The sequence below is a fragment of the Castanea sativa genome, chromosome 1 (genome assembly GCF_040712315.1).
Source record: "Castanea sativa cultivar Marrone di Chiusa Pesio chromosome 1, ASM4071231v1".
In the NCBI taxonomy this organism is placed as follows: Eukaryota; Viridiplantae; Streptophyta; class Magnoliopsida; order Fagales; family Fagaceae; genus Castanea; species Castanea sativa.
In genome coordinates, this window is record NC_134013.1 from 39,014,284 (window position 1) to 39,086,372 (window position 72,089).

Below are 72,089 nucleotides of genomic sequence, written 5' to 3' on the forward strand. Positions count from 1 at the left end.
AAAGTTGTACTGTTGTATATTACTTCACTGACTTGATTGTTTGAAAAAATTATGTAGAATTTTAAAAAAATTGAAAACTGTTAAAAAATTATATAAAATATTGAAGAGAAAGAGATTTAAGAGATTAGTGGAGGGATTGAGGGCGTTAGGAATTTAATGCTGTGAGAAAATAAGACATAAGTAAATATTTTCTAAAAATTATTTTAAGTTTAACCGGCTAGTTTGATTTTTTTTTTTTTTTTTTTTTGAGGGAAAAACCGGCTAGTTTGTTAAATCGAAAATTTTGTATTGGTATATCTGAACAAATAGTTTGGTCTTTGGTGTGCTCTTCATTAGCTTGGTGTTGCCTCAAATCTCAGATAAACTGCCCTCCCAATGCGAGGGTTTCACTTTTTCTCTCATAGATAATTCATAATTAGAAATGGTGATTCCATGAGAATACAGCCAACAGCACTTTGCGCTTAGCAGCAGCTCAACAGATCACACGTAGGAGTCATATATGTATTTGAAAATTTGTGGTCTATTATTATAATTTAAAGTATATTATATATTTGGTCCTTAATTTTTATATTATATTTCAATTTAATTTATGAACTTTTAAATGTGTCAATTTTGTCTATAAACTTTTGATATTGTATCAAAATGATCTCTGAAGCATTGCTACATCAGCATAAACATAAATTATACAGCCGTGGCTCTAGGAATTTTACAAGGCTTGCAATCAAACATGGAAAACTTGTAAAGAAGATCAAGTGTATACATTTTCTAATGAACAAATAACCTAGCAGGAGTATAATCAATCTGAAGCCCTAAGAAGTAATTCAATCTGCCCAAGTCTTTAAGATCAAATTGTTGACCCAAAGTAGCAATAAGAGAGGTAACAAAGCTGGGATGATTACCAGTAACAATAATATCATCCACATAGAGGAATAAGAAGACAATATGAGAATCATGATTATAGACATACAAGTTCCCATTTGCACCAGAAGTAAGAAAGTCAACATGAAGCAGTTGAGTACTAAACCTCTCAAACCAGGCTCAAAGGGCCTGTTTCAAACCATACAAGGCCTTATGTAGCAGACAAACATGATCAGGACAGGATTGATTCACATAGCCTTGAGGTTGAGCCATATACACCACTTCCTTGAGAATGCCAAGTAAAAAGGCATTTCCTACATCCAACTGCTTTAAAACCCAACCATTGTTCACAACAAAAGCAAGAAGCAATCTGACAGTAGTAGGCTTAACTACAGGACTAAAAGTTTTTTCATAGTCCAAGTCATATTGTTGAAGGTAACCTCTAGCAACCAACCTGGCCTTATATCTGGCTATTGTCCCATCACCATTTCTTTTTAGCTTAAACACCCACTTACACGTGACAATGTTCTTATCAGGAGGAAGGGGAACAAGGGATCATGTCTGCTGCTATAGAAGAGAATAAAACTCTAAATCCATGGTAGCCACCCACTGAGGATGTCAAGAAACCACAACAAAGGAGGAAGGTTCTTGATAAGTGTAATCAGCAACAGCCTTAAGAACCTTAGGCTTATGGATACCAAATTTTGATCTTGTAATCATAGGATGAGTATTGACAAGAATAATAGAATCAGTTGGATCAGATATAGTAGTAGAAGAAACAGGAATTATAGAACGAGAAGGAGCTGAGGAAGAACTAGGAAGAGAAGTGGCAGCAGATATAGAACTAGGAATGGATGAGGAAGCAGAAAGAGAAGCCAAAGGAGGACTAGGCACATAGGAAATGGGAAATGAGGGTTGAGAAAGGTCAAAAGGAAAGGAATCAATAGAAATGGAACCTGAAGAAGGACAAGAAGAAGTAGAATGTGAATCAAGTGAAGTAGTGTTGACAGAAAACTATTGAGCATCAGAAACATCAGAAGAGAAAGAGATATGAGCATGTGTAAGGTTAGGGTTAACAGCAAAGGGAAATACATTTTCATTAAACAAAGCATAACAAGTAGTATAGACCTTATTGGTAGTGGGATCCAAACATATGTACCATTTGGATAAAGGAGGATAACCTAGGAACACACACTCCACAGACCTAGGTTGAAGTTTGTGCCTATTATAGGGTATGAGAAATGGGTAGCAGGCACAACCAAAAGTCTTAAGAGCTGAAAGAGGAGGTGAAATAAAATTGATCTTTTCCCAAAGAGAAATAAAGTTTATGACAAAAGTGGGAAGCCTATTAATAAGAAAAGAGGTTGTTGAAAAGGCATAAGACCAGAATTTCAATGGCAAGTGAGACTAATATAGTAAAGCTTGACCAATTTCCACAATGTGTTTTTGTTTCTTTCTAATATGTCATTTTGTTGGGGAGTGTGTGGGCAAAAGGTTTGATGAAGGATTCCATGATCATAACAGAAGGTTTGGAATTGGGAATTGACATACTCTCTACCATTGTCAGACCTAAGCACTTTGATTTTTGAGGAATATTGAATTTCCACTAGGTTCTTAAAATGTTTAAACACAACAAATCACTCACTCTTTTGTTAAGAAGAAAGAACCAAGTAAACCTGGTGAAATCATCAATGAACAAAGCATGGTAATTATAACCAAGCAAATTGTGGAATCCAGACATCAGAATGCACAATTTGAAGCATAGAAGTAGACTGAATTTCATGTTTGCTCAAAGAAAGATTGTGCATCTTTGCACTTATACAAGATTTACAAGAACAACATTCATCAATTATATTGAATGTAAAAGCATGATCAACAAATTGAATAGTAGAATGAAGTAGTTTGGCACTTGGATGCCTAAGTCTGTTATGCCAAAGGGAAATGTGAGCAGAATTAACAGAAGCTTGTGGAGATTGATGAACTTGGGAGGTAGAATAAGCGGTGGAATTGGATGAGTGCAAAGAAGATGGTGCAAGAATGGGATATACACCATCTTTACTCGATCCTTCATAAAGGACCTTCCCCTTAGGTAAATCCTAGATAGAGAATCTATAAGCATCAAAATAGAAAAAGTATTGTTTTGCAAACAAAGTTTATGGATTGATAACAAATTGGAATCAAGATCAGGAACTCGAAGTATACCATCAAACTTAAAGTTATGAGAGGAAGTGCATAACTCACCATTACCAATATGAGTGACAAGGAGTTTTTGACCATTTCCAACAATCATAGTCTCAGAACCTAGTGTAGGTTGTTGTTGCAATGAAAGATTGGCTAGATTAGGTGTCACATGATCTGAATACCCTGTATCTATGAGCCAACCATTAGCCATATGAACTTGAGAGGGATTAGCCACCATATCAGCAAGTTTTGATGGAGCATGCTTGCCTTGAAAAGTAAAGTCCATCATGTGATAACAATTAAGAGCCACATGTCCATTCTTCCCACATATTTGACACTGTGGCCTTTGAGTTTGACCTTGAAACCTTGGAGATCTCAATGGATTAGACTGAGATTTATTGTATGAAGAAGAGAAATTATTGTTATTGATGTTACCATTGGACTTGGTATTATAGCCACCATTAGCACCAAAATTGTTGTCTCTTCCTCAATTACCATGACCTCTCTGATTGTTATTTTTGCCTCTACCTCGACCAAACCCTTTTGGTAATTAGCAACCATAGACATAGAGGCTGCATCAAACATACTAGATCTCTTCTTAATAGCTCTCTCCTCAGCATTGAGAAGAGTATTAAGCTCTTCAACTATAATAATATCATTGCAAGTCCTTATGGCAAAACTGAATAGTCATATTCTGATGGCAGACCATTAAGTGCAACATGAAGCAGATCTTCATCATCAAGAATGACTGACATTGCAGTCAATTTATCTCAGATTTGCTTGCTTCTCTAAAGGTACACATCAATTTAATCTATGCCTATCTTCACAGCATTCAATTAATTTCTAAGGCTCATTGCACAAGACCTAAAAATTGAGGTAAATGGTTTCTCCAAAACCTTCCAAACACCTCTACTAGATTTTTGTCTCATAGTAAGAGCAAGAATAGAAGGAGAGAGTGTACAATTGAGAAATGTAAGTAATGTTTGTTCGCAATTTCTCCAAGTAAGAAAAGTTGGATTGACTTTTGCGGTGAAATTACTAGAAGAATCCTTCAAGAACTAATCTAGGGCCATAGCAATATCATCTATAGCATCAATCATAGAGCAAGTCTCCAAAATTACTTCAATCTGATGTGAGTGATAAAGTTAGCCATTGTAGGTGGAGTGGTTGAGGTAGACGGTGAGGTTGAAGATGGATTTGTATTTGCAAATGCCATGGAAGCAAAACTCAAATACCATGAAGAAAACTAAATAGAAAGGTTTTTGTATTGCATAAAATGGCTAGCTAATTACATCATTGAGTCCAGCTCTATTTATATAGTCACAGAGGAGAGAGAAAGCATAACTAAAATGGTGGGATTTTATAATAATAGAATTAACAAATTAACCACCTATTACACATGTGAGAAAGTAAGGATTAAAAGCTAATAACTGAACATGAATGAAACGATGCGTTTAGCGCTTAACTACAAAACTCAGGAATTTAAAGTGACACGGTGCGTTTGATTATTAGTATTCAAGACTGCACTGTTTCCATTATCTTCATCAAAATCATCTTTGGTCTTCTATTCTTCAGTCTGTACCCAGTTGTAGGGCTGGTACACAGCTGAGCAAGGTAATTTAAGTTGATGGTTTGCCTTTTATTGAAAAAGTTGTTGATGAACATGGAAATCTCCGTCAGCACCTCGCATTGAGTGAGGAGGTTGTTTCCGTTGTCTTTCTCTTATCAGTTGCCTGTGAACCATTACTAGATCAATGCATATGGCTTTTGCAAGCCACTTGTTGACTCATTCGAATGTTCATGGCAACCTATTAGGGACCCATTAGTTTACACTTAGCAAATGAATGACTTAGGTTGCGTTTGACATTGGCTTAAAAAGCCTGCTTTTTTTACTATTTAGTTTATTTTTGCTATTATTCAACTTATTTTTGCTATTATTTATGGGTCCTATTGTACTATTTCAGCTACCTTTTAGCTTTATCTACAGTACTTTTAGGAAAAAAAAATTCAATTTCAGCTAAATAAGCTGTTCCTAAACGAACTCTTAGATTAGATGATATTTGTAAGGGATTTTGGTTGCACTATACAAAATAACCATTGACATTTCTAGTTCTTTGTAATCTATTGCCACTTTTCAAATCGAACCTTGTGTTGAGTGACTGCTGGGTGTATGATTAGGATGCAGTGCAATACCAAGTACAATTCACCTAATCATCTCTCACTAAAATATTTTACTTTTTACTTTTTAAACTTTTACTTTTTACTTCTCTTCACTTTTTTTCTTAACTTCTTTAATCAATGGTTGAGATTGAAATCTACTTTTTGCAACTATCAATCTCAACTATAGGTGCAATACCCGGGTATTGCACCTGATCTCAATCCATTGGGTGTATACCAGCCCTACAACTAGGTGCAAACACAAGGATGCCAAATGAGGAAGAAAAGGAAAGGAAAGAGAGATTTTTTTTTTTTTTTTAGTTCTAACGTGGCAATACATTTGGCATGAAAATAATTTTTTTTTTTTTTTTTTATTTTGGCTGTTAGCCACATCAACATTTTCCATTCCTTACTTAATGAGAAGGACAATTTTCACACAATATCAAAATGTTAGGGATCAATTGATATATTGAAAGGTCAGTAACTAAATTAATTGAAATTCAATATAAAGGTTTGATACCAAATACATAATTTACCCTATAATTTATCATTGAGAGCCGAAACAAATAATAGGTGCCACTATCTTATTATTTGGTTAAGCATTCAATAATAAATTATTAAGTTATAATTTAAGCAATACAAAGGAGTTTTGGAGAGGTTAGGGGGTTTGTCTATATCCATTGCTTACATTAACACTGAAACAAATAATAGGTGCCACTTTCCTATTATTTGGTTAATCATTCAATGATAAACTATTAAGTTATTATTTGAGCAATACAGAGGAGTTGTAGAGAGGTCAAGGGGCATGTCAATGTCCATCCCTAACATTACTTTGTCAATTACCATCAATAATTTGTCACCTCAACCACAGTAAACTATATGTGAAAATTATTAGAATTCTAACTTATATTAAGAGAAAGTATATGGACATGACTTTTGTACCATAACTTTAATGTGCTCAACTGTGAGTGATGGAGAAAAACTAGTGGTGTGGACCCCCTTCTAGAGGAGGGAGCATAAACGAAAAGTGTGTTTTCCCCCAAGTTTTTCCACGTTGAGTGCTTGGCGACATGTTTATGTGTGTATATATTTCTCAAGTGAGGTGAGGTGTGTGTGTGTGTGTGTGTGTGTGTGTTTTCTTTGTTCATTTTAAGGAGTTGTCACCAACCATTGGTTTTATTCTAGGTGTGATTGGTCACCTATTTGTCGAATTCATTTTATCTAATTAACTGAAAACTAATTCAAGGATCTTCAAATTAATTAAAGTAAATTAAAGTTTCGAATCACAGATAAACTTAGAAGTTCGGTTATAGGTGGGGAAGGTGTTACGCACCCTACACCGCCTATCCAAAGGATAGTACTTTATTTTAATTTAATCACAATGTTTATATTTTAGACATGTAAATTAAATACTTGGCATTTTGGTTTTGAAAGAGTTTTGTGTGTGTGTGTGTATATACTTATCATGTGAATATCTATTTACATATTAAATAACATGTGAATATTATTCCAAAGAATATGTATGAGTAAATATGGAAGTGTATAAATAGCATGTGAAGGTTCTTATTTACTAGATTGCAAGAATTATATATATATATATAACATGTGAATAATATTTATTATGTATTTATCATGTGAATACACTCTACAACGTAAAATAAAAAAAATAAAAAAAGAAAAAGAAAAAGGAAGAGACTAGGGGGGGATTGGTTAATATGTATTTAGGCCAATTTTATTCTCCAAGTTTCATTCTCATGCACAAACACAACAACCCAGAAGGGGGGGGGGGGATGTGTTAGCTTTGATTGTAATCAATTGATTCAATGGAAGTGAATCATAGACACGTAAAACCACATTAAAATCAGGCTATATAGAGGAAAGAAATATAAAAGAAAAAAAAATTTTACATTTGAAAAGATGAGTTTTTTTCTTTTAGAAAAACACATGACTTTTTGGGGAAAAGGCTTATTTAGAAACAAAGGCTAAAGTTTTTTAGAAAAGGGATTTTTTAAAAGAAGGCTTCTCTTGATTTTTATTAATGGAAAAAAGGGTTTTATTTTTTATTTTTTATGAGAAAACATAAATAGAGAACAATTTTTAAGAAAGAAGTACTTTGATAAAGTAACAAAAAAGAGGGATCTTTATGCATTTTATGGAAAAAAGTTTAAGATTAAAATCATTTGAAAATATGATTTTAAATTAAGGAAAGGGAAAACTTATTTTAAGTAAAACTCATTTTTAGAAAACCATATTTGAGATTAAAACAAAATTTATTTAAGAAAAAGGTTTTATATTAAAAAAAAATGGTTCGCACGGTTTTTTTTTTTTTTTTTTTTTTTTTTGTGAGAAAGGTTTTGAAAGTGAAAATCCATGTTTTTTTTTTTTTTTTGGTTGAGTTTTAAGAGAACTATTCTAGGGAGGGACGGAGAGAAAATGAGTTCAGAGAGAAACCTAGAGAAAATGGGAGAGGTAGGGAATTTTTGGGATTTTTCTTCACAAATTTTCAAGAGGAGAGATGAGGTGGGGGGGGGGGTATTTATACAAAACATTGGGGAGGAAAGAGAATCCCAGGGGCTTGCTGCCTAGTTTGATCCTTAACCACTCCTTTTCCTATTTTCTAATTTTTCAAACTGCTATTTGGAGGTATTCAAAACCTTGGATTTCTTCAAACCTAGTGTTTCTACAAAGGTATGGATGTCTAGTTTTCATAGTTTCTAACTTCATTCAATTTGGAGCTACAATTATCGAGATATTGCACTCTGAAGGTAGGTGATGCGGTGTAGAAAATTTTGTAGCACTTTTCTTAGAAAATTAATTCCTCCTAATCCCCAAGATGTCATCGACCCTTTTTATATAGGGTAGCTAACTCATCATAATTCAATATGGCCTAGTCATTTTGCACCCTTTGTGACTGGATTAGTATAGTTTATTGTGCAGAAATGCTCCAAAACAATCCTTTAACCTGAAAAACAATACCTTTAATTAGGGTTTTGACGTTTTCTTGATATTTCAGCTGAGTTTGGATTCAGCTTATTGTGGCCACGTTTTGAGATTATGCTTTTTTTTTTTTTTTTTTTCAACGCGCATGAACAGTAACCGGTACTGTTCATGCACGTTATTTCACTGTGCGGGAGACCAATTTCACTGTTCACGCACTGTAGCTGCACTGTTCATGGGACCCACAAGTACTTTATTCACAAAAAAATATTAAAAATGGGTCCCACAGCACTATTCACACATTTAAAAATTATTTTGCTACAGTATTTAGTTTTCAGTTTTCAGCAATAAGCTCTATCCAAACGGACCCTTCATCTATTTTAATTTCAATTTTGGCTCATGAACTATCATTTTGAAGGGAATTTCATGCTCTTTAAGACTGATAAAAATAAATCTCGATTAAGCAGTCGAGTCAAAAAGTCAACTTTTTGACTAATTCCAATTAGAGTTTAGTCAATGTTGTCCAAACTTAGCCAAAAATGATATGTTTGGGATTTTGAACTCTTTGATCATTAAAATGGTTTATCCCAATGGCTTTTCCATGCAATTCCTTATTTCTTACATTTAAAAGCACAATTTATGCTTTTTAGAGCTTAAACTAGCATTTTGACATGCTAATCGGGTCCAAATAAAGTTTAGTATCAACAGTTATCACTTCTTTGTCTAATATTTATTGGAAAAATGAATGTTGGATAAAGAATTTGATATTGTACTTTTTCTGTCTCAACTTTTACGTTTTTTTTTTGTTTTTTTTAAATTTATTTTTTTATATATATAGAAAATGTGTTTTACACTCAAACCAAAATGAGGTTGCTCTAGATAAGTATCAAATTGACAAAAGGTTGGAAGAATTTGCACAAAAAGTTGAAAAGAGATCTTGGAGAGCTTTCTCATTATTGGCTTTTCTTTACTTCTTGGCTCTCTTTTGGTAAGCGCTCCAGCTTCCTTTCTCTACAGAATGTTAATGACAAGAACAAGACATGGTAGAGATGCAGAAACTTAGAGTGCTCCTTTTTCTTTTTCTTTTTGAAAGGGTGTTCTTTATTGATTTTAATTATTCAAAAAAATAAAGAAAATGTTTGTAACAAGTGAAATTGTTTTTTTGGATTTGGAAGTGAAAAAAAGATTTTGTGAGTTTTTGAAAAACAAAACCCTAAAACCTAAACTGTGTGTGATGTTTTTGAGAAAAAAAAAAAAAAAACCCTAAAACTACACTGTGTGTGGCGTTTTTGAGAAAACCCCTTGTGGGCACAAGCGCCCCACCCCCACACAAATAATGCACGATCGCTGTGCTCTAAGGAATAATCCTTAGTTGAGTGGACTAGAGGCAAAAGGTTTTGTAAGTTCTGTGACCTATATCTCCTTTTATGACACATCAACATGTCGGTTCCTTTTCGAGAATGCGGGATATGTGTGGTACTTAACCTCCCTGAAAGTGATTATAGACTCAAACCTAGCATGAGTCGAGGAGTACGCAGCGCTCCTTAAGAAGAGAAGAAGAAGTTGCCACCTAGTTATAGGTCTAGGAACCAAAACATGAATCCATGACAGTCTTTCTACCAAATTAGGTTCAAAGTTAGGGTACAAGATGGGAAGAGTTTAGGCACCCTAAGCCTGCTTAACTGTAACTGGCCTTCATATATTGTTGCCTAACTAGATGGAATGTAAGCTATCCTAGAGGCTTAAACAGATGTGTATTTTTATCTAAAGCCTAGAGAGATGTCTGTGACATGTGAGACAAACAAGGAAAAGTTGATAAAACATGTGATCATATAAGCATGTGAAGAGATGGGCATGTAAAGAGGCAAACAACTCATGACATCATACTCAAATCAACAACATAAAAACATGAAGAAAATCATCAATAACCTAAATGCGTGCAATTATATACCTAAATGTGTGCATTTGTATACCTAATCGTGCATGTGTACAAGACACATGCTTGTAGGTACCAACCAAGTTAAGAGCTTTGTTTGAAGATGGGTGACTAAGTCTTATGAGAGAGGAACTTTAATTAAAGTGAAATCTTCATTAAAGTTTGAGTATCTTCCCTTATTTAGACTTAGATGATTTATTAAAACTATGTCATTTTGTGATAAGTTGGCATTTAACGAACAACTCACCAGCAAATACAGACAAAAATGCATCTTCTTTTTTCACCCTAAACGCTTCGTAACATTACAGGTAGGGACTACAATGATGAAACTCAAGGGGGGTGAAATCAAAACTACCCCAAGGTGTGAAATGCAATTTAGGCAATAATTAAATTAAATGCAACTATGTACTTAAAATTAATTTGAGAACTTAGGGTTACGTTTGCTTGCATGGAAGGGGAGGGCAGGAAAGGGAGATGATATCTATCTGTCCTTTCACTTCTCCTTTACATTAAAACACACATATGGGGAAGTATTTTTTTTTTTCCTCTTCCCTCCACTTTCATGCAACCAACATATTGTAAATTACAACACTTTATAAGTTATAAATTGTACTCGTGTTTAGCTTTATTCTAAAAGGTTAAAAAAGACTTTTGTTTTTTTTTTTTGAAGATTTACTAATTTGGAAGGCCCATGTTTAGGTCAATGGTCTCCTGAAGGTTGATAAAGCGTGGCACGGGCTTCAGTAAAACCATTCATGTTTTATTCGAGCTCGGGCTACGACGACGAGTCCTAGTCCCGTGAGGGCTTTGATTAGTCATACAAATACAATAAGTATCCGCTGAGTTCTTGAATTTGGTCCACTATGAACTATGATGCCCACTTCAAATTATGACGCCCACTTTGTAGGCCCAAGTAATAATTGAAAATTTGTGACCAAATTTTTTTTGAATTGCACATGTACAAAAAATTGTTTGGCCAAAATCTTCATGTCACATGCATGCGTCATGGTATATATCATCATCAATATATGCTATAGCTTAGCGTGCAGTGCTTGTGAACTGTACGATTTGATTTGGGGTAAAGCCAGACCAACATTCACAGGACCATTATTAAGGCTGTCAGCCTAGGCTGTTATGTATTAGTCTGGTCCAAACCCTAGACATCTCCGAATGGTTGGTGACATCAATGAAAGTTAGAAAATTATCGTGTACTCCTTTACTTCTGGATTGCAACGTTCATTGATGGTTTATTTTTCATTAAATAATTGTTGTGTGAAAGTACTTTGAAGTTTGAATACATTTGAGCATATGGATTTCACCAAGTAATGATGATCAGGCTGTTTTTGACACATGGGCTATGGACTTGAATTTCAGTTTACAAGCGGGGTTTCTTATTATTATAATATGGTGAAAAAGAAAATTGTGATCTTTGATGATTTTTTTTTTCGGATGGGTTTCCCTTAATTTTCTTTTTTCCCAATCAAAAGTAGATCTTAATATTGATATAGTCAGTGGTTTGTGCGCTAAAACGGTTTTGGAGATGAATATATATAATATTTATTTTTATTTTGAATACTTTGGTAATAACAACTAAATAATTGATTATTATTTAATTTCAAAAATCTCATACAATGGACCAATGATCTAATTGCAATGTTATTTGGTGATAAAATTTTAGAGTGACAAAATTTTATTTTTCTTTTCTCTAACCTATTCTTTTTTCTTTTATTATTATGATCATCAGAATTTCCAATACTTTATTTTTCAACTTAGAGATCTTGTTCATTTTCTTTTATTGAGATCTTATTCTTTCTCTTTCATTGTAATAATGAAAATTTCTAATATCATCATTTTCAATTTTAAACATCTTATGAGGTCGAGCATTATCTTTGATTAATTGTTCCTTTTTTTTAGAAGATTATCTTTGATAGTTCTAATAACTCAATCTTATTTTATTTTTTCTAAGATATATAGTTCTTTTCATTCATTAAGGTTGTATTGAAATTCAAAATAATAATAAGTGAACATTTTTTTTGTTCACAAAATACTAATTTAGGAAAAGATTGAATTTAACTATCATAGTAACCTGTAAAACTAGTTTTTCTAACTCTTTTTTCAAATAAATGAAAGCTTTTCAAATTATTGCATGAATAAGGTTATCCTATAAAAAATTATTAAATATTTTCTTTTTACTATGGAACGTGTGAGAACTGAGAACTGTTAGTTGGAATAAAAGAAATAATAAAAATCTCTAATAAAATGTGTAGACACTTGATGCGAGGGGGTGGTAACGACTAGCGAGTCATTTAAAAATTTTTTTAAAAAAATTGACGCAATAAACTTAAAATTTTATTATATAATAAGATATAATTTCAATAATTTACCAATTTATGCTATAACTCTCACAAAAGATATTATCGCAACTACATATTTTGAAAATCTAATGGTTAAATTGCATGTTCTTTATATTCTTAATACATTTGTCAAATTTGATGCCAATAGAATGTTATTTACTATTTAATCTATAAATTTATTTTTTATGCATAATTTTAGACAAAAAAATTTAAAAATTAAATATTTGATTAATGACATAATTATTGATCTTTAATATTTTAAAATTTTTGCAAGCATGAAAGTTATAAGGAAAAAATGTAATTCAATAATAAATTTGTCAAAATTCACATCAAAATTTTAAAAAGATACCAAATTTGAGTGAAGTTATAATTTTAGACAAATACCAAATTTGTAGCCAAAATTTTCTAGTTAACAATCATAACAGTGATTTCCTCATAATTATTATATTTAAATAATGAAAAGTATAAACTTTAATAGTTGTTAGGAAAAGTGTAATTTCACTATTTATTTATGTTTTCAAATAAAAGCTGATTGAGGAATACATTGGCCTTCGCCTCGTGTATGAATAGTAAAAGTGTAAAAACCATGAATAACGCACGTTAAGCCTATAATGGCATGTCCCTCCCTAACTCATTTGTACTTGGATAAATTTCATAATGGGATTGGCTTTCAATACAATGGATTCAATATCTCTTTCAGGGCCCTTCAAAACCTACTTGCCTCATTTGTCGGACCCCACTAAAGTGTCATCCAACAATAAGATCGAGGTATAGTCTATAGTATCAAGATATATGCTCACATCCACAGACATAATTGCAAAGCAAATTAAGTTCGATTATTATTAACACAGAACACAAGGCATGTATGAATGTTGTTGGTTTTTGCACGTACTCTTTTGTATGTACTAATCACACACATCTAGAATGGACCAAGGTGTCGGCCTCGTAAAGGGTAGGAAATGATGGGTAAGCAAGTGAGACCTAACATGCTATATATGTAGATGATGCCACACAAAATTAAGCCATGTGTGGATGGGATCAACAATTCCTGACGGAGGCCATGTCATGCCAAATTGCGGAGATAAAAAGTATCAATGAGTTGAGCAAATCATGGAACTAACCCTACTCATGCAGAGCTCCAAGGAGGAATATTGTAAGGGTGTGAAATGTGCCACTTGTTTCTTACAAGGTGGACAAGGCCACTCCTGTGCCCAAACTTAGCCTACAGTTGTGTATGTTTTCATGACAGAGGCAATAGGGTTTCTTTCATACAAACAGACAGGCATGATGGAGTGGTTTTGGGTGATGATGGTGTTGTTGGGGGTTATGAAAGAATGGCAACAATTCTTAGAAAGTAAAAAAGAAGGATTTAGATAAGGGGACAAAGAAAGAAAGTCATAGATGGAAGGAATGAGTGGTTGCTGGAAAGGGTTGCCATGTGAGAAGCATGATGGTTTAAATGATGTTGTCTAACTCTCTTTCTATGTGATTCCTGCTCTTCAATTTTAGTACCAATGAAATGGCTCTTCAGCTCTTTAGAGAGTCACCCGCTCCCGCTCCACCTCACTAGGGACGTGATTAAAATTTTATTTTCTAAATCTATCAGCGGACAAAATAACGTATCTAATAGACAGACGTTCCTTTTATAATATATAATAATAATTTGTTGAGTCTTCAGTTCTTTAGAGTTTAGAGAGACACCTACTATCTAGATTCTAGAGACGAGAATAATATCCTCTTCATTTCACGTATGATCACAATTTATATTCAAAATCTATCAGCGTAAATAAAAAGTATCACATCAAATAGACAAAAGATCTTTCTATAGCAACTTGCATGGTGACTAAACTCAATCACTCGATTGAATTGCTTGGGCTTGATCACTGTTTGTATGAAAGCACTTGGTTAGGCCTAAGGGGTCAGTCTAGAATGATATTGATATGAAAGCAGGAGACTTTCTATGAAAAATTATAGTTCTCCTAAGAGGACCACGGTTGCTCATTATGTTGCATCTTGCCGAAAATTTTGACGTTACTTTAATTTGTACATTATATTGATTCCGACAGAAGGACAATGGCACTTTAGGAATTAGGATCACAACTTTCCTATTAAGGTGGCAATTTAACATGCCAGGTTGGGCCACTTTTCTTTTTGATTTCAGGGGCCCAACTCTTAGCTTGGACTACGACAAGACCCTCAAACCCATTTCTCCTTGTACTTTTCTCGATAAGCTTCATACCCCTGTTTTATTTACACTGGATAAAGTCCCTACCCTTTGCTTAATTCCAAAGGCCAATAAAAATCTTTATTATATCTAAATATTAATTGATTAGAGGACCATCAAGCTATGTATACATGTGAATAAAGTTAAGGGGTTGCGTACAAGACTAAAATTATACAAATCAAAATAACGTTTTTTTTGTTTTTACATATAATTTGTTAGTTAAGAGAAGACTGATTAAATCCTGAACATATTCATTAAATACACCAGGAATTAATGACAACCAATTGAATTATAAAACTATCATATTTTCACTTCAATATAATTTCTATAATTCATATATATTTTTCCAACTTTCATAAACTCAGGGACAAAAAAGAGGAACATTTATTCAATGAAAGTACTAAAAAATTGGTCTTGTGAACAAACAAATCAAACATATATTGCAATACATTTCTTACAAAGTCACTTGCATAATAATTAAATTTGGCACAAAGACTAGGGTTTGCTGAAAATATAACTACATAACATTACTCAAAATTGTAAATAGGAATTGCTCATATTTATTTCCTCTCTTTGAAATAATATGAGTTAATTCAAAATTTCAAATTCCATGGATTTTTCAAGCATATAAATCTAAAGTTACAAATTTACTAACCCTAATATTCTCTTACCACACACCACACTAACACTGTTATCGCCACAGCATCACCTGCCTCCACTGCACCACCACTATTTTCAATGTCATAGCTAGGCTCATTACCAATTAATGTGACCATTGCCAAAATGAGCGTATTCCCACCTACTTTGGCCATCAACTTTCCACCATAACCATGACCATCAACACCGTCACCAAATTATTGGCACCATCATTACTATTCTTAGTGAATTTGCATGGGTGAAATGTAAACAACACCGCTATGTTTGCATAGAAATCATAAGGGCACGATAGTCATACAAAAATTGGGCGAGAAGACAAATAAGTGAAAGTATCAAAAAATAGGAATAATAATAATGCACAATTTGTTTATACTACTTATATGAAAATACTTAAATAAAAATTAAATAAATAAGGCATGAAAAGATACAAGGGGATGAATCCAACGTGGGAAGGATGAACGATGATGGTATTGGAATTATTTCAATTTTTTTAGACCACTAATATGGGTAATATATAAGAGTATTTCATTACATTTTGCCCCAAAACTTATATTCATCTAAAAAAATTAAAAACCAAATACAAATGAGCAACAGGAAATATTCGATGAAAAAGCTATAGGTTGCACCTCCCACGTACTTTTTTTTTTTTTTGCTGAATTGATTTGTTGAACCTCCTCTTCAAGTTGACTAGACGTTGTCCTTGTCATATATAATTTAGCATGCTTGTCATCTTTTTTTCATTTGAAGCAATCATATGCTATCTGATGCCATGATTTTGAAAAGAGAATTGGCGGCTTAGGGAACGGACTGGATTCCTACAAGTTCTTATTTGTATCAAAAACGTCGCTGCCTCTTAGATGCGTTATTCCATCTTTTTTATTAAGCATGATGGATAAATTATAGGTTGACCTTAGGCATTGTAAAACAAGCTGAGTTGACATACTCAAGGTCAAAGAATAGATATAATTACATACTCTTCAACAAGATTTTTTTAATGAAAATATCTTTTTTTGAACTTTAAGTCTTTAATCCCAAAAGTCTACATCTGATCAAAAAACATTGATCTTGCCGTTGCAAGGAAAAAAAAAAAAAAAGAACAATGATAAAGTCAAACTTGTAAAGTCCCATCCACCCATGGAATTTCTAAGAAATCTCCTGGACTAGTATTATTTCATATATTTTCCATCTCAAATGTCAATGCAAATTTATAATTTCATTTCAACTCTTTTACTCTTTTTTTTTTTTGTAAGTGTTAAATATTAGTATTGATACATCATGTTGAATATGCTAGTATGGATGCGAAAGCGAAAGCATAAAATATAGAACACAATAACACATGAGAATTATGTGATTCAGTCTAACAGCCTACATCCACAGAGGAAACCCTAAATGGCTACATCAATAATATATTAGAGTGTAGTATAAATCCTATGTTACAATGAACCATAACATGTGTATATATAGTAGACTAAACCTAGACTAATAGACTTCTAGTACAAGAAGGAGACTTGGCTTGCACACAAAGTAGAATTAAGCTTGGATTTTTACTAATGGACTAATATATCTCTAACACCCCCTCTCAAACTCAAGATGGAAGCTTGATGAAACCTTGAGATTTGATAAGGTTGATGAGATCTCTTGAATGAAGTTTGGCTCTATGACGGTAGTTTGAGGAAGGCAATGGTCTTGCAGTGTTGATGCGATTTCTAATAGTGGCATAACTATATCAGAGAGTTTTGACGACAGCAGTAGGAAGTCAAAGAAGATGAACGCAGCAAAGAAACACCGAAGAAGACAAAGATTGCTCTTAATACACCGTAAGGACAGAAAACCATGGACACAGGAACCTGGCTTTGATACCATATTAAATATTAGCATTGATACACCATGTTGAATATGCTAGTATGAATGTAGAAGCGAAAGTATAAAGTATAGAACACAATAACACACGAGGATTACGTGGTTCAGCCTAACGGCCTACATCTACGAAGGAAACCCTAAAATGCTACATCAATAATATATTAAAGTGTAGTATAAATCTTGTATTATAATGAATCATAATATGTGTATATATAGTAGACTAAACCCTAAACTAATAGACTTTTAGTATAAGTAAAAGACTTGGCTTGCACACAAAATAAAATTAGACTTAAATTTTTGTTAATGGGCTAATATATCTTTATCAGTAAGTTTCAATCCACCTTGTTCTTTGGATTGGATCAGGGAAGACTAAGTCATGCTACATCACATTGAAAGTCTTCTTCTTCTTGGTTAAACACGTACGTCCGCATAATTGGAGGAATAGTTGATAATAGATTAGGTAAACATCAAGTGAGGTACGTGTACTTTTTTTTTTTGATAAACAGAGGTACGTGTGCTTTTATAATGAATCAATGGATGATAAACAAAACATTCACGCCAAATATGGTCAAAGAATGATCTTTCTATCCAAAAAGTATGTGATTATTAAATAATAACCCCCAAGGTCTACTATGGGGTCGGGTTGTGGAAGAGTTTGAAAATTTCTTTCGGGTCATATATACAAAATCGAGATGGAAAGGGCACAAATGATTTTTGGTTCAAACTTTTCAATGCATTTATTTGATGGCTTGGAGTTGGAGCCTAAAACAGAAGCAAAGGGTCCACCAAACTTTTGCTTGGCAGAGAAGCAAGCGGAGATGAACATATTAATGCTGTGATAGATGTACTTTGTAGAAAACAACGAAATCCCACTGAATGACATGAAATGGCTGATACCCCCTCGTGCGCTTTCGGCACAAAAGAACTCGTACTACTGAAGAACAGAGAAAACCCTCTTTTGTTTGCCTTTCAGAGCTGCCATGGGGTGTTCTATTCTAAGACAGCCTTTTTTCTCCATTATAACCATGCATTGATTGTTTGCCGGGGGGCTCCTTTACCCAAATCATGCATGGGGACGAAAATGAATCACATGAATTATATAATTTTTCTTTATCATCATCATCATCATTATTATTATTTTAAAAAAGCAAGTTCTAATGCCTATATAATAATTTTACACACTTCAAATTATGAAGGGATTCACGAATTCAACTTATCCAGACGAAGTCATCCAAACCAACGAAGTAGTATTGACAAACGAAGTAACCACGTGCCACTGACGATATAAGCCCCATTATTGACGAAGGAAAAAAAGTCATTCAATGCGGTCTAAATAAATACATCGGACAGTTACAGGGACAACTGTACGAACCGTTGGGAGCTCATTAAAGCTCACATCATTAATCATGAGGCATTACCAAAAGAGGCATTAAAGCCACAATAACTGTCATAACGGCTAGGGGTTGTAGAAGTATATATAAAGCCCTCACAAGCACAAGCAGAAGGTACGAAAAAGACACACACATAGAAACACTTATTATTCTTTGTTCTATCTTTCCAAAGATCTTCTTTATACTGACTTTGGCATCGGATATGTTGTGGCAGACACCACACCGGTGACCATCCTAAAGAAGCTTCCTTACCATTTCCATACCCGCAAGAAAGAATGTTCGGTTCCATCTGGACGCTTTTACTTGGACTGACGAATTTGCACATCATCAAATTATATTGCTCTATCCCATGAGATCATAGATGATTGTAGTTTATATCTTTTTTTTTTTTTTGGATAGATTGTTACAATAGGATTCTCTAAAGATTTGAATTTTAAATATATATATTAGATAGACTTAATCTAGTGCTTTTATATATATATATATATATATATATATATATATATATAGATATATATATATATAAATAAAAGTAGTGCATTATTGAATTAAAAGGTTTTTATTTATAAAACCTATATATATATATATATATATATAAAAATAAAAGTAGTGCATTATTGAATTAAAAGGTTTTTATTTATAAAACCTATAAACTTGTCCAATTTATACAATGGCTGGTGGCAGCCAACGGTGGCAATCCAACTAACGGTATTAACTGATGTCAAAGAAATGATAAACAAAAGTTTGACTTCATTTTGTTTTTATTATTATTATTAGTTTTTTTTTGTAGAAAAACAAATTATGTTGTTAAACAACTAATTGTAATATATATTTTTCTCAAGTACATAACTCTTATGTTTATAGACATATTTACAAAAAGTCAACAATAAAATAATTGAAATAAAATTAAATGATTGCAAAGTCATAGACAGTGAGGAATAGCACTTTCTGGTGACGATCATGCTTATATTATGTGGGTGCTTAACAATAATATGAAGTCGTGATTTCCTGGGATAATAGCAATAACAAATGAATTCAATTTATCAAAGAAAATTTCATAATAAATAATAATATTCTACAAGTTTTAATTGACATACCTAGGTGATGATGTCAAAAATCATCAGGAAACTACACAGTCCTTATGTGTCCAAAACAATACCTACACAACACCAAAAAAGAAGACCTCAAGAGAATACCAGTGCAGTACCGGTCAAATACCCTCTGAATGTTAAGTCAGAAAATTGTCACAACTTTAGAGTGCCAGAGCTGGGGTGAATTATGAGTACCTTGATTTCTGATGGTTTTAGGTTTTTATGGTAGTGGGGAACCGACCTTGGTTCCTTGGCAAAGAAGAATACTTCCTTATAGAGAAGATCCTCATAAATGCGCGTATTTTAAGGGACATTTTCCATATAGAGGTTCTGTTGACTAGGGTTAATCATAGAGCACAAGTTATTTCCATTTGAGGTTCCTTAAGGACCAAATAAACAATGTTGGTGCCACGTGGCTTATGCCACCATCCACACCATTATCCATCCACTGTAGTTGATCTGTTCTCCATAGGCCATCTGTCCACCCACGATACGTGTCGTCATGTCGCTTCATCTTTCCATTCGTCAACCTAGCGTAGTTGCCCATGGTAGGTCTTGTAAAATCTAACCATCCACTTTAATTTCTTCCTCTTCAGTTGCCCCCTCACTCCATAGGCCTGTCGCCTATCTCTTGCACGGATCCATGGAGTGGCAGTCTGACCTTAACCTCAAGAAGTGCATTTTGAATGACAGGCTAGCATAGGGCCATTAATGCAGTAGGGACACTTGGCAAGCTTTGAGTGGTTGATTGCTTGGATCGAAGCATCCCTTAGTCTTTTGTGTCATTTCCCCTATATATATGCTGCTTGTCCCTTTCATTTTTACATTTCGCAACCTTTTTACTAAGCAGAGCGCTACTGTCCACTCTCTAAGCCATCATTCCGTCTACCTGGTGCTACCATCGCCTTTTTTTGCACCGTCAAGCTGTAAGTATTCTTCCTTTTATGCCAAGTTTTTTTCTTTTTGCCTTTCTATTCGCCTGTCTGTCATCTGTGTAGACCTATAGAGTATTAGGATTTTTTATCCGTCACATGTAGGTGACAGATGCCTAGTGAGGTGTCGAGTGATCAATCGCTTGTCCGCGAAGGAGCGGGCTACGATGAGGTGTTTCCATTAGGTTAGGAAGACCCTGACACCTCCAGCGATGAAAGGGTTCCGTCAGCCAACTCACCTTCCATAGAGGAGGATGAGGAACGGAGGCTGAGGAATGGGGGTGAGGACAGGTCGGAGGGCGACTCAAACGACGATCTAGACAGTGTCGACCCTCCTATTCAATCCGTCATAGGTCCTGATGGACTTAGGGAATTTATCTTACTCCCCTTGTGGATGATTAATGACTTCGTCTCTTCCATCAAACAAACTCACTTCAATACACTTAGGGAAAAGTATTAGATACATATCCACATACCCATCCGTCTGCCCTTCAAGTCCGAAAATTGTTACTATAGGGGCTTTGAAGACATCGGAGTGTACGAGCAGATGCTGAAAGCAGGACTTCGATTCCCCTTGAGCGCTCTCAACCGTCATCTTCTTCAATACTTAGGACTGGCCTCACCCAGGTTTCCCCGAACGCCTAGAGGGTCTTCCTAGGTGTAGAAGTCTTATATGGAGTTATGTCCAATGGGGCACACCGATTGACAGTGGAGGAGTTCTTCCATTGCTACCGTCCGTTCAAGATTACCCAATCCAAGGGGATGTACAATTTCCTGCCAAGGAGTCCATTGCTTAGGTTAGTATGCGAGACCCCGAACTCCAACAGGAACTGGAAGAGTCAATATTTTTCATTTAGGGGGACAACTGAATGTGTCACCCACAACCAAGAATATATGCCTATGGACAAGACCCAGGGCATAATGCCCCCGTCCAGTAGGTGTCCGTCCGTCTTAGGTTCAATACTTTAATTTGTTTAATCATTCTAACTGTCTCTTTTTGCAGCTTGGGACCGTCCAAAAGTTACCCTTAAGCAGTGGAGCTTCTTGGAAAAATTCTTAGGACCACCAAGCTCTTGAAGAGGACGTGGGCGAAGTGAGTCACTTTGGACACTCTCCATTGGTACTATAACGATCCTAAACCCACAGCCGCTGCCCGTCGCTATGACTCGCTACGACGCACGAGTTTGCCAAAGTAAGTCCATTGCCCAATATATGCCTTTATGTGTTTTAGTAGCCTCTCTGATTCTTACCCATCCACTTTTATGCAGAAATGGAAGATAGTAAGAGAAGAGCCTACATCAAGTAGCAGGCTACTACTAAGAAGAAACTAGAGGGAAGCCTTCCTCCTAAGACGGTCCCAGCTCATCCATCCACCAAAAGGAAAGCGTTCGAGAAACTAGACCGTCAAGCTAAAAAGCCTATGGTGGTGACGGGGTTAGCTACTGGCTAAACTTCTACTTCCAAGTTGCCCCCTAAGCTTGGCCTGGGAAGGGTAAGGGCTTGATGGTTAGCCATGGACCCCATCAAGGAGAAACCTCCCGTCCTCCTTCATGAGGATTCTTAGTATGCCCTTAAGCAGATTACATCCATTATCAAAGATGAAGATTACGAGGACTTGGGCAACCATGCCACAAAAGCTATGGGGGAGACGGATCTTTTCAGTCTTGCACAGGTCTGTATCCGTCCTAATCTCTTTTTGCAGTGATTGTTTATTACTTTCCTTATCTAATTTGTGGTTGCTGCAGGGGGTTTTGATGATGAAAGGGTTGATGGAGCGTTGCCTGTCCCATGAGATGGCATTGGAATGTGTTCATGCAAGAGCGAAAGCGACGGAAGCGGAGCTGACAGAGCTAAAGGCTTGGAAGGTGATCTATGAGGAGAAGCTGAAGGCGTCGAAGGAATTCTGGGGAGAGTTGGAGAAACAAATTGAAGTGCTGAGAAAGGTTCTTGAGGATAAGGAAAATAGTCTCCATCAGGCAAAGGTGGATGCTATACAAGAGTATCGTGATTCCAACGCTCTTCTAAGTGAAGTGGGCACCTCCTTTGCTGACAGTTTCGACGACTACCTTCGTCAAGTCAAAGCTTCCTTCCTAGACTTGAACCTTTCCCATATCACCATAGACCTTGAAGGCCAAACTCCAACCCGTCCCGTCGATACTAAAGGAACAGATGAGCTTTTGGTGATGACTCTAACCCCGACCTTCAAAGTGACGGGGAGGCTCAGAAAGCTGATAAGAAGTCCGTCGAGGATGGCACCCATCAACCAGAATCTGTCCAAATGATTGAAAAGGAGACCCTCATTGCCCAGCAGTAGTTTCTTTTTTTTTCATTTATCTTGTTCTTCTTTTAGTTCTGATGTAAATGTGCTTGGGACAATATTTTTGTCAATTTAACCGTTGTCTATCGTTTTGTAAAAAAAAAATTATGTAGACACTCCCCTATATATGTTCTTATAATGTTTTGATTTTATGGTGTATTTGCAATGTATTCGTTTATTTGGACTTAACTTCTGCAGGTTGACTCTTATAATGAAACTGTTAGCTTTGAGGTTTAAGTTAGATATCAACCCTTTCTAGGGTGTACCCGTCCACCTGGTGGGCTGCCGTCATTCATTCCGGATGAACCCATTCACTTAGGTGGACTTAAATGTAAGTCACCCACGTAGGATGAACCCGTCCATTGGTGGACTTGAAAATAAGTCATCCACTTAGGGTGAACCCGTCCACTTGGTGGACTTGAATGTAAGTAATCCACTTAGGATGAATCCGTCCACTTGGTGGGCTTGAATGTTAGTCAACCACTTAGGATGAACCCGTCCACTTGGCGGACTTGAATATAAGTCATCCACTTAGGATGAATTCGTCCACTTGGTGGACTTGAATCTGAGTTATCCACTTGGGATGAACCCGTCTACTTGGTAAATTTGAATGTAAGTCATCCACTTAGGATGAACCCGTCCACTTGGCAGACTTGAATATCAGTCAGCCACTTAGGATGAACCTGTCCACTTGGCAGACTTGAATATAAGTCATCCACATAGGATGAATCCGTCCACTTGGCGGACTTGGATATAAGTCATCCACTTAGGATGAACCCATCCACTTGGCGGAGTCATCCACTTGGGATGAACCCATCCACTTAGTGGATTTGAATATAAGTCATCCACTTAGGATGAACCCGCCCATTCTGTGGACTTAGCGATCCTTTCATTTTATGGACTTGATAAATATAACTCAGTAGACACATGTAACGTGTTCTGAATAACTCATCTTATTGTGTTAAGCATGCAAGTAGAAATTGTTTTTCAAAAATAATAAAATTACCCCTTGGGTCACAAAAAATATTGTAAATAATAAAAACCAAAAAAGAAATAAACTGGAAAATAGAAATAAACTGGATGATGAAGAGTGTCGTCACTTGTGATCTTTGTCTATTGGTAGTACTTCTTTAGGTGCTCTGCGTTCCATGGATGGTGCAACTTCTTTCCGTCTAGTGTCTCGAGGTGGTAGGTGCCCTTCCTATGCCATGATGCAATCCTATACAGTCCTTCCCAATTAGGTCATAACTTCCCTTGAGAAGGGTCTTTGGTGGCGCTTGTTACTTTTCTCAAGACGAGGTCTCCTGCCTGGAAGTCCTTATGTTTCACCCGGGAGTTGTAGTGCCTGGCCATGAGGTTTTGGTACCATGCTAACCTTTGTTCAACCATCACTCTGACCTCATCCACCATATCAAGCTGCAGGCGCATTGCCTCATCATTCCTCACCTTATCATGGTTCACTACTCTGTAGCTTGAGAGTCCTACCTCAGCCGGGATAACCGCCTCACTTCCATACGCAAGCCAAAACAGTGTCTCTTATGTACGTGTCCTAGCCGTCATCCTATATGCTCATAACAAGCTTGGAAATTCTTCTGGCCAGATCCTTTTGCCCCTTCGAGCCGAGTCTTGATGATTTTCAGCAAGGATCGATTCATAACCTCAACCTGGCCATTGGCCTGAGGGTGGACGGGCGATGAATAGTGGTTCTTGATACCAAGCTACAAGCAAAAGTCTCTAAATGCGTCATTATCGAACTGCTTCTCATTTTCTAAAACCAGGATTCTAGGTATACCGTACCTGCAAATGATGTTCCTCCATACAAAGCTGCGGACACTCTTCTCCGTGATGGTAGCCAGGGCTTTAGCTTCTACCCATTTGGTGAAGTAGTATATACCGACTAGTAGGAATTTTAGCTGCCGGATTACTATAGGAAATGGTCCCATGATATCCAGTCCCCATTGAGCGAAAGGCCATGGGGTCGTCATTGGTATGAACTCCTTCATTGGTTGCCTAATGAGGTTGCCGAACCTTTGACACTTGTCATAAGTTTTGACATACACCTGGGCATCCTTCTACATGGTGGGCCAATAGTATCCAGCCCTAATCAGTTTGTGAACTAAGGATCACGATCCTAAGTGGTTGTCGCACACTCCTTCGTGGACCTCTCTCATGACATAGTTCTTAGGGGTAAGGCACCTCAAGTATGGGCGGGAGAAACCTTTTTTGTACAAGACATCTTTGATCAATACGAATCGTGTAGCGTAGACCCTCAACTTCCTTGCAGCTTCCTTATCGTCAGGCAACACGCCGTCCTTTAGGTAGGAGGTGATTGGTGTCATCCAATTATTCTCGATACCTATCTCCTGCACACTATGGTGCTTATTATTGGTGAGTCCTGAACAAAGAAAAGTACCTGACTAGGAAAAGACATATGCTCTGCTGATGCCGCCTTAGCAAGACGATCGGCTCGCTCATTCTCCTCCCTTGGGATTTGAACGAATTTGGCATTGAGGTTGTGCATTCGATTCTTCACTTGTTTGAGGTACTCCTTCATCCGTTCTACTCTGCACTCATAACCGCCGTTAATCTAACTAGTGACCATTTGGGAATCACAATACATAGTTGCGTTCATGGCCCCAACGGCTTATGCAAGATCCAGTCCTGTTATCAAAGCTTCGTACTCGGCCTCATTGTTTGTTATGGGAAAGTCAAGTCGGACCATGCACTCAACCTCGTCTCGTTCCGAGCTGCGGCGTACTACACCAGCTCCTCCTACCTATTTATTTGATGACCCGTCCATGTGGATCATCCACAAGGGGTTCCCTTCTGCCCCCTGCTCGTCCATGTGGGTGAATCCTGCAATGAAGTCGGCAATAACTTGTCCTTTTATGGCTGTACCGGGCGATACTATATGTCAAACTCTTTCAACTTGATCACCCATATCGCCATGGATCTAGCCACCTCTGAACTGCTCATTACTCTTCGCAAGGGTTTTTTTGTCAAGACAACTACAGTGTGGGCTTGGAAGTGTGGTTTGAGCTTACGTGTTACAGTTACCGACTCGAAGGCGGGCTTCTCCATAGGTAGGTACCTCTCTTCTACACCTTGGAGCACTTGGCTTGTGGAGTATACTGGTTTCTGGACCCCATCTTCTTCCTTGACTAAGGCCGTATTGACAGCGTCTGAAGAGATGGCTAAGTAGAGGAACAAATCCTCTCCTAGTTTGGATGGGCTTAGCAAAGGTGGAGAAGAGAGGTATGCCTTCAAATCCTCGAATGCGCGTTGACACTCAGTCGTCCACTCAAAGGGCTTTTTCAAGGTGCTGAAGAAGGGAAGGCACTTATTCGTTGCTTTTGAAACGAATCTGTTCAATGCAGTAATCTTACCGTTCAAACTCTGTACCTCCTTGATGGTCTTTGGTGGAGCCAGCTCCATGATGGCTCGTATCTTGTCCGGATTTGCTTCTATCCCTCTTTGGGACACCATGAACCCTAAGAGCTTCCCTGAAGCCATTCCAAAGGCACACTTACTCAAATTCAGCTTCATGTTATAGTGCCTAAGGGCTTCGAAAGTCTCCTTGAGGTCCTTTAGGTGGTCATCCTCCCGTACACTTTTTTTCACATGTCGTCCACGTATACTTGGACGTTCCTCCCAATCTGGTGCGCAAACATCTTGTTCATAAGCCTTTGATATGTTACACCTGTGTTCTTGAGGCCGAATGGCATTACCTTATAGCAGAATAGACCCTGGCTTATGACGAAAGAAGTCTTATCCTGGTTAGCTTTGTCCAGCTTGATCTGGTTGTATCCAGAAAATGCATCCATGAAACTCAGCAGTTGGTGTCTCGCTGTTAAATCCACCAAGATGTCAATCTGGGGAAGTGGGTAGTTGTCCTTGGGGCATGCCCTGTTCAAATCCGTGAAATCCATGCACATTCTCCACCTTCCATTGGCTTTTTTTACCATCACTACGTTGGCCAGCCAGTCGGGGTAGTATACTTCTCGTATAAATTTTGCCTCTTGTAACTTGGGAACCTCATCCGCTATGGCCCAGTCCCGTTCATGAGCAAACACCCGCTTCTTCTGGCGGATAGGAGAAAAAGAGGGTGATACGTTTAGCTTGTGGACTATGACCGAAGGGTCGATCCCAGGCATGTCTTCATGGCTCTAAGCAAAGACGTCTTGGTTTTCCCTTAAAAATGATACTAGGGCCTGACGGACTGGAGGGCTAGCAAGAGTACCTATTTTGGTCACCCATTTGGGTTTAGAGTCGTCAAGGAGCACCTCTTCCAACCTTTCTTCTAGTTCTACCATCGTTCGCTATTCCTCAATGCACGTTGTTGAGAAATGGTTGTCCATTTCCAGCATGGCGATGTAACATTTACGCGCCACTACTTGATCTCCCCGCACTTCTCCTACTCTGTACTTGGTGGAGAACTTCATCATTAGGTGGTAAGTGGATGTTACGGCCTTCCATAAATTAAGAGTTGGGCAGCCCAAAATGGCATTGTACGCGGATGAATAGTCCACAACTAGGAACGCAACGTCCCTTGTGATCTGTTGAGGGTAATCGCCGATAGTTACAAATAATGTGACTGTGCCAAGTGGGTACACTCTCGTTCCTCCAAATCCAACAAAAGGTACATTAGTTGGGATCAATTGTTCTCTCCCAATCCTCATCTGCTGGAATGCCGAGTAGTATAGTGTGCCGACAAAGCTCCCATTGTCTACCAAGACCCTGTGAGTGTTGTAGTCCCCAATCTGTATGCTCACAACGAGCGCGTCATTGTGCGAATGATGAAGGTGACGAGCGTCTTCCTCTAAGAACCCGATTACAGGGTTATCGATGCGCACTATCTTCAGGACCAATCCTGTCAGCTGAATGTTTTCAACCATCCGGAGGTAGGTCTTGCGTGCCTTCCTAGTCAAATAGGAAATCGCGATGCCCCCTACAATCGTCCTTATGTCCCCTATGGGCGGTCTAGGGATCTTATTTTCCCTTCGAGGTCCTTACTCTTGTGGCTGGTCCATCTTCTCTTTGCTTTCGAACCTCTGCAATTTTCCTTGTCTGATTAGGGCTTCTATCTGTTACTTCAAATCGTAGCATTTGGACGTATCGTGGTCATGGTCTCAATGGAAACGGCAGTACTTGTCTTAGGATCCCTTGTTAAAGTCACCTTTCAACTTGCCAAGAAACGTCAAAGATCCTTCATCTTTGATCTGCATGAGCACCTAATAGATGGGGACATTTAGTTGGGTGAAGTTTGTGAATCTTCCCATGAGGGGCTTAGAGCATCTATCCTCTTGCCTGTCTCCCATTCTTGTGGCCTTCTGTCCCCTTTCTTATCGTGTTTCTTTTGGTCTCTCCCTCTTCTTGGGCTTCTCCTCCCACGCAAGTAGTGCGTCTTCCGCATTCATGTATTTGGTAGCCTTGTAAGGTACATCCGACATGGTCTTCAAGTCGTTCTTGTAAAAGGAAAACAAAAACTTCCCTTTCCATAACCCATTGGTGAATGCGGCCATGAGTATCTTGTCATCAGCTTCATCAATCGAGAGGGCTTCTTTGTTGAAGCGAGTGATGTAAGACCTTAGCGTATCATTCTCCCGTTGCTTGATGTTCATCAGGCATGTGGTCGACTTCTTAAAGGTGCTTATGGAGTTCAGGTCAACCTGCTAAACCAAAATTTTGTAGGTCCCCTCAATGTAGTGAGAAAAGCCCTGCACATGATCTCGCTTGCTGTGCCTTGCAGGTGCATTAGGGTCTTGAAGGTTTCCAAGTGGTCCAAAGGATCCCTTGATCTGTCGTAGGCTTTTAATTGCGGCATACGGAACTTCGGCTAGAAAGGGAATGAAGTAACAGGTGCAGTGAAGGGTGAATCCGTCTGGTGCACAAGTTCGTCGAGATCGCTTGATACCCGTCCCTTGAGGGCATTCATCATCAGGTCCATTTGCTCCCTCATCATCTGCATGTCTACAGCTAGGTTCGGGGGGCGATATCTGTGGCTGTTGGCCTATTCACGGTGTTACTTCCTTCTAGCCCTTCCCTATTCCACCTATCGTGAGTGTACAGAAGGTTGTTGACCTCATGTTCCTCTTCTTGATTTCGGGGTTCATCGTCCTTTTGGTGTAGCTGCTCTTCTAAGTCATGGTTCTGCTTGGTGAGGCGTTCAACGACCGCAACAAGAGTTTGGACCTATCTCTCAAAGGTCGCGGTACGGGGTTCGTCTCCTTGGTTGTTGGTGGTGGTGGTTGCCATCGAGCGAGTAAACACTATGCAACTTTTTGTCTGGGAATCAGTAGTATGGCCTTTCTAGAGTTTCCCACAAATGGCGCCCACTGATGATGCCGAAAATCGTCAATAAGCTGCACAGTCCTCACATGTCCAGAACAATACTTGCATAACACTGAAAAAGAAGACCTCAAAAGAGTACTAGTGTGGTACCGGCCAAATACCCTCCAAAGGTTAAGTCAGAAAACTGTCACAACTCTAGAGTGTCAGAACTAGGGTGAATTATGCGTACCTTGGTTTATGAGAGTTTTGGGTTTTTATAGTAGTGGGGGGAACCAACCTTGGTTCCTTAGCAAAGAAGCATATTTCCTTGTAGAGAATATCCTCATAAATGCGCATATTTTAAGAGACTTTTTCCATATAGAGGTTCTGTTGACTAGAGTTAATCGTGGAACACAAGCTATTTCCATTTGAGGTTCCTTAAGGACCAAATAAACAATGTAGGTGCCACGTGGCTTTTGCCATCGTCCACCTTAGCACCCGTCCACACCATTATCCATCCACTGTAGTTGATCCATTCTCCACAGACCATCCGTCCACCTGCGATACGTGTCGTCATGTCGCTTCATCTTTCCGTTCGTCAACCTAGTGTAGTTGCCCATGGTAGGTCTTGTAAAATCTGGCCGTCCACTTTAATTTCTTCCTCTTCACTAGGAATAACTTTCAAGTCTCAATCTCATACTTTCAAAAGTTTGCACAGGTATCCTGTTTCTAGAGTTTTACAATTTGAAAGATATTCATCTTCCTTGTATCTAAAATTCTTTATACTAAAGAAACACGTACGTGTAATACTGTAATCACTTCGACGGCTTTGCTAACTCTATGTAAATTCCACATAGAGCCACCTTGAACATGATCACAACTTCTGCAACTGTCCCAAAGGCAATTATGCTGCCCATATACTTGTCTTCCTATAACGTCTTAAAAGTGCTTCTTTTTCTTTCTTTTTTTCTTTTTTTTAGGGTAAATAAGGAGAGGTGGAGTTTGAATCACATGACTAAAAAATTATAAAAATAAAAAATATATATATTATTACCACTACGTAGTGGGAGAGGGGGGAGGTTGATAAGTTTAACTCTGTTGTGACTCAAACTGCTATTGTGCACCGTGCACTGTGTTGTCCAAGCTTGTCTGATTTGGAAGTTAGTTAAGATAATTACTGATGTGGCAATGGTAATTAGTTATAGTTGATGTAGCAATAGTAATTAGTTAGATCTAGTTGTTTATAACGGATTGTACATCATATTAAGGGGGACTAGCTATTGCTATGAGATGATGAGATCACTTGTAAAGAATTATCTTGTAAAAATACTATGCAAATACTCTCTTTGATCTTTACTCTCTTAATATCTCCCTCTCTTTCCCTAAACAATAGATCAAGAGATATCGAGATATATGTTAAAAATATGCACTTTTCTTGAATTGTTTTTTAGCAGACTTTGTGTGTTTAACTTTATCTTCATTTACTACTTTAAGACATGTCAAAACTCAACAAAAGACACATAATTTGGTAATATAAAAATTTTAGTCTTTTGTCTCAGATTTGTAGTAAGATTTTCTAAGTCAAATTTCACATAATTTTACTTGAAATAATTTTATCTAATAGAGTTTCTTGGACAGGTCACTATAATATTATTTGTTAATCTGTAATTTATGCAAAAGTAATAATTTAACCAATCTCAACACCTTTTAAAAATATAAATTATAATAATAAAATCATATTAAATAATAAATAATAAAATCCTAAGATAATCCAATTCAATTCATTAAAATAAATTATAATTGCATTTTAATTAAATACATAATAATAAGAAAATAAAAAATCACTACTGTTTATTATAAATAATCAAATCAATAGTTGTCATAAACATGTAATTTTTCACAGTTAAACAATTAAGTTTATACAAATATTAAAATTTTATGGTTTAAATAATTTTTTAAACAATCATTTCTGATTTTTTTTTTTAATTTTTTTTTTTTGGTAACAAATAATAGGGAAAGTTGCATTTTGCTTTTGAGAACCCATTAGAATTTTTTTTTAAATGGTTTTATGGAATTAAATAACATTATTTGATCTCCTTTTTATGAGGATAACTAACTTTTAAATCCATTCTCTCCACCTGTTTTAACAATTGAATTTTTTTTTTTTTTTTTTTTAAACTATGACACAAGGACAAAATTTGGCTCTAAACTATTAGGTGGCACCTTACGAAGCCGGAAAGTGTTGTCATGAGCAATGTATTTGATGAACTTTACTAAACCTTAAAAGCTTAACCACATTTAAGCTATTCTCTCTCTCTCTCTCTCTCTCCCTCCTCTAATCCCTTTCTCTCTCCTCTACCAGGCTCTGTTTCTTTCTCTCACTTCATTGTTTACCCCAATACCATCCCTGTGTGAGAGACCATGACCTTGGCCCTCCTTCCAGTTTAATTTGGAATTTTGGACCAAACCTATGCGAATGGGTGAGATCATGTTAATACCTCTCAAGGTGGTGATTATAATAATTGTATTCCCCCCCCCCCCCTTAAATTGAGAGTTTTACATAGAGTTTCCACTTATTGCATAAAGTAAGAAAACCATATGATAAAATGTATTTTATTGAATAACTATATTTTATATCAAAATGAAAAATAACATTTCAAGGCCTTGATCCTAGATATAATTTAAGAAGTAGATGGATTTGGTCCTAGTTACATTCTATAAAATGTAAAACTACATGGATAGAACTCTAGTTTATGAACCCTTATTGACCAAAGTTCGGAGCTTAAGTTATAAGGTGGGAAGGTGTTACCACATTGCTTAGTAAAAATAATCTTCTAAACTATGATGTCCAATTGACATATCACATCACACATTATGACATCACTAACAACTAAACCATGTCATTCAATATAGAGTATGGTTCAAAACAAGAAATTGAATTTTGTGATCATGAATTGAAAAGAAAGCATATGAAAATGACATGATTGTATCCAATGATTAAAAATAATAAATTTATCATGGCTAATGAAATTAAAAGAGAAACATGTTTTTGGGTGGGATTCAAAGGATTATGAATCTAGCAAGTGAACTTGGCACCAAAAGAAAATCTTAGAGGAATATATTATAGCATGCATGGGAACTTAAGAATATGGTAAGAACAAACATGGTTTTGCATAAAATTAATAACAACTTAAGATCTAACATGTTATCACTTCATGAGCTAGTGAAGCAACATGCACGCATGATCACATTTCAATCCTAACTATCATAACAACATCATAGAAAAACATGTTTACTCAAGCATGATAACAACAAAATAAAAGGTAAAAACATATCAATTCAAACACAATAACAACACTAAATTACACCTGCATAAAATATAAACAAAAAAAAAGGGAAAGATTTCACTAGAGTTCTAGAGAGAAAGCAATAAAAGACTTGATCATAAACCGAATCTAGGAAGACAAGTTGCAAATGACTGTACTTAGTTGCTTCCTCTAGAGCTCTATGGGAATGGGGTGCCTTGAATGGTGAAACCCATTCTCTATTTATAGAAAGGGTGAAGCCTCTGCAGATGAGATGGCTCAAAGCTAGGGAAGATTTGAATTTGAAAGGGTGCTAAATTTAGGAGGGAAATTTGAGAAATGGTACCTATGGCACGCCAACTTGCTATTTTTAATTTGAATCTCCAACAGTTATTTTTGTTGTAAATTAGCTATTGCACGTGGAACTTTTTGAATTATTGCTAATTTCTAGCCAGAATAACCTTATTTTAATATTACTAAGTCCCAATTATTGTCTAATTATCCATTTAAGAAATGATATTTTCAACAATTATCTAGAAACTATTTATATTTAATATTCTAAGTTATCCAATGTGTGCACCTTCATAATTATTTTAAATCCAATCCAATAAACTTCTGACACATCATTAATTTAAATTAATTCTTTATGGACCAATCAAAATTAACTATTCATAATCACACATAATTAGACTCAATCATGTAGGTGCATCTTGGCAATTAAAATTTGATTTTGTCATATCTTTCAATCAGATTTTCTGATCAAAATTCATGACATAAGCCCAATGGTCAAAATTACTCTCAGGACGTGAAATTACAATTTTGCCCTTAGATGAGGTGAAATGAAGATTGTGAAACGGAATGTTTATACCCTACCTCCACTTGTCCCAACCTTACACCCCCTCTTCATCACTCCACCCACCTTTCTACTTCACTAGTCCCACCCCTCCTCCTTATCTCTGCCGCTTTACCCTCTACATGTTTTCAAACATGATGAATTTGAAAACATAAAATATGTAGAAAATTGTAGGAGAAGTTCTCATCATTGAATTCCTCACACACCTTATATTTAACAACAACAACAGTGTGGGGTCCCTCACCTTCTGCCATACCTTCCTAAGTAGTTCATCCTTCATGGAGTTGGAAATCCACTCAACCTCAAACTCCTTCTCCTTGCTTTTCAGCTCCCTCTTCAAATATTCCACTTTGTTCAAGGCCTTCAATTAGTCAAAAGTAAGCCCAAAGCTTTTACCCAGACCATTTTGTTGCCCTCTTCCACTTGGACAAGCTTCATCTCGACCATCTCCAATTGATACTTACAGTCTAAGCAACGAATTCTCACAATCATTGTCTTGATAGGAACTATTGTAGACACCCCATTTTGTAACTCCCATTTGACCTAAACTCACATCGCATTGCATGGGATCACCATTACATGTCTCCAAGGCAAAATTGTAATTTTGGTTGTTTGTTCTCAAAATACTTTTCAAAAAACAAATCTTAAGGTCATAACAATCAAAATGAAAGTTCATAAGTAATAATTGGACCACCGGATTAAAAGATAAGAAACAAGTTTTAACTGTAGATTTCACTTGCACGCAGCAAATCTAATCCAAGTTAAAGCATTTATTAATTCCTTGTAAAATAAAAATTGATTAATTAATTAATTAATTAAAAATATTTGGAATTAATTTGCTAAACTTAAGGACCAAGAAAATTAGAAAAGGAAGTCAAACTTCATAAGAAATCAGGTATAAATTGAAAATGGAAACAAATGAAACAAAACAGGAAAGATCCAAGAAGATCTAGGACCAAGTGTCGATTGACACTTGGGTCAGAACTCCAGATTTTCTTCCTTTTCCAATTCTGCTTGCTATTCACACAAGTTGGCCATGAATCCTACCTTTTTTGCTCAGAAAACCTAATTCTTCTAAGTTCCACATTGCCTAGAGACTTAACCCTAACTCCCCCACTCTTAGTATAAATACCCCAGTTCACCTCTAGTTCAAAGCATTGAAAAAACACCCTAAAATCCCTTGGAAAACATTGAAACACCCTAAAGTTTCGGAATTCTCTCTCTCCCTTGAGGTGTTGCCTTGCTTGAAGTGCTTGGAGTTTTGTACTAGTAGGTAAGATTTCTAAACCTTTTTTTTTTTTTCTTTTTATGCCTTAGTTTTTATATTTAAAATTGATTGGTTTCTAGGTTTTCTACATGTTCTTGTTTGTTAGCTTATTAGATCTAGGATTCATAGCCTTGAATGAATTAGGGTTTGTCAATTTCAATAGCAAGTTTGCATGCTTTTAGAATTAGGTTTGTCAATTTCTATAACACATTCATATGCTCTTAGAATTAGGGTTTTCAAATAGAAATATTATGTTCATATATTCATAGATTAGGGTTTGTCACATCACATACATATTCACTGGGACTTTCAATATCAATTATTTGCATGCCTAGAATAGGTTCTAACCATGCTTATCAATGCTTATTTCAATTTCTGTAATCACATGTTTTAGATGATATAAACTGTTTGAATGATGTGATATGATCATTGGGCACCAAAGTCTAGAAGATTGGTTTCACCAAGAAGGTTGGGTACCTAAAATCTTCCCAATCATGTAACTTAACCTCCGAACTTAGATCAAGTGTTAGTAGATTAGAATTATCTTTGTAATCTTCTCTTTTTAGATTGTAACTAGGTATCAAAGCGCTGCATTTTTTAAAAATTGTATCTAGGACCAAAGCAATGTAATTTTTAGTTATTTTCAAGAAATGTACAATTTTCAATTTTCATCAATAAAAGTGATGTATCTTTTCAATTTAATTTAATTTATTATTTACTCTATTAAAATAAGCATTGAATACATTGTAAAACCATTGACCAAGGAGGGAGAATAACAATAGTAGGATCCTCTCCACTATCTCTTGAAAGGCAAAAACACAATTCCACCCCATTCGCATAGGACAAGTGCCAAAACCTACAACTTTTAGATTTGGACCCGGGGGCACGGTCTTTCACAACTATATATAAAATGGTCACAAAGAAAATCTAAGTTCAAGTAATTACAAATAAGAGAAGACCTTCATAGTTTAGTGGATTTTTAATCTCATCATGTCTAAGGCAAAAGAATATGGATAAAATCTACATCGAAATTGTCCCTTTATAAGCCCTCCCAGTTCAAGCCCACAATAAAAAAGAAGTTACTTTTCCAAAAAAAGGGAAAGACATGTTTCTTGTGCCTCAATCATTTGATGACACATGTCAAAGAAATTATATAGCTATCCCTTTTCAGTTAATGTGACCTCTCAAGAACCAAGATGAAATGAAATTACATTTGTACCCCTGACCTTTCACATTTTGACAATCTTCACTATCAAGTAAACAATAATCTCTGAATTGGACACAACTTATAAGTGTCAAATCTATTGATTATCCCAATAACTTCCTCCCACAGGATCTAGCTAAGGGTGTGCACAATTCGATTGGCTCTTTTTTTTCTAAATTTATCACCGAACTGATAGAGATCAATTTTCTGACCTATAGTGGTGCGGTTTTTTGCGATCGATTTAATCGGTTTGAAAAAAAATGTTTTTTTATTATTATTTTAACCTAAAAATGGGCTTTCAAGCCCAATGTATACAATCTATTCAAGACATGAATACACTTAAACATGTCCATTTATCACATGAACATGAACATAACTGGACAAAAACACTCCACCCAAGCCTGGAAAACCTGTCTATTTATCACATGAACAAACAAATTAACCTATCCATTTATCACATGAATATCAAAACCTGTCCATCTATACTTAAACCTATTCACATATGAACATATATAGATAAAAACTTTTTGAAGTATTCATTCATAAAACATTTAAACCCTTTTCATAGATAGTAAATTGTCTCAACAAGAGTTCATTTTCCAAAACACCATCATGGACCATATAATATCATTAGTCTCACTATGTGTGTCAGTGTCAATAATAATAAGTGTCAATATATCCACTTAAGAACGTATTACATAACCATTTGTTGTTGTCAACAAATGCCAAAATAAAGATATACAAATTAAATAAGCATTTAGGCAAAAGAATTTTAATTGCTTGTATCTCCAATATCATCCTATCCCTAACTAACTAGTAACTACCATTAGTGAAAAGCCCACTACCAATAATATGTACAAATATAATTAGCATATAGGAAAAAGAATGCTAATTCCAGTATGTCCATTTGTCCAGTAAGTCTGTGCACTATGAATCATTCTAAAACTCCTACAAAATACTAAACAAAAACAAAACAAACACGTCTTAATAACAATAAAACATTTATAATTTATAAACAATAAAATATTTATAATTAACACAAATGAAGGATAATAGTAAGTATACTTACATAATACTAACTACTAACTAACTCCAAGCAAAGAACAGCATATCAATCATCATAATCCAACACAACGGTGCTTGGATCCTCCTCCAAAGGCGTTGGGCAAACTAATACAATTTCTACAATTTCATTCAAAACAAAATGATACTTAAGCTTTGAGCAAATAAATAAACAATTGATGCATACAATAAATAAAATGAACATTTTTTTTATCGATGTCAATCTCAAAACCCTTCATATCCTCCACATTATACACTTCTAAAGCTTTATTGATCTTTTTTTCTTCGCATCCTTCAACCAATTCTAAGTACAAATAAGGGTTTCAACTATATTAGGAGATAGTGAACTACAGAACATATCCAAAACACGCCTCCCCATACTAAAAGCAGACTCGGATGCAACTGTAGAAATAAGAATAGCTAACACATCACAAGCAATTTGGAAAATGACTCAATATCTAAAAGAATTCATTTTCCACCACATCAAAATGTCAAAACCTTCCACATCAAGATCCTTAGAAAATTCCAACAAATACATATTCAACTCAGATTTGTATTCCTCACCATCTTCATCCGCTAAGTGTTGCTTAAACCTGGCATTATAGCTTTTAAAGTAATCAAAAATATTACCAACACTTCGCCCGGAGTCCCTAGACAATGAAGCACTACTACCACTACCACTAGAACTCAAGGCCCCATTTTGATCCACTCTCTTCATATACAACCTCTTCAACACATTCCAAACCCTAGAGCTCATCGCATCCTCCTTGTCCTTTCCATACCATTCTTTGAACTAAACCTTGACATACTTCAATTTATACCTTAGGTCAAGAACAACAACAACAAAAGCACCAAATTGATGTTATCTATACTTTCCCAATACTTATCATATACTCTCTTTTTTTTCATCTCTCCCTCCATACTCCTCAAAAGAGGATCCCCATCAACACTACACAATTACTGCAATTGATCTTAAATGCTAATTATCTCATGAAAATATGTATTGGAAGGACAAACAAGGACCCAAAAAATCTAAGTGTAGCCTCATAAAATATACCAAGAAATTTCAAAAAGGTTTTGACATTTTTCCATTCAAGATAGTTAAGAGGACCAATGGGCTTTTTCCCATTTCCATCCACTTCATAAAAATAAAGTTTGTAATGCCCATCCTCCTCTTCCAACCTATTAAATGCTCTCACAAATTTTAAAGCACAATCTAACATAAGATAAGTCGAATTCCAAATTGTTAACGCATCAAGAGACAACGAACATTTTGTTTTAATTTTCTCATTCTCAACACATTCTTGAAACTTCTCAAACCTTGAAGGAAAGGCTCTCAAATATTGCACCACATTCCGAACCTTGGCAATTGATTTATGAATAGACTTCAACCCATTTTGCAATTTGCACTATCAAATTTGAGATATGCACACAACAACACATATGCATGAACTCACCACCCAATATACTACTATCTCTTTCTTTTGTTTTCTTCTTCACATAATCAATAGCCACATCATTAGAACTAGCATTTTCTGCAGTAATTGTAAACTACCGGTATTTACCCCACTTTAACAAACATGACTCAATCACCCTACCTATGGTATCCCCTTTATGATTAGCTATAGGAAAAAAGTTCAATATTTTCTTTTGGTAAGTTCAATCAATATTAATGAAGTGTGCGGTGACTACCATGTAGTTTAAGTTTTATATGGAGGTCCAAGTATCCGTTGTCACACAAACCTATAGCCCAACAAAAGCCACCTCACTAGAATAAATTTTCATACAAGCCCTTGCAACAGCAGTGTAATGGGGAATAGGAAACGTAGGCTCAATTATTTTCATAAATTCTTGAAAGTCTTGATGCTCCACAAATTTAAAAGATAATTCATCAATAATGATCATCCTTGCCAACGTCAACCTTATCCTCTCTTCACTATAGTTTGCAACCACTAACACATTTGGACCACTTTCCCCTTCCCTCTTAGCTTGGAAAGACAAAGTTTTTTGCCTATTATCATGGGGAAAAATCCACTTCTTACACACCTCCATGTGGTGCCCGAAGTACCATTTGTCCTACCATGGCAATTATATTGATCTTTACAATAATTGCATTTAGACTTTGGCTTCTTGGGATCACCACCGGCCAACTTAATGAAGTGCTACAATACTATAGATAGGTCTCTACCACCTTGTTTAGGTGGCAGTAGGAGAAGTGATACACCAAGTCCAATAGGTGCTACAAGTTCAAGTAGGTTAAGAGGAGGGGGGTCGCCAGGTGCACCAAATCCACGTGGAGCATCAACATCCATCTAATAAATAAAAAATTCAACCAACAAAAAAACAAAGATTCCACAAAAATGTCAAATAAAATTTTTTCTATTAAATACAATGTCAAATAGCCCACTCACCAAATCAACAAAAACCCAGTTTAAATAACACTCAAATGCAAATATATAATATACCCATCAACAACCGCATACTAATAAAAGCCCCCAATAACTCAATCTATAATTACATTTTCCATTTATCAACTACCATCACCAACTGCAATATGTAAGTATGTAACATCTCATATACAATAATTAAATAAAATAATTTTTTTTTTTAAAAATCAATAGTAGAGTAAATCAGTAAAAGAAACATTGATATAAAAAATCATATTGATTTCCTTGTAAAATTTTCCAATACATATGAAGAGAATAACATAAAAATTTTGAATAGTCAGTGGTTAGAAATTACCTCAGAGAAGGATTGGAGAAGAGTGAGAACTCTCTCAATCTCAGTCGTCTTAAAAAATCAAAATGCAGGAAAAAAATTAGTACTTTTTAGAGAGAGTGTGTGTGATTAGTGTTCAGTGATTACCTCTCGGTGAAAGGGTTGAAGAAGAGTGAGAACTCTCTTGGCTCAATCCACCTAAAAAATAAAAATGTTGAAAAAAAAAGTTAGAAGACTACTACTACTCTACTAGTACTACACAATGCTTGATAAAAGCACACTACCAACAGTACTAAAGGAATTCCACTTCTTTAATTTGTATTTTGTACACATATATGTTTTCCAACACCTTTTCAATTTGCTATAATTAAAAAAAAATTAAAATCACTATTTGGAGAGAGGGAAAGAAAGAGAGAATTGGGTGTTACCGGCGGCAACTGTGGACTTGTGGTGATTGGTGAGGTAAAGAGCCAGCGGCACCGGCGAGCCGAGAGAGATTGAGGTCTGAGAGTGAGACTCTAAGTGCTTGAGGCTAAGAGAGTTAGAGTGTTTGGAGAGAAAAGAAAGTATTTATACCCCACAAACCCTAGCTCAAAACGACATCGTTTTGTGTGTGTGTGTGTGTGTGTGTGTGTGTTTTTTTTTAACCTCAAAATGAAACGATGCGTTAAAAACCCAGTTTTTTCAGAGCTCATTGGTTTGGTTCGACTACACATCGATTCAAGGCTGCAAATTCTGGTGTCATCATCGCACCAACAAAGGAGTCCAAATCTTGGTAATATTGAGAAACAAACACACACACATCTAAAAGAGTCCAAATTTTTTGTTCCACTATTCCTGCTCCACTATATACTTCACAAATAAAAACAAGCCACATGTCTATTTATTTTATTAAATACTAAATAATTTTTCCTTACCTATGTTACAATCATCTTTTCTTCCTTCTTTTTTTCGTCTTATTCTTTCTTTTTACTCTCTCTCTCTCTCGACCATATTAGTGAAAAAATGCCAAATTTTATTTTGTTTGACATCACTATAAATTAAAATGCATGTTTTTGTCAAATCTATCTATTGGTCTTGTAAGTACACAATTGCACCTGGACCCAAAGAAGATTATGGGCTCAGGCCCAATGAGCCTTAAACAATGAAAATTTGTAGAGCGTGGGTTAGAAATCTAGATTTAAGATACTGAGGACTTGATAACAGGCTTTTATGTACAAACACTTGTAAATAATGAACGATAATCGCAAATGGGTCTCCTCGGACTTGAGCCGATGACTCTTTCTTTACTATTTCTCTTTCTTCCTTAAAGATTACAATTCTTAATTTCTTTCTTAATTACCGGCCCCCTCTCTCTATGGCCTTCACCCCCCTTAAATACTTCCTTCCCCCTTGCTTTTTGGACAGTGACTAGAAGTCTCAGCCCTACTGTTCAGGGGTCACTTCCCCATTAATGCGGCCAGGGAGGTAGGTGCAGAGTCTTTAATGCGGAGGTGGCAGCCTTTGCTCTTGATATTTTCTTTAACACTGGTGCATCTAGAAAGTTCAGGGTCTCCCCCTTTTAACCAACAGTCTTTCCAGAATTCTGCCTTGACCTTTGTAGTGAATCTCCGAGTTCTCTTGGAACGGTCCGAGGAGGAACTCATCCTCGGCTGTATCCTCGGACCCTCGGCATATGGGCCGATTCCCCGTACTTAGCAAACTCCTAGCTTATGAACAGATCGTCCCTCCTTGCTAGAGCCCAAAGGCTCATATGCCCATTTGGGTCCTTTTATTCCCCACAGGTCTTTTAAGTTAGCAAATAATCCTACTTTTTTTTTTTTTCCGTTTAAATCAAGACTCTTATAATTGATCCATCAATTTTTTTAGCGGGTACAAATAGGGAAAAAAAATTAGTCTCATCAATTTTTCATAGATTCCTTAGACAAATTTCACTAGGTTCATTTGTCTACTGTCATTAGATATCCATGTTTTTTTTTGTTTTTTTTATTTATTTTTTTTATAGACTAATTGTGAGAGAGGGGGAGATAGTATTCGAACCATAGACATGAAACATCACAAAAAAGTATTATTATTGGGCTATCAATTGAACTCCTATTATAGACATGATTCCACCATTAGTTTTGTAGGAATAATATACATACATTTTAATAACTATGCTACAATGCCGATAATTTAATAGTTAGGAAAGAGGAAATTTAAATCCTAAATATATCTGTTGAAAATATTAAGAGTTTTCAGTTAAGCTCCAAAGCTTTTGAAACCTACGACATATTTATAAGGAATATTCTTGTTTTCCACCACTTGATGTACATATAATGTTTACACTTTCACATAGTATGTCCACATTTTTCAAGAATGTCCATATTTATCTGATGATGACAATTATGTGTATGGATAGTATATATTTAGAAAACGTGAGAAAATCAAAATCCTATTTATAAACATACTCAGAAACATACTCCAAAAATCAAATTATGCGTATTCTTTCCTCTCATATGAATGGTGGGTTACACTAATTAAATTCATAATAAAATCTGTCATACACGTGAGAGGATGAAATAGATATTTATGATACTCTAAAAATATCTAATAATTTTACCTAATTTGACTAGTCGCTGCAAGAAAAACGAGAGTACGTACTACGTATACGTACTTGGCAATATATTGGCACTACAAGAGGAAAACTTTCAAGAGATAATTACAGGCATGGCTGTCGCGTAATTGCTGGTACTTTTCAACCTGTTGTACCACCAACCCTCTTTTTATATATATATATATATATATAGGACTATACCCCTATTTATAATCATGGGAAAGCAGTGTATGATCTACACTGTGAATTCAAATCTCTGCCATAACTTTTATATCCATGACCAAATTATAAATAGATTTTTTTTTTCTTTCAAAATTCATGACCTCACAAGTCACAACACTAGCTTCCGAATGCAACTTATAGTAGCTAAGGCATCCACGTTTATGTAATAATCATGAGCAGACCAGAAAGCAATGATAAACACCAAGTGGTGGAGGAAAATTCCATGAACGATTCACCATCGCCACGCACAGTTGAGGCACAAGGCTAGGCTGGACATGCAGAAAATTAAAGCAGGATTTTTTTCAAGTTTGGACCAACCTGATGGAGAGGCTTCCAAAAAGATAAGGGCGATCTAACACGACCGCCACTGAAGTCACTGGACCACGTTAAGCTAAATTATTACGGAGAATTTTTTTTTTTAATTTTTTTTTAAAAAAGGGAGATAGATAGAGGAGGAGGGGAAGGGGGGGGGGTCTGACGTGAAATGACCTCAAAGCTGCCATGTGTCAGCTAGCTATTCATACCACTCGGATACTTCTAAAAGGCTTTGTCTAGCCCACGCGACTGAAAATATATGATAGAGATCAAACATGTCTGAATTTTTGAGACATTGCCCCATTTGAGTTGAACTGTCAATTCTTTTGTACAGCTTTCCTTTTGAATTATTCTTCCTAGGCTTTTCTTCCCTTATTACGAGTACTACCCTTTATCCCCATTCCCCAACCCCAGATCTCTCTATCTACGCAACACAAATACTTCTTATTATTTCTCATATATTTATTCAGTAGTTATTTTGATGTTTTTTAAAATGTATTCGGCATGTACGCTTCTGAAAAAAAAAATACTAATAAATAAAATAAACACGTTTACAAAACGAAGCTAGCCAAATATAATTGCGAAATGCACTCCTTTAGCCAGCCCACCCAGCAAGCATTAATTCTAGCCAAAATTCAGGAACAGCATAATATATACCTTCCCACACCAAATAAATAACAATTATAAAGCGAGAAAGAAAAAAACATAAAAACTAGTTTTTTTTTTTTTTTTTAAATTTCTTTCTTTACCCGGCCCCCATCTCTCTCTCTCTCTCTCTCGCAAGAAAAAAAAAAAAAAAAGTGTGCACGCCTAAATCCTGATTGATCAAGCACGCACAATATTAGGAAGAAAAAAAAAGAAAGAAATTTTGGTTATTCACAAAGAGGAAGTGACAGCAATAGAAATCAAAGGCAGTTGCTGGTCTTGATGAACATGAAGGGCATTGGCATCGGATCGAAAATGATCAAGAGCGTCGTCGGCGGCGGTGAGGCAGTGGGCCCGCCTAGCTTGTAATTCCCAGTCAGTGGTCCCCACAACATACAACATAAGGCCAGCGCAGCAAACCTGGGCTGACAAGAGCCCAACCCAAAGTCCAGAAAAGCCAACAGAGAAAAAGAAAGCAAGCCCAACAGCAACAGGCATACCCACCAGGTAAAAAGCACCCAGGTTCACATTAGCAGCAGTGGTGGGTCTGGCACTACCTCTCAGGACCCCACACCCCACTGTCTGAGGACAATTCCCAAGCTCGCACAGCCCTAGGATCGGCATAGCTGCTGCTGTCAACTCCAGGATCTCTCTCTCTGAGCTAAACATCAACGCCCACTTATACCTCACCCCTGTCGCAAATACCATCGCTGATACTCCCATTATCGCCGCTATAAATACCGCCACCACTGCTGATAATTTCGCTCCGTACGGTCTGTTTCCGCCTAGCTCGTTCCCCACTCTTGTCGACACCGCGAAACTCAGCGATGATGGGAAAACGTATATAAACGCCGTCGTTTGGATCAATACCCCCATTGATGCCACCGTCGCTTTTGGGTTCACTAATAACCCACACAAAACGATCATGATCTCGTACCACCACCATTCTAAGCAAACTGAGACACAGCTCGGCGCCGCTAGCCGAGCCAGTGGCTTCCATCCTTTGAAACACTCTCGGCTCGGCGCTGTCCAAGTTGGCTCGTGAAGCCCTTTGGCCCATACATATAATACAACTGATAAGAGGGCGAAGAGGTTGGAGAAAGCTGAGGAAGCCGCTACGCCAGCCACGCCGAGTTTGTAATGGGAAACTAGTAGAAAGTTCATGGGTAAGAGAAAAACAGTGCCAGCGAGTGTGGCTAACGTCACTGGGTGAGTAATTCCTTGAGCTCGAAGGTAAATGCGGATTGGGTGAATCAAAGAGTTTGTAAAAAGGTCAGGGAGAGAGAAGATGAGGTAGGTGTGTGCCATGTGAGTGATATTTGGGTCTTGGCGTAGAAAAAGAAGGATTTTTGACATGTTGAACCACAGAAATGAAATGGGTATTGAAGAGACTAAGAGGAAAATCACTGTGCGGTGAAGGGTTATAGAGAGAAGCTTTGGACGGTTAGCTCCGAAAGCTTGAGAACAGAGGGGTTCCATGCCTAGAGCTAAGCCTGATAGTACGGAATAGCCGGTTATGTTAGCGAAAGCTATGGCGAGTGAGCCAGCGGCGAGTTCGAGGTCACCGAGGTGGCCAAGGAAGAGCATGGAGAGGATAGAGCGAGAGTAGAGAATGAGGCCAGTGAGAATAATAGGGAAGGCGAGGGTGATGAGTGATTTGGTTTCAGTGACAATCTCAGAGAGTGTTGGTAAAGCAAACTGTGATTTCTCTTCAGGGTCTGCTTTTGGGTTCTCAGCTAAGTCAAGTTTTGAAGGGTTGGCCAGCCATATGAATTCCAAAATGAGGTGGGTTAGGAAATGCTTTTGTTCTGATTTCATAGTCACAGAGATGGGGTTGTTTGAATTCTTCATGATGAAGAATATGACCAATAACGACAACAACAACAACAATAAGTGGTTTAAGACGAATGGTGATGATCAAACAAACCACCCGAACTCGTTTCACTTGCCAGCAGACTTTGCTTGCAGTTGTTGAGAGATACTCTCGTGAAGAGCGCTCTAAACTCACTCAGTTTGCAAATGGATATTGTATAGAGGATATATGTGGGTTTGAGGAGGCCAGGACGTATGGGTATGGCTATATAATGAGACGAGTGAACCTTTGAGGGGAGGTTTATTTCTTTTGGTGCTGTTTTTTTTAATGTGTTTCTTTCATAATTGTTGTCTTATTCTTTTTTTTCTTTCTTTTCTTTTTTTATTATAAATTTCTTTATTTTTATTATGCTAAGCTTAATAAATGAAATTGAATTCTCAAATATAAAAAAAAAAAACAGTAAATATTTTGTTACTCTGAGCAGTTATTAAGAGTAATATCAGAATATAAAAATTGGTACAATTTTATGCTACGACTTACCAAGTAGCAAGTAATAACTGGTAAAATCATATCTTATAATCATATCTTACTGACCACACCTCGTCATAGTTAAATTATTGAACAAAATTATTTAGTTTCTAATGTTAAATAGATAAAATCAGAAATTTGTCAGATATTTCAGTGGGGTTCAATTTCCAATATGTAAAAATAGCGTTTTTACAAAGAGTTTGGTGATTTCCACGGACAGTGCGGATCAGCTCTGTGCTCGCTCAGTCCCCTCCCTTCTCAGTTTGTAAATGATTCGGGCACCTCAGATCATTGAAACGGGACGCCAGGGACGGCCAGAAAGACCATCATAGCCCTGGAGTAAATCGCTTTTCGAGTACTTTGCAAAAGAGGTCATTCCGGCTTTTCCAGTACTTTTGCAAAGGGCCTGCAGCAAATTCCTTTTGGATGTGTACTTTCTGAGTTTTGACCTGTATATAGTGGCAAACATTCAGTAATTTGGAAGTTAAAACTCCAGAGCAGATGTTTTTTACTGTTAGTGATTGTCAGTTAAAATGTCTAGTCTAGATGCAACATCGAACAGCATACATCAAATCAGTTTTGAGGTTTCTCTTATATCTTTTCTCTTTCATGGTTGGCCTTCTATGGTTTGCCGCTTAAACGTAGGCAGCTGAGTAAAACATTAAGGTTTTTTTTTTTTTTTTTTTTTTTTTTACCTGCATTCACATAATAATTTTTAATTTTTAAATAATATTTTTTTATATTTTTTTATTTATATATTTTATAAAAAAAATTTTAATTTAAAAATTAATATTTAAACACATGTACCAAATGGGCCCTAAAAATCTAAATTTAATTATTTAAATTTTTTTGAATATAAGCTGAACTTGAAATTTATCATCAAATAAATTTTTTTGTTTAAGCTTGAGTTATTTACTTATTGAAAAAACTTGAATTTTTTCATAAGTTATTTAATTAACTTATATTTTTTTAGATATATTGTAAAACTATGAATATATGTTTACCTCTTTAACATTCCACAAAATTTTACTATGAATAAACTATATATATCATCAATAAGATAAAATAATAATTTAATATCACATGAACCTATTACCAAACTTATACAATTCAATTTTAAGTTTATATAAATATGTTTTCGACAAATATACATATAAAATTATAATTGTATATATACTTAAATCAAGGCATTATGTTCATGAACACATTATTTTGTTTGAGTTTAGCTCATTTAACAATTGAACATAAACTTAAGGCTTAAAATTGACCTTTGTTTAAATAAATGAACATAAATAAGCTTTTTCTCAAACCGAGCTTAAGCTGTTCATAAACAATTTGGTTCATTTCGGCCCTATTTAAATGTCATAGGTATATAGATGTTATACTATAAACCTTTGATGATTTGTTCTTTAACAACAAAAATAAAAGAAGAAACACTTAAAATCACTATATTCAATAAGCAGATTCAATTTGCTTGACGAAATCTAGATGGCAGAATTACTGGATTTGAAGAATGTATTGTACGTTCAAAAATTCTAAGTTCCATTTACTACATTATCGATCTACAAGGTTTTTTAAGTATCTCATTGGTAGAGAGTGGAATAGTTTGCTCAAAAATTTGCTACACCACTTCTTTATAATAATAATAATAATAATAATAATAATAATAATAATAATAAAAGTAAGTTGATTCTAATTGTCTCACTTTCAAAGTTTATCATTCAAAAATAATTTTCATCAATTGGTTTCATGTAGAGCTGTAAACGAGCCGAGCTTTGTCAAGTAGTGCATGTTCAAGCTTGGCTCGTGAAGAAAAATCAAAAGCTCAAGCTTGGCTTGAGCTCGTGACAAGCCTAAAAATAGTGTTTGAGTTTGAGCTCGTGAAAAAGCCAAAAAACTTGAGCTTGACTTGGCTTGGCTTGATTAATTAGTCAAGTCAAGTTCAAGCTTAATATCAAGCTCAAACTCAAGCTTAAGTCAAGTTTTTGAGCTTAAGATCTAAAAAAATTACATTTAAATCTCTAAAATTATGAAAAAAAAAAAGTATATTTATTTTATCATACATCTAGCTTTACTTATGATTAGCCATTATTCAAATTAAAAATTTACACAATTAAATTCATTCATTCATCATTCTTTATTTACAGTTTCAGTAGTTATTCAAAATACAATTTTTACATTTACATTAGATAGTGAAGAACTAGAAAAATACTTGTTTGTAACTATTATGAATGAGAAAATACTAACATATTTTATAACTTTACTTTAGATGATTGATAGGGAAGGATTATATGTGACCTATTTAATTAATTAATTTATTTTTAAATGTAACTATATTTTAAAGTGATTCTTAATCAGTTTAGAGGGAAAAATAAATAAAAGTAATAAATACTGGTCCCATGTTGGCCATGTCAGTATTAAGATATGTGTAATGGATATATTCTATTAACACATATAAACTTATAAATAAGTCTATGCTTGAATTGTTGTGTATCAAGCCTAATAGCTCACGAACTTGTTCGTGAACAAATTTTTTTGCTTGGTCTCAGTTTGTTTATTAAACGAGCCTAAAACTAAGGCTTAAACTTGGCTTATTTATAAATAAACAAACATGAATGAGCTTTTTATCGAGCCAAGCCCGAGTTGTTCATGATCGGCTTGGTTCATTTACAGTCCTAGTTTCTTATGGGGATTTCTTTTTGTCATGGAGTAAAACAAGGTCTTCAATGCACATTTATTATATGATTGATAAGAATTAACTACTTATAAAATAAGATAGAGTTGAGTGGAGGGTATCGGTATGGTGTTGACCTTAAGTTCAATATTTAAGTCGGGATTTTCTGTGTTGGTAAGCTCAAAAAGTTTTATAGAATTCTTTTAGTAACAACTTTAATATAGAAATAATTTTTTTCATAATCTAATGAGTTGATAACTTGTGAGTGATAGAGAATCACATTTACAAGGACCTACCACTAAAATCACATTTATTTTTTACTACTCATAACTTGTCATTTATCTAGTTGTGAAAAAAATTATGAAACAAATTGTGTTTCTAGATTTATTCTTTTACTAAATATGAGCATAGTTTAACGTAATGTAGACTTATTTTTATAGGGTCCAATGAGACCTCTAATTAGTTGTTCGACAAGGAATGCTCCTCGAATTTGCTTGGGCAACACATCAAGAATTCTTATAGATCAATACTATTGCTTGGCAATCAAATAGTTTTCTTCATTGGAGTTACTTGAATGTAGGCATATTTCTATATGTCTCAATTGACCGAATTCTACGACCGAGTAACTTTACTAGACCATGCCTTATGCGCTAATAAAACTTGCATATTAGGGTTAGATGCTCTACTGGGCCATATTCTTTAAGATGTGTATCTCGGCGATCAGTGGTCTATTATTTATGTTGTTTCCATACCTTAACCTCCCCCACTCCCGACCTAAGGTGCCAACTCATCCTAGGCATATCACAAAGCGTTATTACAAATTGAACTAATCACACAAGCAATTGAAATAATGCTCTTTAAATAATAAAAGTGCTTTTATTTTCTGTGGTGCATGAGTTTTTTGGTCATTGCATTTAGTCTATGAGATGCATTATATGTGATTTAGATATAGGAATAAGATTCACGTATAGAAGATTTAAATCAAGATTCTTGTAAACTCATAAACCTTAGTTCGCAGTTGGTAGTGAAACTGAAAATTTTATAAAGACTATGTCATATCAATTACGATCATTTTCTTTAGTATGGAAGTTGGACTTTTGATTGGTATGTTGGTGTCTCAAGTGTTTGGTGTATACTGAACTAGACTGCTGTGAGATTTTTTGTTCTACCCACAATTGTCACTTAAAAAAAATAAATATCATGATTGCTATTTGTATTGACTCTTAATCCTAAGAGGCATGTGAATTCAAACATGAAATGTTAGTTACCTTGATGTATGCTAGAGTAAGATCTTGTACGATGAATACCCCAATACGTTAGGTAATCACATGTAGAATTTTGGGAACACTATTCTTCAAAACGGAATCCATAATCTTGATAAGAGATACAAAACATCCATTTAAGATTGATTTAATGGGAATTGATTATTCAAATTGTCAAACCTTACAATTTTAATAAGGAGTTACTAAATTTTATATTCAATGGAATTAGATTTCATAAGAATGTAAAAATAATCAAGAGATTAAATTTGGGACTCAAGAACTTAAGCTTTAATGATTTATAAAGTGATAGTAACCTTTAACTTTGTTTTATTATGGATGATTTCATGGAGGGATTAAATACCATTTAATAGAGTCTTGGGATGATTTAAAAAATCATATAAAAAATTAAAGTTCAACTATAATTTTATAGTAGAAAAAATTATAATTAATGGTAATTTTGAGATTGTCAAAAGTTGACAGGAGGCCAAATGCATGTTGGAGCTAGTGTTTTTCATTTTACTTTGGTCTTATTTCAAGCCACAAATTAAAATTCCACATTGGCTAGCCCAATAGCTAATCCAAGTATAAAAAGGACTCTTTTTAATAAAGAAACCATAATTCACTTTTTGAACTACTTGTTTCAAGTGAGAGAGAATGGTTCCTTCCCCTCTCCAAGTAAGTACATGTCTGCACAAGGAAGAAAAAAAAAAAGTTTTCAAGTTCTTCAAGGGTGCTACACGGCTAGATTTGGAATCTCAACAAGGACAACCCTCTTTCTCGGGAAACATGTGGTCATTGAGGTATGAGCAACAGGAATATGCACTCATTTCAGCCTAACTCGTTTCCACCCATAATCAAATTTGACCCAATCCGACCGTCTCCCATTTGGACCTAGCCTACTTACTATGGCTCTATTGTAAAATTTACAATTCAAATCTACGTTTGTATGGCAATGTTATATTAGATTTTCTCAATTATAAATGAAACTACTAATGAAAATGTTTGTAAACTTAACGTTAAATCACAAATATAAATATATTAGATTATAAATTTAAGAATTTATGTATTCTTTAACTTTTTTTTTCTTTATCATTTTATTTGAATTGAGAGAATTTACATAAAAAAGAAAAAGAAAAAGAAGATTCTAAACGGATGTTTTAAGGCATGTTTTATATATTTAATATATAAAAAAAAATATGAAAAATGTATGGGTCATACCGAGTGGCAAGAAGTGTCATAGTGATACCAATTCATTTTGATCCAACCTTTTTTTGACAAGAACCTGATTTGACCATGCTTGATTGAGTCAAATCCACATTCTATCCAAACCATTTGCAAGGTCTGGTTGTAGAGTAAGGCTCCATATGGTAAAAATCATCAAAGTTATAAGAAAGACAATTGAAACAAAAGAATGTGAAAATGACATATATTTGCTTTGCTTTTAAAATGGGAAAAAGATAAAAGGGAAGAAAGCATGTTACGTTAATTATTATTATTATTATTATTATTATTATTATTATTATTATTATTATTATTAATTTACTATTCCTCGATAAAATTAAATTAATAAATTTACTGCTCTTCTTATTTCTTCTTTCATGTTGGAAAGATAAGAGAGTTTCACATAAGAGAAAGATGAAAGTAAATCAAGAATATTAGGTTAAATTAATTTGCTAAGATAGATTAAATTATAGTTGTAAGTGCACAATTGCACCTGGCCCCAAGAACAGTTACGGGCTCAGGCCCAATGAGCCTTAAACAATGTAATTTGTAGAGTGTGGGCTTGAAACCCAGGTTAGAAGTGTTTGAGGATTTAATGACAAGCCAAAGATTATAAACACTTGAAAACAACAAGGAATACGGTAAGTCAACCTGCTCGGACGTAAGCCGAGAACTGTTCTTATATTATTTCTCTTTCTCTTTTTCTCTTTTCTTTAGGTTACAAAGAAGGGATCCCTATTTCTGTTCTAAGTTGCTCCTTAAATACTCTTCTTTTTGATGCTTTGTACACGTGTTGCCCCAAACTCCCCCTTAGCCTAGATATTTCTTTTCTCAGTGCCTTTGAATAGTAACCAGAAGTTTCCCTTCCACTGTTCAGGTGTCATTTCCCCATTTAATGCGGCCAGGGTGGTAGGTGCAGGGTCTTTAATGTGGAGGTGACAGCCTTTATCCTTGGTGTTTCTCTTACATCTGTGCTTCCAGGACATTCAAGGGTTTACCCCTTTTATCCACTGGTTTTAACCATGTCATTGCCTATCGTTTATCATGAAGTCCCAGATTCTCCGGTGTCCGTCCGAAGAGAAATTCACCCTTGGCTGGATCCTCGGATCCTCGGCGTAGGGGCCGACCCGTAGTACTAACAAGTTCTAAACCCAAGAGCAGGTCGGCCTTCCCTAGCATGGCCCAAAGGCCCACATCCCCATCAGAGTCTTTTTACTCCCCACAATAGTAATACTTACTAATAAGAAATTATTAAATAAAAAGAAAATACTAAATAAATTGGCAAGATTTATTTGTGACCATCCATTATTTCTCTTCTTGTTACTATTTGTCACAATTGGAAGGATAAGGGGAAATATTAAAACTCTCCGCAGTTCCATTTCATTAAACTCCTCTTTCTTAAGTAATTTTGTTATTTTTAGAGTATCCATAAAAATATAGCTATTTGGCACCTACAAAAGTCACTTTATCTACTTTATTTATTTTACCTCTTCACACCCAACATCAATGGATCTAAATTTTTAGCTATTTGATTAAAATAATACAAATAACTCATTAGAATAATAATAAAAAATTCACATAAAAAAAAAAAAAAACACCAACCCAAATCCTCAATCTTTTTCCTCAACCCAGACCAAACAAAATAAAAAATCACCAATCACAAACAAAATCAAAAGTCACCAACACAGCACAAACATGGCGTGGGTTGGCGAGCTGGGGCACAGATGAAGATGAAGATCGGCAGAAACCCAGCAATTGGGTCGGCGAAAACCTAGCACAGATGAAGATGAAGATCGGTGAAAACCTAGCAGCTGGGTCGGTGGAAACCCAAAAATCAAGCTCCGACGGAGGTGAGGGTTGAGGGAGATGAAGATCGGCAATGGCGCACAACAACTCGAAAATCCAGCAACCCAAAACTAAAACCCATGAGCAAGCACAACCATGAGCGATAACCACTCCAATCCACTAGCAACCACAACCACAAACCGTTTGGCGACGATGCGTGAGCTTCGGCAATGGTGCGTGAGCTTCAGTGGCGACGGTGAAAAGGTTGATGAATTGGTGAGAGTTTGTGGATGAGGATAATGGGAATCGATGAAGCTAAAGAATTTTTTCTAATGAGGTTGATGGAAATCAATGAGAGTTTGTGATGAGGATGATGGGAAGCAGAAGAAAGAAAAGAAATAGAAAAATAATTAAATAAAGAAAGAGAAGAAATATTATTTTAATGCTAGTGGGAATAAAAAAATATTTTTTCTGTTTAGCTTCAAGTTACAGTATGCAGCCAAAAATAGCTGCATACGGTAGCTTTGAAGCTAAAATATTTAGCCATACTTTCACTAATTATACAGCAATTTTTGTATTTTGGTGAAGCTAAAAAAAACAATATATCTATTTAGGGGTTGTTTGTTTTTTTTTTTTTCATCACTTATCACTCTTCACTCAATTTTCTTCACTCATTATTCATCACTTAAAATACCCTTTCCCCAACCCCACCCGTTTGGCACTCATCACTTAGTTCTGACCATGGCTTTGTTTAAAAAAAAAAACTAAAAAGTCAAGATATGCGGCTGGTTGTTTTGTTTCAAAAAAAGAAGAAGGATAATTACACTTTACCCACCTGTGGTTTGCCTCATATTGGACTTGCCTACCCGTGGTTTCAATTTTGACACTTTACCCACCTGTGATTCTCTCCGTTACTAATCTGTAACCCACCTCTGTTAAAATTAAGAGTAAATAGGTATTTTTGCTCAAGTTTTATGTCTCTCTCCTCCAAAAAAAAAAAGCACAAAAATGCAAGAGAAAGAAGATCAAAAAGTGGTATTTGTCTCTCTCTCCATTTACACAAATCTTGAACATGAAGAACATACCAAAAAAAAAAAAAATCCAGATCAACCTACACAATATAACTCGGATTTCACCTACATGTTAAGAAGAATGTTGTACCTGAACAAGTCTAAACAACCACCTCTTTTCAGAATCTCAGAGTGGAGAGCCTTCCCTAAAGTTGGGTCACCATTTTGGACACAATCTTGAAGCATAGTGGCGTATGCGTGAGAGTTGAACTCTGAGCTTGGAAGCTCCATACAAGTGCATTGTTGGGTCAATTGGGCCACTTGGGTTGAGAAATAACGTTGTGAGAAGCATATCCAAGCGTTGGATTTTCTGCAATGTGTTAAGAAATTTATACAAGGCAGAGTTCTGTAACAAAACAATCTGATCATGCGCCTTGGAGATTTGGGGTTGATCTTGTGTAGGTTGATCTGGGTTTTTTTTTTTTTGGTATGTTCTTCATGTTCAAGATTTGTGTGAATGGAGAGAGAGACAAATACCACTTTTTGATCTTCTTTTTCTTGCATTTTTGTGCTATTTTTTGTTTTGGGAGGAGAGAGACATAAAACTTGAGCAAAAATACCTATTTACCTTAATTTTAACAGAGATGGGTTACAGATTAGTAACGGAGGGAATCACAAGTGAGTAAAGTGTCAAAATTGAAACTACGGGTAGGCAAGTCAAATTAGAGGCAAATCACAGGTGGGTAAAGTGTAATTATTCCAAAAAAAAACCTCAAAAAGTCAAAAATTGTGACTAGAATTTCAAAAGTAGTGTGTATTTACAATAAATGTCATCATTACTCTGTTTCTATAACTTGAAAAAATCTAAAATGTGTTTTCAGCTTTCATGCCTCATCACTAAAAAATCAGAGAATTGAGTGATGAAAACAAAAACAAAAAACATTCCCAAACAAACCATTCAGCCATGGGACCCACATATTTTGAGTTATGGGTGATGGAAATAAAGTTATGAATGATGGATACTGAAAATCCAAACAGCGACTTAATTTCACTATTGCTAATACTCTTAGGGTGTATTTGGCTGGAGTAAAAACAAAGATGATGAAAAATATAGTGAAAAATATTGTTTTTCACTATTTGGTTGAAGAAAGAAAATAGGAGAGACAGAAAACATGGGAGAAAATTTTTCCTCTCAAACTCACTTTTTTTATCCTCCCAAATTGAAAAAAAAAAATAGAAAAACAAGAGTGTCCTGAAATGCATTTTACACAAATACTTTGTCATCTGCCCTCACTTTATTCAAGACCCGATCACTTTTGCCTCTTCTTACGTTGAATGGTCAACAAAAATGAGTGAAAATTTCTACACGTTGTAAGTTTCTGACCATGTTGAAAGTTTGCCCAGTGCAAAAACGTGGTCAACAAAATCTAAATTTTATATTATTTAACGTTTGATATGATAAAGTTTATAATAATAAAAATAATTTTTACATTATAATAATAAAAATATAAATATAAATTTATAGGTATAATATGATCAATTTTATAAAAATTTATATGTATGATATGGTAAATTTTATATTATTTAATGAGTATAAATAAATTTATTTCTTACCTATTATATAATAAAACTATAATAGTCAATTTATATAAATTACATTTTTCATTTTCTCATTTTTCTTTCCAACCAAATAAAAAAGTTTTTTATTCTTCCACTTTTCTACCCTCCAACTAAACACAAAAAAAACAAAAAAACAAAAAAACAAAAACCAAATATTTTCTACTATTCCACAATTTTTCACTCTCTGACCTTTTTACTCCTCCAACTAGACTTACCCTTAATTTTTACTCTACCCGATTACACTCACTCATAAGTCATGGCTCAGTAAAGGCCAGCCTTTGTGGTTGTGGACCTCTTTACAATTTCAGTGATCTGATTGGACGACGGGAATTTCTGAAGTGGACCTCCAAAATCCGTCAGGGGAATACACGTCAGCAAAAGTGTCCATAAGCTGAAGTGGGGGGTTTTAACAGTCATAATTGCTTTCCTTGGGTTTTGCCGTCCCTAAGTCTTGTCTCACGTCATTATCCGCCTCCTTTTTTTTCTGTCCTTTTTCTTAAGGTTGAAATTGTTATCAAATTTACTTTTTTTTTTTTCAACGAGGTTATTAAATTTATCACAAAACACTTATAAATTAAGAATTTATTTGAATACTGTTTATTTTGTTGAAAATTAAAAATTAAAAATAATAAAAGTGATAATAAAAAAATTATTGTTTACATGCCTAAATGCACTGTTCATGGACAATAAACAGTGCAAGAGGCGCTCAACTAAAATTAAAAAAAAAAATAGAAAATGCAAAATGTGGGCATATCCAAACGCTCACTAACTATATAATTAGTAATTCTATCAATATATATATATATATATATTTGTTATATTGTTGGTGTGATTACAAATCATACATACATACATACATACATACATATATATATAGACATTATTATGTCATGTTGTAATTTTTTTGTAGCAAAATTGATAATAATTTTTGTATTTTTCTCTACTTTTCAAGCAATGTGATAAATTCTATATATTATATTCTATAAACTTTATTAAATGATGTGTCACCCGTAATAAAGAGAAGAAAAAACCAATTTAGTCCCTAATTGTAAAGTTATTGAAATGGCTCCCAATGACTACTTCATCTCATTTGTTTGTAAAAATTTGTTAGTAGTAAAATTTGTAACAATTTTAACAAGTGACATAAATCACATTTATTAGTATATCATTTTGAAAGCCTTTTGCAATGAAATTGATGCTAACTTTAGAATCTTCTCTTTTTTATTTTCTATTTAAAATAAAGTTAAGGTGACACCTGTTTTTGGTTAAGATCTTTACACTTCATTTGGGAGGAGGGAAATGAATAAAACGGAATGTAATGAGAGGAATAATTTTAGAAATATTATTATATTCCTTTGTTTGGGAGTTTTAATCGAGCGCATAGAAATATTATTCCCTTATTTGAAATTTTAAATTGGAGAAAATGAAATATATTAGAAGAACTATTCATTCCTCTATACTCTCTTAAGACCTCAAATTTTCATTCTTTCAAAAATTGAGAGGAATCAAAGGGAATAGAATGAGTTTTAATAAAATTTTCACTAAAACTCTCAAAATATACAATCATTTATTTTAATATTAGAATCTAATAATAATATTGTTATAAAATAATTTTATTCATTTCCCTCTATCTTTTTTTTTTTTGATAGACATTTCCCTCTATCTTACTTTCAAACAATGTTACTTACCTTCTCTTCATTAATTATAAAATATTCAAATAAATTACTTAATTTTATTCCTTTTTTTCCATTACTTAAATACATTCTATTAAATTTAGACATTCTATTTGTATATGAACTTTCAAATCAAACGAAAGTGCAGGTTAGGGTAAATTTTTCTAATATCAAGCATCACCTTTTTTTAATATTATTAATTTTGCCCTATATAGCTATTGTGTGTGTTAAGTTAAAATGTCCACAAAAAGAAAAAAAGAAAAAAAAAGCGTGTGATATTAATTGATGATGAGATGCTGGGTGTAGAGGGGTCAATTGAGTTGAATTGAATTAATAGGTGCGTCAGGCAGGCAGGAGTGAAGACGGCTGGCATTTGGTGAAACAGATGGAAGGAGGGAAACATATATATATACCCTCCACTCCACTCCACATCTGATGATCAGATCAGAAGTCTAGCTCTAGAGAGCTAAATTTTATTCTTTAAAAGCTTTTAAAATTTTAAAAAATTTTTTTGGTTTCTCACTCCTCAATCCTGAATCCTGAATCTGAATCCTGAATCCTGAATAACCTGGCAGTACCACCAGTAGCATCTCTTTCTTTCTCTGTCTTGTTGAGTTGGGTGAAAATGATATATGTTGTCGTATCTAAAGTTTATCTTGGATAGTGAGACAGAGTGGGAACTGTAGTGCGTGCTGGGCGGTTCAGAAAGAAGAGTCAGACAAGCACCTTGTAGTGAATATGAATAAGACCCACACATTTCCAACCACCAACCTGACGCAACAATGCACACTCTACCCCCCCCCCCCCCCTCCCCCTTCTCTCTCTCTCTCTCTCTCTCTCTCTGCGCTCTCTTTCTACTTTCTTTTTTCTTTTCTTTTTTTGGTTAAAAACTTTATGCTCTCACTCTTCTCTGTTTAACGTTCACCGTTCATGTCCCTCCCTCCTCGCCGACCCTATATATATACATATAGGCAAATGTTAACAACTAACAAGTATCACACCCGTGCTTGTTAAGGTTATACTAAGGTAGATCTTATTTAATAAAAAATGAGATAGATAAAAGAAAATGACATAAAATTGACCCTATAAGTTTTTTTAATATATATATTTTTTTTCTCTTTATGAAATTGGCCCACACTGGAAAAAAAAATGATATAAAACTACAAAAAAAAGAAGACGAAATGTACCCAAAAAAAGTAGAAAAGTTATTGTTAACGAGCACCTTATAGTTCCTGTTAACACAATCCATATATATATATATAGTTCTCAAATAATACTCTTTTCCTACACTTTCACCATCTTCAAACTCTAGACATCAATACCATACCATGTAAATGGTCAATTATAATTAGATAGCAATTATAACTTTTACATAGCTCCATTATTGATATCATTCAATATCAATAGGTTTTTTTTATAAAAAAAAAATGTAAAAAAATATTAAACATTTTAGTTATGTTGGTGAAAATAAATAAATTACAATATATTACAACAATTTTACTTTTTTTTTTCTCATGAATTTTAGAAACCGCATTATCCTTAACTTTCATTCTCTGTTTTTCTTTGTTGGCATGAGTGTCTGAGATCCAATCATCCTTAACCCTCATTTTTCTTTTGTCAATATCCCAATACAATTGGAATGAGCTAGGCGCATAAATCAAATGAGCTAGATTAGATGAGGAGTTTCCCCCTCCTCTCTCATTCCCCCATGTGCATGAGTTGGACTCTTCTCCGTCCTGCGTTGCACGTTAACCCAATACATCTCCACACTTATTAACGTGGAATTCAAATTTTGACTAAATACTAGTTCTTTATTAACCGCACATAACTCTCATATTTTCTTATTTAATTTGCCGACTTACCATTTAATCAGTTTATTAACATATCATATTAATATTAAAGTGTTCCAACAAAAGGTTTGACTAGTAAAATTTTGAGACAAGATAAAAGGGTTGGCTTGTAAAAACAGAATTTAGCCTCCAAATATTTGGATCGGTACAATGGTCCTCTTAGAAAAAAGGATTTTTTGATTGGCCTAATGGTATAGAGACAAGATATAAAAATTTTAAAAAAAAATCCCTCACATTTGTTAAAGTCATTCATGGCTTTGAAGATTTCATTGATTCCATTACAACTTTTTTTATTCACTTTTGTAGAAATTTTGTTAACTTATATTGAACATGAAATTTTTAATAATTTCACTTATGGAGATTTTTTTTTTGAGAATAAAAAAAATCTCTATTAGTGAAATTATGGAGATGATAATAGATGAATGCTAATATATATATTTAATCATTATTATTAGTTTTTTTAGACCCCTATAAGTACCAGATAACTAGATTTAAGGTCAAATATTTATTAGTCAAATTATGAACAATTATTAGTTATGCAATCAATACCAATATTGTTCATATTAATCAACAATACTCCAACAGAAATAAACAACACACAATATGGTGACTCGGGAAAAACCATTGGAGCAATAGTTCCAGAGCAAAATCAATTGGAGGGCTTGAACTTACTAACTCCAAGGCAAAACAAATTGTTGGAGGAATACAAAAACAGAAGAAGATATTTTAGTTAAAATAAATTAAGAATTTTAATCGAACAATATCAAGCCGAGACATGGAAATCTTACACTCTTTAAGGAGATTCAAACTCTTTGCAGTTGGTAAAGCCTAAAAATCAATTCAGCAAAACTTCTATTTTGACTTGTCCCCTCAAGGATACAACAGTCTGACGGTTCATTGTATAGCTCAAACTAACTCTACACAAGTAGTTGAGCTCAAAACTCCACCAAAAGAACACCTTTCTTTGGCCCAAATCTCTCAAGTATTTATGAAATAATTGTGAACTCATTCACACTCACACACTATTCACAAGTAGAAGAGAGAGAGAGAGAAAAAGCTCTTTTATTTACCATTTCACTTCTCTTCACATGATATGAAATGGACATAAAAGATGGCTATATATATAGTCTTAAAATCCTCCAAGACATTTATTATGTAAGATAAGTTAACTTAAATTTATTAATCTAGCTTATATAAGAGTTACTTTAATTAATATTTCTTTTTTATAACTTTCACCTAATTTGATAACTCTTCCTCTAATAAGCTTCACTTAATTAAAATCATGTTTAAACTTAATCTAATTTTAAAATGCATTAACACAAATCAACTATTTGAATTGAAGTTTTTTACAAAATAGAATTACTTAATCCTAAATTTCTACAACCTAGTAGTACTTAATGACGTTACCCAAAGCAGCTTCGAACCTATAGAATTTTCAATTATAGAGTTTGTTGCATGTGAAACTTCGTCCATGACTTCAAGTACCCACTTGAAAATTAGTTCCAACACTTGATCTTCTAGAATAAGCAATACTTCAAAACATTGGATTTGAATATAAATCAACTATGAGCACCGTTAGAGGCTTTTGAGAGCAGGAAGGCACAAACCTTTACATTTACAATTAGAAAAGCTCCAAAAGTCTTTTTCATTTCCCTAAAGGTTTTCTTATATACCTTAGGCTTATAAACACGAAACCCTAGTGACTTGATAGGTTAAAACATGTTTCTAATCCATCGTAGTTAGATTGATCCAAATTTTAGGCTCAATCAATCCAAATGAATTGTTCGATTGTTTGAAAAGTTATTGAAGAGCTGTTGAATTTATAGAGACTTGAAACTAAAAGTAAAAACTTGGCATCTATCTTGTTTTCAAAAATAAGATTCTAAAAAAACATACATGACACATTTTTTTCATAGTTTGCCAACATAAACCCTGGCCAAAATGGGCTTTTGCCCTTTTTGCGAAAAAAAAATCAGCATGTTGCCCCCTTTCTCAAACTAATTAGGGAAATGCCATTCTTTTGAAACTCGATTTTCTCAAAATCAAGTTAAGCCCTATAGCAACGTTTTAAAGAGCCTATAGTGACGTTTTTAAGAACCTATAGCAACATTTTTAAGGACCTATAGCGGCGTTTTGTAACTTGAACTCCATGAAGTCAAGTTATAGGTAAAAAAAAAAAAACTTGCATGTAACTCGATTTCATGGAGGTCGAGTTACAAAACGCCACTATAGGTCCTTAAAACGTCACTATAGGCTCCTTAAAACGTCGCTATAGGGCTCCAGAAATTTTTTTTTTGAAACTCGATTTTGAGAAAATTGAGTTTCAAAAGAGGGAAATTTCTCTAATTAGTTTGGGAAAATGGGGCATTTGCCCATTTTTTTTGTGTGTGAAATGGGCATTTGCCCATTTTCGCCCATAAACCCTATACCCAACAATTATCGAGCATAACTTTGATAGGAAATGTTTTTTAAAAATTATATTTTTGCACATTAATATTAAACTAGGTAAATATTGAATACTTATTATAATTTCAAAGATGATAAGTTCTCGTAAAAAGTTATCTAGGGCGTACCGGCCGGTATTACCCGAAATTGGCCGGTACAGCCGGAATTTTTTCCGGTACAAAATAGAAGTGTACCGGTACCGGTGCACTGGCCGGTACGGTATATACCGGCTGGTACTGGTACGGTATCGACCACCCTGGGCTATACACATGAAATAGGTCACATACATGATTGATCTATCCAAAACTTATGAATAACAATCTCTTGAAAATAAAACTCCTGAAGAGGAATCTTCATAGAAGGAATTTCCTGAAGAGTTATCCCCTGAAGAGGATAAGGTACCTGAAAATGACAAGATCTCGATACATTATGTATATACAAGAGAAATATGATATAGAAATAAAATTACTATCGACAACATACTTTCATTTAAAGTTCTTGATATTTCCAATATGAACCACAAAACGTCGATGAATGTCAACCTAGAAATGATTGGCCAATGTGAAAAGAGACGATTTAAGCAGAATTAAATTCACTAATTGAACATGAACTATTTGGACCTATAGTCCAAACATTTGAAGGTGTAATAACTATTGCATACAAATGGGTATTTTTACGTAAATAAAATGAGAAAATGAAATTATAAAGTACAAAGCACGACTTGTAACATAAGGTTTCTTGCAAAGACCTGCTATTGATTATGAAAAAACATATGCTCTTGTAGTGGACACAATTACATTCAAATTTTTTATTAGCTTGGTAGCAAAAGAGAATTTGGATATGTAATTTGATGGTGAGTTGAAACTTGAACTCCAATTCGTCCATAAGAGTTGTCCGTGTCAAGAAGATGAGAATGGCCGTGACTATCAGGACAGCCGTCCATGTGCCTATCAGGATGGTCGTCCATGGACGTGCAAGTCGTCCATAAGGAAAACTCCAAGACGACCCCCAACACTTGGGAAGAATTTCAGAGATTAATCTACCACGTGTTATTACCCCGAGGTGTGAGTTAAATCCTGGTTCATCGCTATAACTTCCCCCTAAGTGCAAAATTTCCAATGACAGTTATAAAAGATAAAGATAACGTATTCTAACTCCTATAGCGGTTGTGGGTGTTAACCTTGAACCCTCTGACCTCCTCAAATATAGGGGGAGTTATGAGACAAGTAACTATTTCAAGAGGACACTATAAAAACCCCCATTGACATCGAATGAAGGTAAGTTTTCGAGACAACTCCTTCTAAGTTGGAACTCTAGAATTTAAGAGAGAAACTAACTTTAGCATCGAAGGGTTCTTGGCCGGTTCATCCCCTTCACCTTTGATCGTGTGTTTTTTTTTTTTCAAGCCTTCCAAACAATTATTAGCCCTTTAAAGCCCGGAGCATTCTACCTACTGATTTTCCTTGCATTATCAGTTGGCGCCGTCTGTGGAAAGGTTAATTGTATTTTGCAATTTATCTTTCTCCAACGAAAGGCTGCATGGTTCGGATAAGATCAAGGGCCACTAGCCCAGGCCATCAGAAGAGTAGAGATGCTTCTAGTAATCCCCACCGTGATTGTTAGTCAGCACCTGTTATGAAATCGCTTTCCATCCAACACATACAGTCCATGGTAGCCTCCATGGCGGAACTAACCCATCAGAGCCAAGAGTTGACTGGGAAGATTAGTTTAAGGAGGCAACACCATGAAAGGCATGCAGAAGGGCAAGCTTAGAGTCAATAAGATAGAGGAGAAAATGTTGAGCCCGAGAACCAATCAAAGGGTACCGCTTCAAGAAGGGTGCCATACTTGGAGAGGAAGATAGACTAAATGAGGAAGGCTATGGACGAGATGAGGGAGAAAATGAGAAGGGCGAATCCCATAGATGATTTAATTCATCAAACGGACTCCCCTTTCACGGCTTCCATCAATAGTCATCCCTTACCTCCTAAGTTCAAAATGCCTTCCTTGGATTCATATGATAGAATGCATGACCCTTTCGATCATATCGCCACCTTTAAGACTACGATGCACCTTCAAGGAGTTCTAGACAAAATTATGTGTAAGGCATTTCCTACCACTCTTAAAGAGCCGGCACAAGTGTGGTTCAGCAAGATACCTCTGAATACTGTAAGTTCTTTTGAAGACTTGAGTAAGTTGTTTGTTAATAATTTTTTCAGAGGAAAAAATGCGTAAGTGTTCCTCATCTAATTTGTTAACTATAGAGCAGAGGGAAAATGAAAGCTTGCGGTCCTTAATTACTCTATTCAACAGGGAAGCCCTAACAGTAGACGAGATGGATGACAAGTTGTTATTAGCAGCCTTCCATAATGGAGTTAATTCCGATTTATTCATCCATAAACTTTATGAACAAGAGCCTCAAATTATGGCTGAACTCGCCAATTCGGCCCAGAACTTCATGAATGCAGAGGATGCAATCATAGCCAAGAAGAGGAAGAGAGCAGAGCGCATGGAAGCGGATCTCTCACGCCATCCTGAGCAGGGTCCTCGTCCAAAGAAGGCCCGGGCAGGGGAGAAGAAAGACAAAGATAACAAAAAGGCAAGTTCTTTAGCAAAGAGTCAGCAGTACACGCCCTTGAATATGTCACTTGAACAAGTGCTTATGCAAATCAAAGATGACCCATCCTTGAAGTGGCTAGAGAAAATGAAATGAGATCCCAACAAGCGCAATAAGAACAAGTATTCGCTTCTATAGAGACCATAGGCATGACACGAACGAGTGTTTTGATTTGAAGCAACGGATAAAGAATCTCATTAGACAAGGAAAATTGATAAATTTTCTTGGACGAGATAACAAGAACGAGAAGTTGAAGGCAAAGGTAGAAGAGTCATCATGACCCCCACTTGGATAAATAAGAGTTATTATAGGGGGAACCTCGACAGGTCAATCTTCCAAGTCAAGGAAGACTTACTTAAAGGTGGTCCAAAACGTCCAACTGTCTGGATGATCTCCAAGGATGAAAGGAGCGGACGAGCAAACCATTACGTTCATAGACGAGGATGCCGAAAGAGTCCACCACCCACATGACGACACGATCATCATTACCTTGCTTATTGCTGACTATACGACTAAGAGGGTGTTGGTAGATAATGGGAGTTCAGCGGACATTTTGTGTTACCCCGCCTTCCATCGAATGAAGCTTGGACGAGATCAACTTCGTCCAGCAAACTTGCCCTTGGTAGGATTTGGAGGGATGAAAGTGCAACCCGTGGATACCATTACGTTACCTGTAGTGGTAGGAGCATATTCTCAATAGATAACCAAAGAAATAAACTTTCTTGTTGTTAACTGTTCATCGTCGTACAATGCTATCATTGGAAGACCGACTTTAAATAGTTGGAAGGCAGTGACATCTACCTACCATTTGTCTGTTAAGTTCCCAACTGAGTATAGGGTAGGTCAAGTGCAAGGAGACCAATTAGCCGCCAGAGAGTGCTATCTAGCCATGTTGGCTATGGACGAGCACATACAGACGTGAACATAGACAAGAGAAGGATTACCGCGGAGCCCATGGAGGTGCTGGAAGATATCCCTTTGGACGAGAGCAACCTTGAAAAGTTTACTAGGATTGGGGCGAACATGGAAAAGAAAACGAAGCAAGACCTGGTACAATTTTTAAAGAAGAGCCTTGATGTATTCTCATGGAGTCATGAGGACATGCTAAGTATTGACACAAGTGTCATTACCCATCGTCTAAACGTGTATCCTTCTTTCAAGCCGGTATGTCAGAAGAAAAGAATTTTTGCTCCTGAACAAGACAATGCCATTAAAAAAGAAGTCTAGAAGCTGATTGCGGCAAACTTTATCTAGGAAGTTTATTACCCGGACTGGTTGGCTAATATGGTGATAGTATAGAAGGCTAATGGCAAGTGGAGGATGTGCGTGTACTTCACTAATTTGAATAAGGCTTGCCCCAAGGATAGCTATCCGTTGCCACGCATTGACCAGTTGGTGGATTTGATTGCGGGCCATAAATTGCTAAGTTTCATAAACGCCTTTTTAGGATACAATCAAATAAGGATGGACAAGCTGAATCAAGAAAAGACATCCTTCATTACTAGCCAAGGCTTTTTTTGCTACGAGATGAACTCTTCGGTTTGAAGAACACGGGGGCAACTTATCAAAGGCTAGTCAACCATATGTTTTGTCTGCAGATTAGGTAGAATGTGGAAGTTTATGTAGATGACATGCTGGTAAAGAGCTTGAACGAGGAAAAACATCTGGACGACTTTCAAGAGACCTTTGATACACTTAGACAATATAACATGAAGTTGAATCCGAGTAAGTGTGCTTTTGGAGTTTCGTTAAGTAAGTTTCTTTGGTTTATGGTTTCGCATAGGGGAATTGAAGCAAATCCTGATAAAATCCAAGCGATACTGAATATGGAACCACCAAGGAATATCAAGAAAATTCAATCTCTTACAGGACAAGTTGCTGCCCTTAACAGGTTCGTCTCAAAAGCTACTGATAAGTGTTTGACATTCCTTAGAGTCCTCAAGAAGGCGTTCAAGTGGACGGAAGAGTGTCAAAAGGCCTTCCAAGATCTCAAGACGTACCTCACCACAGCTTCGTTACTAAGTCTGTCCGTACCAAGTGAAGAGTTATATTTGTATTTAGTGATATCCCCGCATGAAGTGAGCTCGGCATTGATTAAAGAAGAAGGAAAAATACAGAAGCTGGTTTATTACACTAGCCGACCGCTAAGAGGGGCGGAAGGACGATACCCCATGATGGAGATGTTAGCCATTGCTTTGGCCATGGCTTTCAGGAAATTAAGACACTACTTTCAAGCTCATATCATGAATGTCTTAACAAATTATCCACTAAAGAAGGCGATGAACAAGTTGAAAGCCGCAGGACGACTAATCCAATAGGCTATAGAAACTTAATGAGTTTGATGTCAGATACCAACCAAGGAGCGTGGTAAAAGCATAGGTATTGGCAAATTTCATTGCAGAATTCACTCCCAATCAAGGTGAGCTAGACAAGGTAGACGAAACTTGGAGATGGGTCATCAATGTGGATGGCTCGTCCATAGTATAGGCACGAGGGATTGGAGTTATACTCAAGTCCCCAGAAAGAGACAAGTTGAAATATGTAGCCTATCTACAATATTAAACTACTAACAATGAAGCCGAATATGAAACCCTCCTCAAATGACTATAATTGGCTAAGTCCTTGGGGGCAGAGTTAGTAGTCGTGTAAGGAGATTCTCAGTTGATCATCAATCAAGTGAACAGAATGTGTGAAGCCAAGGAAAATCGGATGAAGAAGTACCTCAGCAAGGTAAAATGACTCGTCAAAAGATTCAAAGAAGCCATTTTTGTTCAACTCTCAAGGGAGAAATATATGGAAATAGACGTTTTGGCGAAAACAGCTTTAGCGGGGGGAGCAATGGATGACTATGACCTAGTCCAATATATGCCAAGCATAGATCTTCCAAAGGTACAACAAATTGAAGGAAAAGGAAATTTGATGACTCCAATAATAATTTATCTCAAAGAGGGAAGGCTTCTAGAAGATAAGGATGAGGCTAGGAAATTGAGGATTAGAACTGCCAAGTATGTCCTCATAGACGAGGTGCTGTACAAGCGAGGCTTCTCTTAGCCTTACTTAAGGTGCTTAGCTCCATATAAGTCAAACTATGTGTTGAGGGAAGTTCATGAAGAAGCATGCGGAAATCACTCGGGAGCAAGAGCACTAGTTCATAAGGTCGTCCGTGCAGGCTACTACTGGCCAACTATTCAAGCAGATGCTAAGGCTTATGTCAAAGTGTGTGACCAGTGCTAGCACTTTAGCAACGGCCCTAGACAACCATCGGAGTATCTGACCCTAATGATAGCCCCATGGCCCTTTGTGCAATGGGGGCTGGGCATCTTAGGTCTCTTCCCACTTGGGACCAGGCAGATGAAGTTTTTGGTAGTAGAAATCAACTACTTTACTAAGTGGGTGAAAGCCGAACCCTTAGCAAGCATTACTCTGCAAAATGTTACAAATTTTGTTTGGAAGAACATTGTAAGTAGGTTCAGGGTACCTAGGGTACTAGTGTCTGACAATGGACGACATTTTGATAACACACATTTCAGAGAATTTTGAAAGCAATTTGAAATCAAGAATCATTATTCCTCACCCTCCCACCCACAAATAAATCGACAAGCAGAAGTTACAAACCGATCCTTGTTAAAAATCATCAAGACTCGGCTTGAGGGGGCAAATGGAGTATGGCCAGACGAGCTACTAAGTGTTTTATGAGCTTACAGGACGATTGTGAGGACTCCCACAGGGGAAACTCCTTTCAAATTAGCCTATGGGAGCGAAGTTGTGATACCTGCAGAAGTGCACATGGCAAACCACAGGGTGATGAAGTATCAGGATGATGATAATGAAGAGCAACTTCGTCTCAACCTTGATTTGATAGATGAGGTAAGAATGGACATGGAACAAAGAGCGGCAAGATATAAAAATCTCATGGCCAGACAATATGACGCAATGGTGAAACCCAGGCGCTTCAACATTGGGATCTCGTCCTAAAAAGAGTCTCCTTGGCAACCAGAAACCCGGCTCATGGAAAACTGGGACCTAATTGGGAAGGACCTTACAGGGTCATTAATTGCAAAAGGAAAGGATCATATTACCTGGAAGCCCTAGATGGATGGAAGCTAGAGCACCCTTAGAATGTCTAGCATCTGAGAAGGTACTATCAATGAAGGGTTAGCCTGGACGAGTTGCATTATGAACAAAGTTGAAGGGCTTCCCTCATAATTACCTATGTTTGTTGCTACTACTGCATGTTATAAATATTTTAATTCCCTAAAAAGTGCATTAGACTCTAACTTATGCACCGTTTAAAGACGAGTTTGTGATGGATGAAGTAATGTACTTAGTCTTTGTATAAGTATTTTAATTCCCTAAGGCACTGCCTTCCAAGCATGTGTCATGCTTGTGGATGATGTTTTTTATTATGTAGATGAAGTTTAGATCTCCAATGTATGTGATACATAAATCTAACTCTCATAATTTCTTCCACAAGAAGGCTAAGGCCTAAGAAGAGAAAAATCCCTAGATGCAGGGATGTAACATCTACAAGCTTTCCTTGAAATAAGGATAAAGCAAAGAAAAATAAGGCATACTCATCTAACCAATAAACAAGAAAATGCATGCTCGTCCAAGGGACGAGATAAAACCTTCAGCATATGCGTCCAAGAAATGGACGAGAAAATGCATGCGTATAAGAATACTTGAAATCCATGGATAAATACAATCATCCAAGAAAATCCAATCTTTGGACGAGTTAAATGCTGGGGGCGTCTTACCTAAAGACGAAAGTAAATCGTCCAACCTATGAAAGAGAAAAAAGAGCTGGCTAAGTCAAATTTTTGGACGAGTAAAGCTAGTAAAAGCAACACCATTCATAAGACAAGTTATACTTATGAAATTCAAAGAATGATCAAAATGTTGAACATGAAAGAATGTCTAAACAAGGGCGAGCTAAATACCACGAGTGGACAGACCACGATTAAGAAAACCAGCATAATGTAGAAGAAGTTTGTCCATACAATAACATGTTCAATAGTAAATAAAGCAATGAAAATAAACATTCATTTATAAAAGTTAAAAAAAAAAAAAAAAGTAGACGACCACTGTCCAAAAACCTTTATAAGTTAATGCCTAGAAGGCAATTGTTTGAAAGCTCGTCACAAAGACTATAGACAAGGCAAATGTACTTGAATAAATTTAAATGGTCCAAAATAGCGGACCTCATACATAAAACAAAAACAAAAGAAAAATGACAAGATAATTTTTCAAACACTTTTCACTGAAAGGGGTTATCTCCATCGTTAGGCTCGTCTTGGGCGGGTTGAGTGGTGACATCATCTTCAACATTAACATCTTCAGAGCTTGTTTGGAGTAGAGAGCTTGCAGCACTAAGGTTGAGCTTTATAAAGCTAAAGTCAACTTCAGGGAAGTTTTCCATAGCGTCCATACGAAAGTCTTCAAAGCCAACTGTGTAGTTGGTATCCAACAGATCAGTGAGCTGTTTAGAAGCTCTAAACTCCGCTACAACGTCTTCTTTGGCTTTGTCAAAAAGGGTACTCAACTCGTCATTCCTTTTTTGAAGGTAGTCAAGACGAGTGTCCTTCTAAAAAATGTCAGCTCTGAGCTCTTCGACGAGGTTCTGCGATTCCTAGGCCTCATCTTTAGCCTTGGCTGCCACCTCAGCCCACCCCTTGCAGTCATCCCTGACTTCCTAGACCCTCGTCTCAAGCAAGACTCTCGTCCTGTCCAACTCCGTGGCCTGCCTAGACGCAGCAATGAACTTTGACATTGCCTACACAAGTGATTAGAGATTCTATTAGAAAAATATACATAAATATATTACCATGACAAGACGAGGTAAAAGTAATTACATACCTTGAAAAGATCATGAACAGCAGAATGCTTAAATTCTCTCAAGGACATGTTGTAGCACGCAGCCACGTCCTCTCCAGTCACAACCTTCTTAAACCTTTCCCAAGCTAAATCCTCATTTTCAAGAAGGTTCATGGGAACCCTCTGAGAAGGCTGGGACGTGGCAGGCATAGTGATCTTGGACGGGGTGACCTCAATGGGAATAGACGACTCCACATCATAGACTTGGACGGATGGTTGTTGAGAGCTAGGCGTAGGGAGGCCAGGCTTGGATGACCTATGCTTTGCCCTGTTCTCCTTGTGATGACTTGGAAGGTTTTCCAAGTCAATTGCCTTTGACAAATTTTTTCGTTTATCTCCAATGGTAGGACGAGGTTGAGATTGGGCCTCCTGCCTAGTTACCTCGTCCACCACCTCTTGACCTTTATTTTCCTTCATGGTTGTCATTCCTAAAAAGGACAATGTTAGAGCCATTTAAAAAAAATAATAAAAAAGAGAAAAAGAGAAAGAAAAACTCACGTCTATGAACAGTGAGCTCGTGAGTTGAGGCTTCTAAAGATAGCTCAAGACCAAGTCCCCAAGTGGCAAGACATTGAAGAGTAACCATAGAGTGGAAATCTCTATCAGCGTGTAGATGAGCCTTTTGGATACGTCCAAGGTAAAACTTGCTCAAGGACACTCGTCTAACACCTGCAGGAAAAAGAGAACAAAAAATGGTTACGCAATCATAAAAAACATATATAATAAAAATAATAAAATGATGATAATAGGCATACCTTCAGGACGAAGGTTTTCTAATTCTCCAGTATATGGGACAAATGGATCCTTGCCAACCTCAACAGGGTGTCCGGCCCAAAAACCAAAGATAAAGAAAAACTCCATCTTCCAATTCCTATCTGATGTAACAAGTGATTTTATCAATCTACAATCTTTCCTTCTGATTGTGAATTGATAAAAGCCAAGGGATTGGTTAATTTCAAAAGGTTTGTAGCAATAAAGGAATTCGTTCAGAGTGAGAGGACGATCCCTTTCAAACACCTCTCTCCACAAAATTTGCATAGAGACGACTAGTCTCCATGCGTTAGGGTTAAATTGACATATCCCTAAACCTAACCTAGTGAGTAGTTCCCTAGCAAAGGCATTGAAGGGTAACCTAAGGCCCCCTAGAAGATAAGCCTCATAAATACCTACGCCAAAATGAGGTTGACAACACCATTCCATATGAACAACTAACCTAGGGTTCAAGTCGTCGAGAATTTGGTACCAACTCCTAAGGGATACTAACCTCTTCTCGTCCGTCCTAGAGTGGACTCCTACAACACAGTTGTATACCGTCTCAACCTCATCTAAAGGAGTGGACGAAGGAGCACTCGAAGGACTAGCCCCAGACCCAGATGCTGCCCTCGTCCTAAGTTGTTCCTGAAGGACCTCTAAAGGAACCCTAAGAACCCCAGAAGTGTATTCCTCGTCCGTGGTGTTTCCCCCACTACTACTATTACTAACACTATTGGAGCCAATGTAGCTAGTTAAATCATGATACTCGTCTATCACCTTATCAACACTATTACTAGACAAAGAGACGATAATTTCAAATATTTTGAAGAAAGCTCAAGGAAAACCTATAGGCGAGTATGAAGAAAATACCTGGCTCTAGACAAAGGAAAACTAAAGACACGGAAACACTTCTAGACGAGGCTCTGGACGATGAATGTCAAGAGAGAAAATTCAAGAAATGCAAAGGGTAGGAGAGGAATTCCGCTATTTATAGGTAGTAAAGTCAGGCATCTAAAACGACGTAACCAACCGGGGAGCAACACATGGCACATTCCTCGAAAAGATAAATAGACGCAACCAGTCACCAATAGGGTCATGACACGTGGCACAACATTGACCGACTAATATTAATAAAAAATAAAAAAAACAACAACAACAATAACAACACGTCCAAAGGACAATGGTAAATTGCATGGTGCTTTGGACGACCCTTGGACAAGAGGCCAACTGATGGTGAGCTGAAACTTGAACTCCAATTCGTTCATAAGAGTCGTCCGTGTCAAGAAGATGAGAATGGCCGTGACTATCAGGACGGCCGTCCATGTGCCTATCAGGACGGTCGTCCATGGACGTGCGGGTCGTCCATAAGGAAAACTCCAGGACGACCCCCGACACTTGGGAAAATTTTCAAAGATTAATCTACCACGTGTTATTACTCCAAGGTGTGAGTTAAATCTTGGTTCATCACTATAACTTGCCCCTAAATGCAAAACTTCTAATGACAGTTATAGAAGATAAAAATAACGTATTCTAACTCCTATAGCGGTTGTGGGAGTTAATATTGAACTCTCTGACCTCCTCAAATATACTGGGAGTTATGAGACAAGTAACT

The 72,089-nt window shown here is 36.0% G+C and overlaps 3 protein-coding genes across 3 annotated transcripts; all 3 read right to left on the reverse strand.

The window, feature by feature from the left end:
- Positions 1-24,613: 24,613 nt before the first annotated feature.
- On the reverse strand, positions 24,614-25,449 carry LOC142626604 (uncharacterized). Its single transcript, XM_075800361.1, has 2 exons — positions 25,309-25,449; positions 24,614-24,967 (listed from the first exon to the last, which is right to left on the reverse strand). Exons 1-2 carry the CDS (start codon positions 25,447-25,449, stop codon positions 24,614-24,616), a joined length of 495 nt encoding a protein of 164 aa, XP_075656476.1.
- Positions 25,450-27,214: 1,765 nt separating this feature from the next.
- On the reverse strand, positions 27,215-27,790 carry LOC142626635 (uncharacterized). The gene has a single exon (XM_075800362.1). The coding sequence runs from the start codon at positions 27,788-27,790 to the stop codon at positions 27,215-27,217; it is 576 nt and encodes a 191-aa protein (XP_075656477.1).
- A 15,738-nt stretch (positions 27,791-43,528) lies between these two features.
- Positions 43,529-45,203, reverse strand: LOC142622661 (protein DETOXIFICATION 51-like). Its single transcript, XM_075796182.1, has one exon. The coding sequence runs from the start codon at positions 45,201-45,203 to the stop codon at positions 43,584-43,586; it is 1,620 nt and encodes a 539-aa protein (XP_075652297.1). The 3' UTR covers positions 43,529-43,583.
- Between the last annotated feature and the right edge of the window lie 26,886 nt (positions 45,204-72,089).

Coding starts and splice junctions, on each gene's coding strand:
- LOC142626604 (XM_075800361.1), bottom strand. CDS start 25,449: ATGAAGGAGTACCTCAAACAAGTGAAGAATCGAATGCACAACCTCAAT. Junction 24,968..25,308: donor ATATGTCTTTTCCTAGTCAG/GTACTTTTCTTT, acceptor CCCACCATGTAG/AAGGATGCCCAGGTGTATGT.
- LOC142626635 (XM_075800362.1), bottom strand. CDS start 27,790: ATGGTTGAAAACATTCAGCTGACAGGATTGGTCCTGAAGATAGTGCGC.
- LOC142622661 (XM_075796182.1), bottom strand. CDS start 45,203: ATGAAGAATTCAAACAACCCCATCTCTGTGACTATGAAATCAGAACAA.